General features: G+C 37.3%; 1 protein-coding gene across 1 annotated transcript; it reads left to right on the plus strand.

Annotated features, from left to right (window-relative positions):
• Nucleotides 1–18,175: 18,175 nt before the first annotated feature.
• Nucleotides 18,176–39,071, plus strand: LOC149215851 (uncharacterized). Its single transcript, XM_089389744.1, has 2 exons — nt 18,176–18,788; nt 38,854–39,071. Exons 1-2 carry the CDS (start codon nt 18,353–18,355, stop codon nt 39,069–39,071), a joined length of 654 nt encoding a protein of 217 aa, XP_089245870.1. The 5' UTR covers nt 18,176–18,352.
• The last annotated feature ends 33,018 nt before the right edge of the window (nt 39,072–72,089 follow it).

The following is a 72,089-nucleotide window of genomic DNA, read 5'->3' on the forward strand; positions in this document are numbered from 1 at the left end:
TCCACTAATCTTTATCCACCAACAGATCCTCCATATTGAATTTCCACAACTCAAAACTTTGACCATTAAATTTTTCAATCTCTATCTTTCCACTGCTCACCATCTTCTTTCACCACTAGAAAGATCTCGCAGATCTCCCACTGAACAGGGTCTACCACAGGCCCGAGCGAAACCCCTTAGCAACAAAGGCATCCCCTTGAAGCCAAAACAACTCCGATACCAAATGTAGGTTTTAATCCCATACAAAAATTACCTGCATACGAATTCTAAAACACATAAAATAAAACAATGCGAGAGCATAACACATAAAACACATATACACAGAGATTTTCCCTGGATCCCAAAATCAGGACTACTAGCTTGATTTTTCATTATGTTCCTTTCAATGTTACAATACATATTTATACATGCCTAAGCATCCAATACCATGGACTAAAAACCATCGCGTCCAAAACCATGGACCAAAAACCATCGCATCCAAAACCATGTGTGAAAATCATGCACAAAAACATAGGTAGGTCCACCCAACCTAACATAGGGTCCAAAACCAAAATTTTAAAGTGGGGTTGCCTGCACCCCTCAAACCCCCTATGACTCCCCTCGCTACTCAATCAGCGCAACGAAGGGGGGGGGGCTCTGCCCCCCTTCTAACCCCCCGGTTAACTACATGGGCTAGTCGTGGAAAGAATATAACACAACCCAACACTCCTGACTTAACACGATGCCAATCACTTCTCCACTAGCGTCACACTTCACTTGGAAAGGCTTGCAGAAATCTAGCAATATCAACACATGTTGTTTTGTGATCTTATTCTTCAATAATTGAAACCCTTTCTTTGTTTTAGCAGTCCATTGGAATGGTTGTTTGTCTTTATTTATTGTCTCCACAATTGGAGCACTCATCTTGCTAGAATTCTTGATGAACTTCTTGTAAAAGCTAGCCAAACCATGAAAAATTCTAACTTCAAAATGTTTTTATGAGAGGGCCAATCAACAATAGCTCTTATCTTCGTAGGATCCATTTTTAAACCATCCTTGGATATGAAAAATCCCAAGCACACAAGCTATGTCTTCAAGAATGAACATTTCTTCAAATTGATGAGCAATTTCTCTAACACATACATCAAATGCCTTAAGTGCTCTTCTTTGTATTGGTTGTAAACCAAAATATCATCTAAATACAACTCCTTTAACACCTCATTCATCAATCTCTTAAAGGTGTTGGGTGAATATGACATCCAAAATGGCATGACCAACTATTCATACAATCCATCATTGGTTTTAATGGTTGACTTCCACTCATATCCCTCTCTAATCTTGATCTGATGGTACCCACTCTTTAGATCAATCTTAGAGAAATAGTTAGCACCACTCAAATGGTCCAACAAATCATCTATGTGAGGTAAAACAAATTTGTACCTGATTGTGATCTTATTCAATGATCTAAATTTTGTACACATGCGCCAAAGGATCCATCTTTCTTAGGGATCAACAGTGTAGGTACTTCACATGGACTAAGGCTTTCTCTAATCAGTCATTTATCTAACAACTCCTATACTTTCTTTCTGATTTCTTCATTCTCTTGAGGGGTCATTCTATATGCAGCTTTATTTGGTAGACTTTCTCTTGGTATTAAGTCAATATGGTGACTTATACTTCTCACATGTGGCAACTCATTAGGTAATTCATCCACTATGATATCACTATACTCATTCAACATATCTTGAATCTCAAAAGGAAAATCATTTACAATAGTGGAAGTAAGAATTACCTTAGGTTTACACACCAAATCAAATCTTACCTCAGATGTCCCCAACAACAATTCCTTGGAATCATTACTTTCAGATGTCCCCTCTTCTTGTAAAGGCAACAAGGTATGATTGATGCCATCCTTCTATAATTTGTAGATGTTCTTCTTCCCATCATGCACAACACCTCTATCAAACTACCACGATCTACCCAATAGAATATGGCACACATCCATGGGAATGATATCACATAAGAATTTATCCTTGTAGCTGCCTATATGAAACTCCACTTCATATTGTTCATTCACCAACAATTGATGACCCTTTTGAATCCATGACACCTTATAAGGTGTTGGATGCTTCATCTCTTCCAATTTCAACTTCTCCACCACTTATGTAGACACCAAGTTGTCTGTTCTTCCATTATCAATCACCATGTTGTAGCATTTCCCTTGGAATTTGAAAACAAACCTAAATAATGACTTCCTATAAGTTGGTTCAAGAACTCCATTCTCTATTTTTAGCAACACTTTCTTAAGAAATAAAGACTCTCTTGTTTTTGGTACATTATCTGTTTCCTATACCTTTGGTTCTGCTTCTTCTGCTAGGGAAACAACAACACTTATTTGACATGCATCTCTATTTTCTAGACATTCATATATAACATGTAGCTAATCTGGCCACTCCTATAGCAAAAAATATCTCTTCATATGCCTCTTCCTCATCCTCTAGAAAAGAATTGTTAAGCTCTGAATTCTCCTTCTTGCTATCATTGTGGACTTGGGCTACTAGCTCCTTCCTTTTGTGTTGTATATCTTCCTCTAGTTGATTGTTGTCCTCTTCCTCTAGCAATACTTTTTCCTTTTCCAGAATGCTTCCTTGCAAGCTTCTCCCCAACCTTCAAAGCTAGATGGTATTCTTCCTCTACTATTTTTGGCGATATCTAACTAATTTCAACTTGTGTATCCAATCTAAGACCATTAATGTATATGGTTGTATTATCTGTAGACTCCTCTACATATCTAGTCCTAATGTTCACCTTATAAAACTCTTTTGTGTACTTCCTCATAGTCATTAATCTCTACCTGGGATTTTTCATATGTCTAAATAAAGTAAGTTGATAGTGTTTTGGCAAGAAATTTTCTCTGAGCTTCACAACCATTTTTTCCCAACTCTTAATCTTCTACTCATTCTTCCTTATTCTCTCAACCTATATGACATCCCACCATAGAGTTGCATGTCCTTTCAATTTGGTGACAACAAACTTAATTTTCTTCTCCTCATCCATCTCTTCATACACACAACTTATCCATCTTTGTAATCCAGTCTATGAGATCCTCTGGATTCATGTTGCCAGTATAAGAGGATAAATCAGGTTTTTTCTTTATGACAGATCCTAGAATTGCCTTCAATAATTTGGCTTCTATAAGCTCTTTAGTTGCTTCTTCCTTTGGATATTCTTCTTCTTCCTCGCTTACATATCCATCTTCAAGTTCTCTTTGTTTACTGGTTTCCATGGCTTCCATTCTTTCTTCCAACTGCTGCATAGCTCATATCACCTTAGCAATAACCACATTTCTTTGTCTTATTTAGCTTGCTCTGGCACATCGTCTAACCTTGTGCGTCATGATCAACTTATTTTTAATGGAACAGATGCATGATCTGCTCAAATACCAATTGGTGTAGGTCTTAACGTTACTAAAATTCTATATATGGAAGTCTAGGCCAAAAAGTTCCTTTTTTATGTTCCAAAGTTGAACTAGAATCATTGCAACTGACACTATATATATAAACTAAGGGAAATATAAGATAGAAAATCCACAAAAAACTACCACATTCGAAACTTTTATCAATAATAAAAAGAGGAGGGCTTACATTTAAAATCACCATGCTCAATCCTTTCTTAATAGCCACCAAGACCAAGTTTTATTTGTTAATCTACAAACACATCCCACTATTTATAGATCCCAATGATTTTACACTTTCCTCCCACTCTAAGCAATGCTAACACACCACAAGACCATAGGTCCTGCACAACCCTTTTATCCATCGGGACACATCCTCCTGTGCTTACGTCATCTCAACTTGTCCCAAAGTTCATGCAAAAGAGAATGCACCGGGAAAAAGACTCTGGGGAATGAGATTTATTTCCATCAACTGTTGTTCTTGGCAACCTTTATTTGTCGTCCCAAGCCATTTTTGAAAACACACAAGTTCTTTTCCTCTAGGAGGAGTCAGTGACACTCATGGCCCCACTTCACTTTGCTAATTGGCTTCCACATCACCTGACCTTCTCTATATTGGTCAACCTTCACATATCAGCTCAATTCCTATTCATCCCAACTATTCCCTTATGTGTTATCCCTTCGACCTTCTAGGGAAGACCCTCTAGGACATGTCACCCTGACACTGTCAATAAACTCATTTATCTTGACAAAAAATTAAGTTATGTTCCCCAACACTTTCAATTGACGTACTTCGCCAAAACTTAAAAAAAACTAAGTATTGTGTGGTCCACCTATGTACTTTATTCTAGGCTTTGTTAAGGATTTAATGCTCCTATGTAACTCCTACAAAACCTCCCACTCGTGCAGTCTAAAAATAATTCTTTAGTTTACTTTGTCTCTGGTTACAAAGACCAAAGCGAAGCATGAAAAAACACAAATCTCTGCAATATTATTAATATATGTGTGTGTGTGTGAGAGAGAGAGAGAGAGAGATCAATGAGATAAATGAAATGGTTGCAAAAGAACTGGTTAATATATTATGTCAAGAAAATTTCTCTCACCATTCCACTATGATTATTATTATTACATCAATATTTATACGAATACATAGTGACAGTCCAGATCCTCAAAGATAGGATCAAATGGGTCATTCTTTGCATAGTAATTTTTTTACAAAAAATAGCTAAATGTAATGAATTACATGGAAATTAGAAACAAACTCTATCCTAACAATCCACACATTAAGGAACCAACTTCTCTAGTAAAATATTTTGACCTCTTAGTCAATTGAATTTTACGAATGCTCCTGCATCACCTTTCTTGTGGCAGTTCTCTGAGGTTGTCCATCTTCAAAGTCTGCTACCCTTTGTTGTCTTTCATAAGAAAAGTTTTTCCTTTGTGGAACTTTTTCTTCTTCCACTATCTCTAATATTTGTTCATCTTTGTTACCTTTATTACCTACAAATAAACACTCACATATATAATAGGAATTAAAAACACGAGACCCTTTAATCTATGAAGATTTCTCTAGCATCCTTCTCTTGCATTAATATGAGCACATCATCAACCCATCATCATTGTCATACTCTTATCCAAGTATTGGTCCTTTCTTTGGTTCACAAATGGATTCTCTCATCTCATACTCAACTACCTTGAGTGTTTCCTTGGTCTCCATTATCTATAGTAACTTTTCAACAAATAATTCCTTGACATGCTACTTGAACCTTTTTCCTATATACAATCCTTGTCTCAATTCTTTTATGATTTCCTCCTCCAACATATTTTTACTATTGTTGAGTTCTTCCCTCATATTAGCTGTTTCCTTATCAAAATATTCACCACACATTCTCTTCTTTTTTCCAATTGTTCTAGCATCCTCTTTCTTCCTGTTTTGGCTTCCTTTTGGATCTTTTCTGTGACTATCTACAGTGATTTCCGCCTTTTCTGTGAGCTCCTCCATGCCCATGTGATTTATAACCAAGCCTTCACTGTAACAAGTCTCCTTACTCGCTAATTAACACCAACTCAAGCTTCTACCTAAGCTCGACCTCTTTTTATCCTTCTAGTCTTTTCTCTTAGAACCTACTTCTTGAGCACTCCTTTTCTATTCTCTGGATTTTGCACTATGTCCACACCCTTCTTTTTTGGAGGACTTCCACTATTACCTTCACTTTTAGTCTCCAACTAAAATTTTCTTACAACATTCTTTACTATAACTTCCTCTTCCACAATCCTTTACTTTGAGAGCTTTACTTATTCTTTCTTCCTTTGTCACGATTCTATTGTTGCAACTTTCTACCACAATATCCTTTCTTTTTTCTATTAATTTCTTCAACAATTTCCTTTAAACTAGTTGAAAACAAAAATACTTATTACTTGTCATCCAATCTCTTCAACTACTATTGCAATCTCCCATTCCTCTTTGCTGGTACAAATCTCCACTATTTCTCAACCGTAAAAACATCAACCGCTTCACTTATTATAATATACACCAAAACTTGTGCTTGACTCTCCCTTTGCGATTCGTGATCTACAATACAAACTAAAAACCACATTCCACAACCTTCACACTATTATATATATTACTTCGCATGCCTTGGCTTGAATTAACATTAGAGATCAAATTAATAGATCATTGTTGCAAACAATTTCTTTAACCTCTATAAAATTCAATCGAGCAGGTTATCCTACCCTGATACCACTAATGGTGCAGGTTTGGGGCTTTAATTTAAAATATATATACATACCTAGTCAAATTTGGGTTAGACCCCCAAATCTAATACAAAACCACTCTAGCCAAGACTTAAGACCAAGTCCCAAATTATAAGTGCATTATAAAATAACCAAGTGGGTGGGTTTCTTCTATTTGTAAAATCACCGGATTTAAGCCCACTTTATAAAACCACCATATTTAGAAATGTATATTAAAACCAAGCCCCCAACAAGGACATTTCCAAGTACAAACCTATGTGACAATCCGTATATATATATATATATATATATATATATATATATATATATATATATATATATATATATATAGATATAAGTAGGTAGAGATTATAATACAAGATCCAAGGGGTAGGGAGGAATACCATTATAATACAAACCACTAACAGAGATCCAAGACTATGTATGTATATGCAATGTGACTAATCCATCCTTAGCACCAACACTTATGAAAGTGGGCTATATCACTGGGGTAGCAACCAAGTTCTCAGCGCTTAACATTTTCCTTTGGTGCGCAAATTACATGCCTTCAAAATTCTTGGGATGGATTACTTCTGGGATGAAGGTTCCCTTCCATACTCAATTATTGAAATCAATTTTTAGTCAATGTCATTGCCAACTCCTTTTTAAATAAATCCTAGCTCTTAAGTAGAAATGGGAAAGGCGTGATATGACTAACAACATTTCCACAAGAATTAATCTTAGAACCCTTTTAAATTTACATCTTAGCACTCAGGTTGTGGAGGGAAGGTTCATATGACCTTGAGGCATGATCATCAAACTCAATCCTGGCACCCTGGACCTCAAAGATTTAATATGAAGTGCATCTTCCTACCTTTGAAACTTCTGTGGAGATAGACTTCAAGACAAAGATTCTTCTCCGCCAATTGCCGTTCTGATTCTCGTCAAGTGTTGACCCTGGCACTTTTGTACTCAGATTTTTATAAAAACCTTTGGAAAAATAACTCTCTCTCTCTCTCTCTCTCTCTCGCTTTATACATACATACATACATATATATATATATATATATATATATATATATATATATATATATATATATATATATATATATATATATATATATATATATATATATAAGTACGCAGAGATTATAATACAAGAACCAAGGGGTAGGAAGGAATACCATTAAAATAAAAACCATTAACACAGATCTAAGAATATGTATATATATGCAATGAGACTAATCCAACCTTAGCATCAACACTTATGAAAGTGGGATATATGAATGAGGTAGCAACCAAGTTCTTAGCCCTGACATATTCCTTTGGTGCGAAAATTACATGCCTTTAAAAATTTCAGGATGGATTAATTCTGGGATGAGATTCCCTTCCATACTCAATTGTTGAACTCCCTTCTCAGTCAATGTCACCATCAACTCCTTTTAAAAAAAAGCTTAGCTCTCAAGTAGCAATGGGAAAGGCGTGATATGAATAACACCATGTCCACAAGACTTAATCTCATAACCCTTTTAAATTTACATCTTAACACTCATGTTGTGGGGGGAAGGTTCATATGACCTTAGGGCATGACTACCAGACTTAATCCTGGCACCCCATACCTCGAAGATTTAATATGAAGCACAATCTTCTTATCTTTGAAACTTCTGTGGAGATCGAATCTGGGACAAATATTCTTCTCCGTCAATTTTTTCTTTGATTCTCGTCAAGTGTTGTCCCTGGCACTTTTGTACTTGTCTTTTTATAAAAACCTTCGAGAAAATAACTCTAGGTGCGAGAATATTTCCTGTTTCATGCAGCACACCAAAGTTCTATTCTGATGATAATAAGTCTGTCCCAAAAAATCTTAATGATCCTTGTCTCCACCCCTTCCACTCATACTCTGTGCTTGGCCTTATTTCTCATTATGCACTATTATGCCCTTCTATTGATAGGTCTAAACATGAAATATGCAAAGTTTTAATACACACTTCACACGACACCCCTATAGCACCATTAACCATATCCAACCAAAACAAACATTTGATTAATAGGTTAATTATGTATGCTTACACAATAATTACAAAGGAAATAGTAAACCACTCTGCAACGCTTCTTTTTACACCAAAGCCCTCTCGATGCACTCTCTGTTTATTATTAATTTCAATACATGAATAAATATATTAGTGGGCATCCTTCCAAATCCATGAATATTGGATTAGATAACCCAATTTTAGCTTCAAACAAACCTCTTGAGCCTCCAAGCTTAACAATTTTCTAAATATTAAAAGGGTTTACATGGAATTTAATAATATTAATCCTAATCTACTTAACAAACCCCACATTTTGAGGAACCAACTCCTGTGGTAAAAATATTTGACATTCATTTTCATTCAATTTTAACTAATGCTCCTACATTATACACCCACACAATTAAAAATCAACCCTTAAATCCATATATGTTTCCAACATTGGGAATTGACTTCACCTTTCCCCTCTTATTCAACATTTTATGTGAAAAGAGAGGTCTTAGTCCTCATATGGCTCTTGAGGTGGAGTAATTTAGTAAGATACCAAGTATCTCAAGGCCCTTGGAGAAATTTTTAGGCTTAATGCATTTTGGCCCTTAATGAAGTATTGGATCTCCTTAGAGTACCTAAAGGTCCTCTCCTTAACAGTCGAGCCTGCTTACGCATCCTTATCAGTCGAGCCCCATTTCCGGTCCTTATCAGTCGAGCCCCATTGCCGGTCCTTATCAGTCGAGTCACTAACGTACCTTGATGCTTATTGGGTGGTGGGCTTTTGGTCGAGCCTGCTGTCGCACCCTTCTTCTTCAGGTGAACCATCCTTGCATGCTTCTGATGCTAGTGATTGAGTTCACTTTCTGGCTGGCTCTCAAAATGAAAGGAGTGCCTAAGCTTTTCAACAATACGGGCCCTTCACTTCGCCCAATAGAGAAGGCGGGAGCATAAGCATAGGTAGCAAAGAAAAGCGCATAGGTGGGGACAAAGCCCAGTAGAACAGAGCCAGTGAAAGAAGAAGAGGCACCAAAGCAAGCAGAGGCACCACCAGTGGCTAAGGTAGCAGGAGCAACAGTTGCATATTCTATTATTTAGCGAGTTTAAGCAGCAGAAGCAAGAGCTAGTTGTTCATTCAGTTGACCTAGGAGCAAAGTCACCTAAAGTTAAGGCTAAGGTAGGTAGTTTAGGAAGCATCACCAACACAAATTGAAGTCGCACCACCATCAATACCATATGAACTAGTAGCTTCGGTAGCTGCTGACCTAGTTGCTCCAGCAGTTGCATTTGACTGAGCAAAAGCGGAAGAATAGGCAGTTCGAAAGCAAGATCGTACCTCAGATGAATGAGCCAAAGGTGGGAGCTAGAGCATAGGTGGTATTATAGAAATAGACAAAGATTTCAGTTTCACTCACCATTGAAAACCTAGAAGCTCAGATCGCTGCAGTAAAGGCAATAGGGGGCTAACGATATTGTCCACCAGTCTTTACGCTCGCAACTATCTAAGCGACTTGGTAAGGAGCTCCTATCTATATAAGCTAAGGGGTTTAGCCACTCTATGAAGGAAGTGGAGCAAGGACCGGAGGGCTTGCGCTTCCTAGTGCAAGGACCGGTCTTATACCATACTATTATGTCCTTCAATACAAAGACCCTGTTGGAGTCCCTGCATCCGTCCCTTCGAGGAGTAGTTGCAGAGCCCACTTCATTTCGAGAACCACCAACGGCAATGCTAGTTGCATCTGAGTCAATTCGAGCAGATTGATTGGGAGAACCTGTGAATGTGCCGGTTGATTATGCTAATGACCCTGTTTTCCCAGAAGCAATTGAAGTAGCACCCGTTGAAACGCCCATTGAAGTTTACCTAACAGTTGCATCCTTTGAACCAGTTGTTGACCCAGAATCCGTTGATCCAGTTGCTTAGTCACCAGTCCCAGTTCGAGTGAGAGAGCTAGTCCCAGTAGTTGGGAGATATAGATCTCGTGTCAATATACTGAATGAAAGTTGATTCCGCAAAGGCAGGTGCAGAGAAAAAGGGCATGGCCCGTTCCATATCCAGATGCAGCTCGAGCAGATGTTACAGCTTCACCAATTGACTTCATTGATCGAGTCAAAGTAACGGATCCAAATCCAGCGGACCCTCGAGAAGCAATCTACGTAAAGCATATCTAGTGACAGAGTCAATTTCAGATCCTCTTGATTCAAATCCAATCGAAGCAGATTCAGTTGAATGAGATCGATAGCCAGCAGCAATTGGGGTTGCACCGGTTCATCCATTAATTCACTTGATCCATGTCCAGTAACGGCTTTACCACTACCACCTCGCTCAGTTCCAGTTCTATAAGTTCCAAATCGAGTATAATAACCAGCTTTTCTCTTGTTGAAGCAGACTTAGCAGACTCAGTTGATCCCACAAAAGCAAGGGTTGAAGAACCAATCGCAGGGGCAGAGGCATCCTTTATCATGATTGAAAGCCTGCACCTCACCCAATAGCATTCCTTCTGGCTGGATCGAGAGCAAATCTCAGTGCTAGCTTCTCTTTCATCTAGGGTTTAAGGTTTTCATTTCGGTCAATCGTCTCTCGAATCTATGACTCTATGTAAACGGTTACTAGTGGTTCCGGATCAACGGGTGAAACAACTGCTGCTATTGGGTTTCGATCTGGAAGTGATGACGAGGATGCCAGTTCAACTTCAACCATATCAACCACTACTGATACTTGAGCTGCTGGGGGATCTTCTGCTGGTTCAAAAGAAACAAATGAAATTGATCCCTTTCCCATCAAACATGTGGTCATTCATCCTGTTACAAAAATTTGTTTCATCTTTAACTTCAAACTCAGTATGAAGACCAAGTTGAGGTGGTTATGTGGCCCAAGGTTTATAGGAAGTGCATGTTTATTCATCAAGTTATGGAGCTTGGACTTCAACTCAAAATCTAAAGCCATGAAAAATTGGGTTTTACTTTGGATTCGATTGATGAACTTGGAATTGGAATTTTGGAACCCCAAGTCCTTTGAAGCCATTGGTAGCATGCTAGGCAATTACATTTGTAGTAGCAATAACACTATGGATAAATATTTGATACATTTGCTTGTTTGTGTATCTATTCAAATCAAAGCAAAAGCACAATATAATACATAGTTTTAAAATATGGTAAAACTATTAAACCTAGGTTGTGTATTATGAACACATTACATTTTAATAAAGATATCATTTGAGCATAGTCACACAATGGTATCCTACCCAAAAGCTGAGAGTCTTAAATGGCTCAATGAAAACCATCATGCTCTATCTTGGTGAAATAAATTAGGCACCACTCCCAAATCATCATAAATTTAAATTATATATATATATATATATATATATATATATATATATATATATATATATATATATATATATCATGGTGAATGGATAATTTGTTGAAGTAATTTGGGTAAAATCCAGAATTAAACTTGCTTAACACTAGAGTATATCCAACAACCAACAAACCAAATATACTAATAAATTTGACTTAACAAGAGTCGAGATTTCTCATCCCACTAACATCTATCCTAGAGTCGCTTACTCTTATCACAAGAGACCAAAAATATTCCATGGAATTGAAATCAAATTGATGAGAAAATAAACCATTCTCCTAACCCAAACTTCTAACCCAAGATAAACTAATTTTAAATCTAAACTACACCCTTACAATTACTATTAATAATAATACTTTAATTTTAAATTAACTCCAAACCAAACACTAAAGATTTACATATATTCATTATTTTTCAAAATAAAAATCGTACTAAATTTGTTTTTACAATAAAAATTGCTTCACAAGAAAAATTAATCAATAAGATTTATAAAGATATAGAAAGGCTTAAACCCATAAATAAAAACAATTATTCTTAAAATATATATATATATATATATATATATATATATATATATATATATTAATTATTATGTCTATTCCTGTGCACTTACATCTATGATTGGTTGAGTTGTATTAGTTTGTCTGTATTGTAGAAAATTTTCAGTTTTATATAGTTAACATTATGCTTTTTTTTTGTAAATTTTCGGATGACATCATCCTGTCCTGGCATCAACTGTTATGGGTTTCGAGGGTGGACATTACCTTGACATGTATGATAAATGAGGTCGATTAGAAAGTACATACTAGGTACCGTAAACATGGATTTTGCGTACATATCCTGGTGGATCTAGTTTGGCTGGGAGTTAAATACCACTTGCTTTGAGCTCTGGTGCCATAAACTTGGATTTAAGAGTGTTGGTAGACAATTTATTAAGGGATTATCAATAAGTGCATTCCTAATCAGTCAAAGCCTCAATAGATTTTAGTGGACTATCTTTGTGCAATGTGGGCGTTGTGTGAATCGAACTAGTCTTCTACAGTTTCGAGCTCTCTTTTTTGTTCAAAGGCTCTGCGTTATTTTCTTAGCCTTATGACCCTCATTGAAGCTAGAATTATGCAGAGTTTTTAGAGGGTGTTAATATAGAGTTCGGGGGAAGCAGATTGCTAGATTCTACCAACGAAAATCTGGTGAGTTTTCGATGTCTCCAGGACCGTGAAAATTCACGTTAAATTTGAAAAATGCTAGGTTATGGTTTTGCAATATTTTGAGAGAATTGTTGATGATGACTCAGATTAATTTTTTGATGAGCATGCTCTCTATGTGTTGGGTTTGTTAATTCTGGAGTTGATGATGATTCAGATTAATTTTTTGATAAGCATGCTCTCTATGTGTTGGGTTTGTTAATTCTGGATATTGATATTGATACACCTTTTACTTTGGATCTAAAACTTGCGTTTAATGAGGTTTTTTGAGATCTCCCCATGAACAAACTCTGGATTAATTCGTAATTTTATTTCTTAACAAAAAATTATGGAGTTTTTGGGTAAATATAAAAATAACGCCAAAGTTTCAATGTTAAATCAAGATGGACATGTAATTAAGTCAAATGAGAGAAAACATAAATAATCTCAATGCAATGTTGCAGGGTCGAGTTTAGATTCTTTGAACGCAATCCTATAGAAGTAGAACAATAGAAATAGGGCACAACTAAGTCAAAAATCAGCCCATATTTCCATTTGGACAAGTCCTGTGAACAAGTCCCCAACCTCGACTCCATATCATCTACTTTTAAACAGATGGGGTCGGAGTTCTATTGGAATTCAAAATAAAATCTTATATGGAATTTTTTTTAATCGATATAAACGCTGCATGTTTTTTTTTTAACATTTATGACGAAAATGTTCAAAAATTTAACTCTCTAAATTTTGAAAAGTTGGAAGCATACCCATATTTTCATTTTTAGAAGACTCGCAAGCAAGGTGTTGCCCTCACTCCATATCGTGGTGTTTTATATAGTTGGGGTCAGAGTTCTATTGGCATAAACATCTGGTGAATAAAGTAACTGTGATATCAGTTGGGCGGGATGCATAGACACAAGGATGTGTTTCCCTTTCGTGGGAATATGTTATAGTATTCATACATTCTTCTCGTCACTCAACTGTTTACAGTTCTCTTCTCATCATTTTCAGTCTTCTTCGCGTTCTAATTTTGAATATAATGTCTAATACAATACCATGATTAACTAGATGTATTTGCCAATGGGCCAACCAAATTGTGATAATACGTGGTACTCACTCCAACTAGCGAAGTTGGTACTCCGTACTTCGTCCCAATTATTTGGCACACATCTTCTATTCAAAATGCACACAACTACAAACTTTCATGAACACAGAAATCAAACACTTAAAGCATGCATCCTAGCGAGGTTGGTACTTCGTTCCAATTATTTGGCACACATCTTCTATTCGAAATGCACACAACTACAAACTTTCATGAACGCAGAAATCAAACACTTTGTTAAAGCATGCGATGATGCGAGTAATCTGGAAGTGACTCAGTTGTACCTTTAATTGGGAAGCTGATGAATACAACTATTTCCAAAATGTGCAGAATCAGAACATTAAAAGCATGCATAGAGAAGCCTCCCCTTGACCCAAATAGTGAATTTTTCATTCTAATAATTTATCAAAGCTAGGAGATGAAGACTTCAGAATTTATGATTGTACACCACATCTCCAACAACTTGAGCCAGGTCATTGCTTCCCTTGTTGGTTCTTTTAGAAGTCGTGGATTTAACACTCTCCCTATTTGAACTGGCCAAAGATGGTGTCATTGCTTTGAATCACTCTCATCCTAATTTTCTATGCCTTTCCCATTTGATTCAAAGGATTCTTGGGTTGAACCTTGTAGACTAGACTTTGACATTTTAGTCTTGATTCCATTTGCATCTGCACCATTACATGGGATCTTCTCTATCTTCTGAGTCGTAGAACACAATGGAACTTTGCTTACATTTCTCTTGGATTTAGAGACATGTGAATCCTGTAATTTATCTACTGCTAACTCCATACATCTAGTTTCAGTGGCTTTAACAATGTGAACAAGAGGATCATAATCCCTCAGTTGATCACTGTTAATCTTGACCTCTGTAATATTTAAAGGTTTAGTACTTCTCTTTCCTTTAACTGCTACCAAACCCTGCTGATCGATTCTCTCTTCATCAGACTCCCTTTGTTGACTTATATTAGTAACCTCCACTTCTACTATCTCATTATGTCCATTTAGAGGTTCAATGCTATCTTTTTCATCAACTGTTTCATATTCTTGCACAATCGTCCTTCATCAGGCTAACCTGGTTGATTATCGATGATCACGATCTTGGCAATCTAATCATCAAATTATGAAGGTTCAACATTTAATTTTTCTTGAATGGGCTCGTGTTCTTTCGAGTTAAATTTATCTTCATTACAAACACTAGATGAAGTATTCTGAACCCTAGTTGCAGTGAGATTACCATTTTCAATGGAACCAACAGAAAAATTAACTTTTGGTAGATCTACAATCTTTTGTTTTAGGTTTATTTCATCAAAGTTCGATTTAGGAGTTTTTTATGTATAAGGTGTCTTGGATAACGATCTCCTAAAATCCATCTTTGAAGAAGAAATGTATTAACCAAATCCCTTGTCTGAATTCTCATCTTCAGTTAGCTCTTGCAGGACTCCAGTGGATTTATTCTAATCAAGGCTAAAACAAGCCTCTTTACCAGTATTTCGACGTCCAAAATTAGGAGAATTTCCATGGGTGGGAGGTATTTGCATTTCATAAAACATAATGAGAAATAACATGATGTGAGAGGCCCTACATAGCTAACCCCATAGATATTCATAAAACCCTCGGGCATGAAATAACATACAGAAATGAGAAATCAATTATTTCAGCATTCCTTATTTCTAGCATGACATCCAACTTAAGTTAAATGTGTTCTTTGAAAAAAAAAAAATCCAACTAAGCGAGCAGCAATTATGAAATCGTTAATACTACACAAATCGAACCATAAGCCAAGGCAATGAAGTGTATTAACTATATACCTTCTTAATTTCAACTTTTGGAGGTGTCGCTTCCTGGTAAAATTCAGGCATGGGTGTTGCTTTAAATGTCAAACTTTTCCTAAGCCCCCTGATCTCAACCTATTTCTCTTCCTGCAACAAGTTGTACGATGCATAAGCAAGACAAGCCTAAAAATGAAGCCAATGTATGGTTTTCTCAATGAGAAGCTTAAAAGTATCAAATGCATGAAAAAGGAGAGAAGAGTATGCTTATCACAAGCAACTGTCAATCGAATAAAAATTAAAATAACTCATCAGAATAAGTGTTGTATTTAGTAACAACCTTGGACTTGGCTTACAATTGGTTTTTCCCAATTCCTTTGCATGGATATTTTCCTCTAGCTTTGAGTAAAACTGGAAAATCAAATCAAACATACCAACATATTACTATTTATAGCAACTCTAAAGTCAATATGGAATGATAATTAATAATGTTTAAAAGCATTGACATTGATGAAACAATTAAATTCAAACCAAACACAATAAAATATACGCTTTCTATTTCTGTGCTCGCTCATCACATCTAAAAATGAAGCTAATGCCAAAGGCACCATTGCCTGGTCCTCCTTCCAAATCTTGGGTTGGAGTTGCAGTTCTAAAACTAATTAAGAACAACACACATGCAGAAGACAAAAGCAAGTTACAAAAAAATCAATTAAGTGAAAACATATCAAATGGCCATACTGCTCACTGATAATTCAGCATCATATTACTGTGTTTACAGTCATATAATTTTACAAATAAAAGGATATGAGGAGCCAACAGAATAGGTGTCTTCCTCCTCATCGTTCTTTGAATATGCCTGCATGGGAACCTTTATGCTCTGATCATGAACCCTAAGAAAAAAAAATGTCTTTACAATATGTTTCCACCACTAAATCAGATTAAAGAGTTATTTTAATATTAAATGCCAAACAATAATTTTTTCCAGCACCAAGTAGACACAAGTCTTGCAACACAAAACATAATACTACTTTCTGGGCCTTCTTCGTTCTAGCCAAAATATGCCATGAGGTATCAAACATACAAGGATCAAGTGGCGTACTTAAAACTCTCAGAATGCAAAGACTTGTCGGATGTTTGGGTCAAAGCAGTCCTCACAACCAACTAACAACCATGAAACAAATGGCAAGGATGTGTACTAATTGATATGCCAAGCACATATTAAAAAAATGCAACTATCTATACATTAACTGAAATGTTCCCACCACAGACACCATCAAATAATTCAATAATCTCTGGGTTTTAATCCGTAAGGTTTATAATACATATTATTTTATTTTATTAATCCTTTAGGTTTAATAATAATAACTACATTGAAATTAATATTAAAAATCCAAGGTATATAAACTTATTAATTGTTATAGTAATTAATTATTATTAAATTTAATAATAATAATAATTAATCGATTTTTAACTTGATTAATTAACATTAATCAAGTTAATATTATTGATTAAATTAATAGTAATTAAAGATTTATAATTTATTATTAATGAATTAATTATTAATTTATTAATTATTAGTAAATCAATAATTTATTAATTATTATTAATTAATAAAGTAAATGAATATTGATTAATTAATGTCAATTTAGTTAAAAATTAATTAATTAATAATATTATTTAATTACTAGTAATTCGATGTTTTAGCTTTATAATATTAATGTCTTGCCCTTATTATTGTTATTATTAATTGATTATTTATAATATAATAATTATTTTACAATGTTCTTTTATTATTATATATTTATCTATGTTGATATCAATATTATAAATATTAAATCTATACCATTAATGATATTTCAATCACATCTACTAATGTGGTTGTGCTAGTTATATTTCATATATATATATATATATGAATTGGTAAATGTTATTTATTTATAAAAATTATGGTTGATATTCAGAAGAACTACATTGTAGAGGCTTATAAACTGAAATAACTATGTTTGTCTAACTGATATCTTGAGACATGGAGACTTAGAGAGAATGAGTTATCAACTTTGAAAGAGACCAAATTACTAAATACTCACTTAGATAGAGTTGTTGAGACTCATGCATGAAGGATCATAATTTATCCCTATTTCCAAGTCAAACAAACTAAGACTGCATCCACAAAATCTATCTATACAAAAAAAATAAAAACAGTGACATGCCACAAAATTTATCTATACAAAAAAATAAAAAACAGTGATATGCCACCATGTAACTCTTGTTTACATTTACTTTTACAAATAACTCTTGCAAAAAAATAACATGCCACCACATAACTCTAGTTTACATTTATTTTTAACCTTAAATCAGGAAAACTCTCCGTTGGCAATTTATCAAATTACCTTTTTTTAAGTACGACCGTCTATAAAAAGATGAATTTAATATTTTCCTTCTCATAGTGAGTAAAATTGAGTCTTTCGGATAATTCGAATTCGACCGTGTATCTTTAATGGAGCCTTTGGTTAACATGAGCTCTTGAGTCAGGGTAACGGCAAAGTCTGACTGGAGTCCCGTGTTCGAATCCTGTTTAGTGCCTAAAGCACGAAACAAAACAGAAAATTATGGTTTTGATCAGGATACCGTGAGCTCTTCAGTGAGGGTAACAGCAAAGTCTGACGGGAGTCCCGGGTTCGAATCCTGTTTAGTGCCTGAAGCACGAAACAAAACAGAAAATTAGGGTTTGTTTTGATCAGGAAAAACGACGCCGTCAATGAAGCCGTCCACCGTTCCCGACTGGCAGGAAGAGCCAGGAAATGACCGAGAGGAGGACGACTGGGTGGTGCTGCGGGAGGGAGGTCAGGTGTTCGAAACCTCGCGGAGGACACTGTGCGCGGACAAGGACTCCATGCTCGCTGCCCTGGTGCTCCGCCATTGGCCCAAAGATGAAAAGAATAACCAGAATTCCGTCATCAGAATCGACAGAGACGGTCAGAGATTCGCGCACGTCTTGAATTATCTCCGCGGCGGCCCTGCCTGTGTGCAGGACGTCGGTCTCCTGCGCGGATTGCAGGAAGAGGCCGATTTCTTCTGCCTCGCTGGCTTCAGCGCCCTCTGCGACGAGCAAATCCAGCGGATCGAGGAGGCAGAGGAAGCGAAGCGGAAAATGGATATCAAAAAATTAAGGAAGATGTCAAAAAATACCTCCCGTATTAAAAATTTAGGGGAGATGCCAAGAAATGTGTTATGCATGGGTGCTGACTTTATACCCATGCATTTTCTCCTCATGACAATCTTGTTTGTTATCGTGGTGTTCTCGATGTACTTGATTATCAGAAAATTGTGTTGCCAAAGCAATGAAAAACTACCTGCAAAGTTGGTGTGTTTTTTTATGATTAGATGTGCTGGATTATTAGAAAAACTGAATTCAGGTCAGTGTGTTGCTAAAGCAATGAAAAACTACCTTGGAAAGTTGGTGTGTTTTTTTATGATAAGATGTGCTAGTGCCTGAAACAAATTGCAACATACTCATACAAATAATTTGTTGTAGTGCATTTTATTAGATAGATAGGTTTAGTGCACTTTATCACATAGGACATTAGGTTGATCAGTAATGCACCTGGACCAATATTATATTATGGCAATACAATTCTTTATTGTTTTGGATCACTGTTGCATTATGAGAGATGGGATTTTCTTTGAGTTGTTTTGATTAATTATTTGAGAGTTTTAAAGTAAATTAATCATAAGTTGACTACCTCTTTCTTAGATTAATGAATGAAGTGCATAGATGTATGTGGGGCTAGATGTTTGCTCAATATGGGTTAATTATTATGGTTATGTAGATTTTTGGTTTTATGGTCATGTAGGTTTTTTGCTTTTTTATGATGATTGATGTATTTGGTAATGAGAAAACTCTTATTCTTGAGGGGTAATATTTTCATGATTATGATGATATATATATTTTTGTCTTAAGTCAATATTCTTATGATTGGTAATTACATATCTTCATTATGGCCAAATGAGTTGGTCGGGGATCATAGATCAATAATGAATATAAATACAATTAGATATAAAAAAATTGTTTTAATGCTGTTGATCATATATGTGATTTGACAACTAGCTTTAGAGTGATTCCATTTTCACATACAAACATCTTATAGGATATAAAACATGAGACTTTATATATGGGCCTTCTCCAAGAGTACATGATCATATAATTTTGTCATATTTTTTAGAATCCCTATGCATCATAGAGGGAAATTTGCATCGGTTAACAAGTTGATAGATGTGATTGTGAACCTAGTGAATATGTGTGAGCTAGGACATGCCTCACTTGTGCCACTCACTCCCCAAATTCACCTATAGATCGTGAGGTCTACCACTATGTAAAACAATTTTCTTCTATAGTTCAAGATTTATAAGAGGTATTATTGTTGTTAGCTTTGGCATTCAACCTTGATTGACACAAATATTGATTTCCCTTGTCATTCTTGTATATTTGAGATGTATCATTATGAAAAAGAAAATTTGATGGTCAATATCATTTACTCGGTGTCACACATATTTTTATATGATGTATATGGCTCGTTCATATTGTTTGATATTATTATTTTTCATTTGATATTATGCATTTAATTTGAAGGTTGCTTCATGTTGGTTGGTCATAGATGTAATATGAGTTTGTTCTCAAATTTAACACTAAATGATAAATGAAAATGTCTTATAATAAATAATAGTTAATCCATGTAAATCTAACTATTTTTTTTAAATAATAATTTATAAATTATTATATTAATATATATGTAGATGTATGTTGTAGGATAAATACATAATGTGTTAGGATGTGACATTTCCCAAATTAATCATAATGGAATAATATATGTTATTCTATCAATCATTTAAAGAATAAAAAGAATTAATAGTATGGTTTATTTCAAATTGTCAACGCGCCTTTCTAAATTTTCCAATAAACAACTTGGATATCATGTTAACAACATATATTTATTTAATGAGGTTGAAAATAGAATTGAAAATTAATTTTAGGATATAGGTTGAAGTTTTTACTTAAAAATATATTAAAATCATGAATTTATAGAAAATCAACATCCTAATATTTTGATATTGAACTTAGTTCATCATATTGAGATCAACTTCAGAAAATAAGATCATAATTGTAGCTTTTATTCTAATCTTGAGTTTAAGCCCAGGTTATAAGCTTAGATCTCAAGCTAACATCAAAACTTGATGCAGAAGGGAAACAATAGTAAACATTTCAGTGAACTCATATAAGTGAAACATAAAGTATCATGCAAAAATCCTTAAAAGTGATATATATATATATATATATATATATATATATGGGGTCATTTCTCCATAATAGATTCTTATTATATATTTATTTTATTTATCAGTGACTTTGAGATGATATTAAAACATTTTCATACTAGTATATTTTTGAATATATATATATATATATATATATATATATATATATATATATATATATATATATATATATATATATATATATATATATATGTTTTAATAAAGTCACCAATAAATAAACAATATGTAGTATATGATAATATAAATGGGCTTATGACCATGCTCGTGATCATAATAAAATAAATGAATAATAAGAGTCTATTGTGGAGGAATGACACATATGTAGATTCTTGTGATGTGATGCATGTACCTCTTAAAAATCAAGATAGTTAGGCACTATGTGAAAGTGAGTTTTAATGTGTAAAACCAATACTGACACGCTGTATTTTGATCAACCTAATAATTTTTGCTAGGTGATAAATTTTTGTGTGATAACACCAATATCATGCTATTATAACTAGGTAACATGACTTTCCCACTAATTTCTTGCATGTGTGTACTTAGCTTCATACATTAATAACTAGCTAAGATGACTCTTCTAGCAACCCCACACATGCATTCAATGATCATGTCTTATCGAGTTAAAGGGGATGAATAGCTTGATAAAAAAATATTTATGAAGATGGCTTAAGACTCTAGGAATGTGGAACTTTCCCTTGGATAACCCCCCTTTACCCCTCTCTCTTATGAAATCATTACCCACTGTGATTGTGTTTCTTTACATATGTAGTTGGTGATTTATTTGATTTTATTAATTTTAATGTACAATCTTTACATGTTACGTCACTTGGCCCTTACCCATACATCATATTTATAAATATTCATTGTTAAAGTAGTGTTATGAACCTTGAACCTTAAATTTTTAGAAGCCAATAAATATAGCCTTGTTTGAGGGGAAACCTCCTTTTACAATGAATATAAGGTAGAAAATGATATTTTATAATTCTAAGACTAGGTCTCCTTAGTGTGTGTGTGTGTGTGAGAGAGAGAGAGAGAGAGAGAGAGAGAGAGAGAGAGAGGATACATTATAATAAATGGGACCATGAAAATTGCTGACATAAAAATATAATAATAGAAATGTGATTACTCAATATCTAGTGCTTAATAAGGGTTTTTACGGCTAACATGGGGCTTATATAAGGCTTAACATGCTCCTCCCCTTCAAAGAAATGTTATGTGGGTGTTTCTACATGAAAAGATCATCTTCCTATGTCACTTCTTCCACTCACAAGTTATTCCATTTGATGAGGTACGTAGAAATAACTCAATTTCTTAGCTTCTTAATCCTTATTTTCAAGATTGCTTCCTATTTTAGTACCATTTTCCCTTCTTCATCAATCTTTAGTAGAATAGTTTGGACTAAGATATTGACATCAATTATCTTGTACAAACATGGAATACTAGATGTACACGTGAATATGGATGTAACTCCCATTTGTAAGCCATAGTTCCAATACTATGCAACACCTTATAGGGGCCATAGTACTTTAGTGTTGATTTATTGTCCTTCTTTTGTTGCTTGAGGTATATCTGTTTATATGGTTGAAGTCTCATAAATACCCAACCCCCCACTTCAAATTCCCTTTCATTGCAATGTTGATCTACTTGTTGTTTCATCCTATTTTGTGCCATAACTAAGTTTTCCTTCAATAGTTTGAGAACCTCTTATTAGTGTCATGTGCAGTCCTCTACTGCTTGAGCCTTTATAGTCCCTATTAAGGGTGATGTGATGGATGGAGGATGATATCCATAAAATTTCATAAACGGTGACATTTTTGACAAGAAATGGCAGGATGTTTGGTATTCCATGTATCTTTTGGATTGTCTCCATGAATACCTCTACCACTATACTTGCTTTAAAAGGATAAGAAAGAGAGAAAAAATGGACATAGTTTTTCATTTTATCTACCACTACCATATGACACCCTTTCCTTTAGATTTAGGTAAAATTGTAATGAAATCCATTGAAACCTCTTCTTAATGTTGGCTTGGTATGGATAATGAATGAAAGGAGCCTTAGGGTATTGATTGTATCTGCATTATTTTGTTTTCATACCACACATTCTACCTCAAACCTTTGCACATTTACTTTAATTACCACCCCCCGCTTCGCAAAGCAAAATCTTTCTTGATCCTATAGTATGTCTTCAAGAACCATGAATGTCCTCCTAAAGGAGAAGTGTGTAAATCTGAAATGACCTTTAATTTGAGTTGAGAATTCTTACATAAGTATAAGTGATCATGATACCATAAGAAATCACTTTTCCACATAGTTTTTCTCACAAAATCAGGGTCCTCCGGTACTTGTTGAAGGATATTGCATATTTTCTCATCTTGCTCCCATTTTATCCTTGCTTCCACCTAGTTAGGTTGTGGAATGGAAATAACACATAATAAACCATTTGCATCTTGTTTTTTCCTTTATAGCGTGTCTACCACAATATTTTGTTTTCCATTTTTGTAGATAATTTCAAAGTCATAACCCAACATCTTTGTCACATATTTTTCTTTCTCTTCTAAAGATATTATTTTCTCCAAGGAGTGCTTTAGAATATCATGATTTGTTTTTACTTTGAAGTGTCTTCATACTAGGTATAGATGTCATTTATTAATTACATGTGATATGGGCAACATTTTTTTTCATAGATTGGTCTTAATAAGTTCTTTCCTTTAAGTTTGATACTTTCAGAGGCAAGGGCCTTCCTTCTTGGATCGAAACTACACCAATGCCATGGACCAAGGCATCAAACTCCACAATGGAGGTCTTTGTGAAGTTAGGTGTTTCCAAGATAATATTTTCACACATAGCCTCTTTAAGTTCTTAAAAATATTTGGTTCCTTCTTTAGTCCAATAAAAAAATTCCTTCTTAAATAATTTTGTTAGTCGTGCTACCATTTGACCATAATTTTGACATACTTGTGATAATATCATGTCAATCCTAAGAATCCTCTAATTTCTTCAAGGTATTGAAAATTTGGCCATTCCCTCATAGCTTTGATTTTGTTTTGATCCACCTTAAAACTCTCATGTAATACAATATGACCCAAATATCCACGTTTTGACCTCCAAAGGCACACATGGAAGGCTTTGCATATAGTTGTTTCTCTTCTAATAGTATTAAGGCCTTGTCAACATGGTGTACACGATGTTCCCAATATTTGTTGTAGATTAATATGTCATAAAAAATTACTAACAAAAAATTTCTAGGAAAGGTGCATTTGTAAGTCAAAATAGCATAACCAAAAAATTATAATGACCTTCAAGTGTTCTAAAGGATATTTTGGGAATGTCTTCTTGCCTCATTCTAATTTGATGATATCCAAAATGAATATCCAACTTAGTAAATAAAATTGCTCCATGCAATTCATCTAATAATCCATCAATTCCAGGAATAGGAAACTTATCTTTGATTTTTGTTTTGTTGAACTATTTGTAATCTAAACACACACCATGAACCATAATTTTTGGCAGCCATCACTACTGGTGAAGATAAGGCACTCTGGCTAGGTTAAATGGTGCATGATTCTAACATCTCTTGAACCATACCCTCAATCTCACTCTTCTATTCATGTGGATACTTATAAGACCTAATTCTAGATGGTACACTTACAGGTTTAGCATGGTCATGATATTGGACAGGTGGAAGATCCTTATGAACCTATCCAATACCTTAGCATGATTGTTGATAACTTTTTGGAGATCCATTGGAGTAGAGGATATATATTTTTGAACATCTAGTGAGTACAATTGTGCAATTACACCTTGATGTCCCCTTTTTATCAATTTTATCATGCTATTAGAGTTTATCAATTTATTGGGTTTCCCTTGGATACCTATAACCTCAATTTCCTTTCATTCTGAGAAAAATATTAAGAAAATAAATTGAAAATTAATTATTCCTAATGATTGTAACCATTATAACCCTAATACAACATCAACGCCACACATTTGGATTGCTATCATGGGAGTAACAGAAAATACTCCCACATATTCAACTTAATATTATGGAACTTCCTTAAACAATGTATGGTACCTCCATCTGCTTTCATTGTTTGAAATTATGGATTTGTATATACAAAGTAATAAACAAGTTTTGCCAATTTACAATTGATGAAGTTATGGGCACTACCCGAATCAATAAATACTCTTACCTTTTGCTTTTAGAATATATCCTTCTATATTTCATATGTAATTTTCTAATATGAATGTTTTTCAATTCCATAGGTGTGAACAAAATTTGGTGAGCCAAGTGAAAATTATGGTAACTTTTCCAAACATGCTAATTCTTGGCTTCTTACCTTGAGCAAACTTATATAGCATTCCACGTGTCCAATTCTTCAAATATAATTCTAAAATTTGTAACTGAGGTACTTTTGTATCTCTCATGAAATCCTTAAATATTTCATAGTCTTAAAAGTCATAGAAAATAAGATACTACAAAAATACCAAGATGACATGTTTAACATTTATTTAAGGATTGTTCACAAATCCTAACTTCCATAAGGTATAAATTCAAAACTATAGCACAATAAATTCTGAAATTTTAATGAGATGTTCCCCTACATTTATCCTTAATATGTTCCAAGTTTCACTATCTAAAACCTCCCCTTTTTTTTGATGAAAATGGAAAATTCACATGTTTGAAACTTATTTAAGGAGCATTCAGGAACTTGGAATTCCTTAGTTCATATATTCAAAATTACATTGAACCAAAATATGAAATTTGAACTAGATGTTCATCGATATTTCACCTCAATTTTTCCAAGTTTCACAGTTTGAAACCTCCTAGAAAAAAAAGGTTATAACAAAAATTTTAAACTAACCTACATTTGAGACTAATTTTAGGAGAATTTAGGCACCCTAACTTCCTTGTAGCATATATCCAAAAATATAGTGAACCAAGATTTGAAATTTGAATAAGATATTACCCAAAATTTCTCTTCAACGTTATATGAGTTCCACCATCTAAAAGCTCCCAGAAAAAACTTATAGCAAAAAATTCACAATGACTTGTTTGAAGGAACAAAACCCTACGATCATGAGCTCTCATACCAAATATTATGAATAATTACAGTCCTCTTCAAGGGTGAAACTTACTTTTAAAATGAATACAATATACAATACAATATTTTATGTTTCTAACACTAGGTTTCCTTAGTGTATATATAGGAGACAAATGGTACAATTATAAAAAAAAATAGGACCATGAGAGGTTCTAGATTGCATAACAATATAACAATAGAAAAATAATCATTCAATACATAGGGCGTAATAATGGGTTTTAGGGTTAACATGGAGGTTATATAGGGCTTAAAATATAGCACTTTACATTCCCATCCCCTTACATTTTTCCATGTCATCAATCATATGACCATGTAGGTGTACATGTATAGATACAAAATTTTACATGACTATACTTGTAATTTTTTAGTTTGATGACTATTTTAGAAATTTCAACTATCAATCTCTCATTTCATTTCTCCTACAAAAAAGAAGGAAGTGGACCCCGTGTGTACCCCCTTCTTTTCACCATAGTCTCACAATCCATCCCACTTCCCTTTAATGGATTCAACACAAGCTGTATTGGAAGTCTCCAAGTTGTAGCTCTATGAAGTCCAACTAAATCAAAATGGAGTTTTCAATTATTTGTGTATAATTGTAGATCACATTTCCTCAAGTTCTATACAATTTTATAGGTACTCTTCCCACATGGCCTCCTTGTGCTCCCAAATGGCATCTTTAGGATTATAGCAAGTCTACTAGACCTTAAGTAGGCTAATGGCTTGGTTCCTGAGCACTTTTGAATTTATGGTCCATGATGCGCACATGCTCCACCCAAAAGTACCCTTCTTAATTTACCTAGATCTTATACAATCAATTGTGTGGTTAGGATTAGCGACATACTTAATAGATAAATACACATTAAATGCATTATGATTTCACATAGGTGTAGGAAATGAAAACATATATCCAACAAGGTTTATTCTTTCTAGAACATCAAATGACCCATAGTATATTGCTTCCAACATTGGGAAACTTCCCTATTTTAGTGATGTCTTTCTAGCATTTACTTTTATAACACATGCTTTCCCCATAAATTTTATGCATGTCCTCTGCCATATATTTTCATTTTTATTTTATTTTATTTTATTTATTATCTATATATATATATATATATATATAATATTTTATCTTCCATTTATATTAAAAATTCCATCCCAATAATGTTTATATCTAGTAGGTTATCCCAAATCACTAATGTGCTTCATTTCCTATCAGACAACGCTTCAAATAGGTTATTCTTGTTTGATGCTTGATACCCATTGCTATAAGTAAACACAACTAATTGGATATAGTCTCCCACTTTGAAGGCTTGTTTATTAAATACATAACATACCTTCAATTTTCTAGTTGATCCTCTTTCTTCACCCATTTGACTTTGGGTGACATGTTATGCTAATTTTTAGATTTGTCCCAAATCATTTAAATAATTCCATAATAAATTTAGAAGTGAACTTGGGATCTCTATTTAACAATATTACCTTAGGTACACCATGTAGCCCTACAATTTCATTCATATAAATTTATGCAATATTAGTTTCCTTATCAATTATCTTACCTGAAATAAAATATGAAATCTTTATAAACTTATCAACCATTATCATGTTGGAATCATGCTACCTTTCTATCTGTTGGAATCTCAAAGACTTTATTTTTTGTCATAATGCCTCTATATGAGTGAATCCTTGGTCACATGTGAACAACACATGGGATATCTGATTTAATTTGGAGTACTATTAGAGTTAAATATGTTTTCTCTCTATACCCCACATTATTTTGCATCTACATTGACATGCTAAAGTCCTTGAATTAACACATCCATGATGGTAATGGTTTCCTTCTACACCATGCCTTGATTTTTATCCTTTTGTTTGTAGATGTTGTGGTCCTTCTAGTCTAATCCTTGGATGTGTTATAATAATAGCTAGATTCCCAAGCCCTTCTATGTGATATTTGTTAGTTGATAATCAACCTGGGTAAACCAAGGCCATGAACTTCAATGCATCGAAGAAAATTCTCTTTGATCACCACTTCTTTTTCACAGGCGAGAGATGGATATCACCATGACATATACTTATATGGGGATATTATTCACAGGTCCTCACTTTAGTTTCAACATGTACTTCAACTCCAAATCAAGGGATATGGGGTATTGCCTTCTTTAGAGAGAGAATGTTTTCAACGCCACTTTCAGGACATATCATTTAATATGTTACTCATGGACACTCTTGTTAGAACCACATTTCTATATGGGTTCAAGGTTCAGGGATATAGTTTACTAGAGTCTAATTTCTCCTTAGTAGAGAGTGTATAGAGCATCTTCCTTTGTCACTTAATCCGATACAAAAAAATAGTTCCTCAAACAATTATCCCCATATCTTTTCACACTCGCACCTTTCAACTTGAGGAAATTTTCAGTCTCATCTCACTTCTACACCGTATTTATAATTTTGCTGATACACTACATGGCTGTGAAAAATATCCATACTTGGCTTACAATTCATTAGAGTTTATTATAGTATTTATTTCTTCGACTTAGACTTGATGTTGATACATCGAAGTCTCATACCTTATTTCTTATGTGCACCCGACCACCTCTTACCAACCAAAAATGAGATGAATACAACCATTCACAAGGATAACTAGACAAAATATGCATAGGTCACCTGGATAAAATCTCAAGGTTAGTTAAACTAAAGATGGCCTTCTATGCAAAGCACTTCATGATGTTTAGGGTTGGACCCATTATTTTCCTAGTTACACACATCTCATTAGATGAATTCCCTTAAGATTCCCTTAGGATAATTTAGAGTTGGCTCTCATCAATTGTAGATCAAGACGGACCACCAGATAGGCCATTTAGACAGGATCTACCCATTATGGCATCTTTAGGAGAATGATTTAAAGGAGCACTTCATCTTATATTGTCCCATTTATTATGAGATTCATAGGAGATTTCATTACCTTTTCATGGAGATCTAAACACTTTTAGTTTTCTTCCAATACTAGACTAAATATTTATATCCCTTTACATGTAGGAGGCTCTAAGATTTGGTACCCACATTCTCTATCCTCTTCCTAGGTTGGATTCAAATCAATGGATTACCTCATTATTTATGTTTCTCTCATCAACTGTGGGTACTAAGAGATAAAGTGATGACAATACTACGTCTAGATCTAGATGAGTGTAAATCAAGGGGACCATTCCCTCTCCATAGTCACCTTAGAGATGTCGCTAGACCAAATCCCTTATCATTAGGCAAATCAAGTCACCTAGACATCAATAATGAATTATAATAGTGCAGTAGTGTAGTAGAGGGTTGATATCATTCCCTAGCTCTTCTTTGAGGCATCATTATATCCTGAATTTTCATCATTTAGCCTTGGATGTTAGGAGATATAAATCTAGTGGACCATGACCTAGTCCTTATATATTTTCCCTTTGCACATATCCCTTCAATTATGGCTACCCACACTTGCATCTGAGGGTTTTCCCATGTTTACGCATATAAACTTTGTGTTTCTACTTTATTTCTTGTTATTTATATAGGATAAGTTTTAATACTCCTACTTTGTATTGACATCATTGTACTCACTAGTCCCATTGATCTACTTTTTTGGTCAGTTGTTGGACATTAATATAGTTATCTTATCTTCACTTATCTTATATAAGAGGATCACATCCTCTTCCAGCCTGTGATCTTTGAATTTATGTTGTAAATTATATTTCTATGCAACTTAGTGAACGTGTCAAGAATGATGATACGATTTTATAGCTTCTAAATTTTTATCTTTAAATTTGAGATGTACATGTTAATGGTTGTAACATGTATCTCATGCACACTCTAGTTGAATGAATTAGACACTTTATTCTCTTTTCCATAATTTTATTAGTCAAATTCATATTTGCTAAGGAACTCTAGCCATCTAGTCTTTTGGGCATCTACATTGGCTGCTCAAAAATATTTTTATATCACTATGGCCTATCCTCAGCTGAATTTTTCTATCTGTGAGATAATATCTTCATATTTTTAGCACATGCACAATATATACAAGTTCCAAGCCATTTGTAGCATAATTCCTTTCATGCTCTTTCAACTTCCTTGACTCGTAGCATATGACATGTCCAATTTGGTTAAGAAATTTTCCAAGTCCTTCTTTACATGTATTTGTACACATAATAAAATCTTGATCTATATTTGCAATCTTTAATATTGTTGCATTAGTTGATAAATATTTCAAATGCTAGAAATTTTCTTCATACTTTTCAATCCATTCAAACATCATTCCTTTCTTTTTTGGATGTTCAGTCTTGGAGAAACCCACAATGAATATTTTTGTGGTAACTAGCTCTATCCATAAATTGTGTTATTTGTGAAATATTCTCTAATGTTGGCCAACCTTTGATCACTTCAATCTTTTCAAGATCCATTGTTATGAATTCATCGAGACAAGTTGTCCCAAATAAGGGATTTTCCAATAATAGAAAGTGCATATTCTCAATTTGGTATACAATTGGTGCCATCACAATACCTTTAGTGCCATCCTTTGATGTTGCCCATCTTTCTATTATATATTGGAATAGATAACTTTATTTTCTTCTTGTAACAAGGGTTAGCAAAAATATCTAAACTATGGGTTACAAATAGTCCAACAATGAAATTTGAGGATTTATTGTTTAAACCTTAGGAAGATCACATATTCACATGTTTTACTCATATATAAACAAATCAATAGCGAGAAAAAAAAAAGAAATATAATAAAATATAACATGTGATAAAATCCAAATGAAACCCAAGATTAGATTTTATTATATCACATGTGAGGAGTTCATGTTGAATGATGGTTCTGGGGACCTCCTCCTTGGGATGGTTTATTTACAGTGATGGTATCCCTCTATCCAAAGGGAAAATGAAATAAAGAAGAAAACAGGAAAAATGTTTGAGCATCTTAGTGGAGAAGACTCAAATGGATTATTCTCATAAGTTTGATGATGAAAATGGTTCATGGAGAAATGAGGAGAAAAGATCTCCTATTTATGGTAAAATGATAGTTATATTTGATGAGGCTAAATATTATGAAATAGTTGTTGAAACAAAGCAATATCTAACTAATTTGGTATATTATTATTATTTGTGATAGGAAAAGATAAAAAACAATGGTTAATGACCTTAATTTGGGTAAAAGACAATGTTCCACCAAGTTTCTGGGACTTGGGGATGGGGAAGCTGGGATATGTAGGAACGACCTATGTTAAATATACCCACCAATTTTTAGGAAACGTGGGGGGACATCAGGGTCTTTAAAACAAGGGACCCCAAAAAAATAGTAAACTAAAAATACTAAAAAATTATAAATATGTCATTGAAATTTTATAATTTAAATGTCTTTATCATTATATAGCACTTACATCATGAAGGATAAATCAATGAATCATATAACTAAAACAAATTTAAAACTAAAAGCATGATATTATTATACATGTAACTGTAACATTGTACAATGAAAATAAAACTTTAAACCATATTGAAGTTCCAACTGTGAGTGCTGAATATTGAAATAAAAGTAAGGTCTAATACATCAAGATTCAAATTTTCATAGAGTCAAGTCTAATATATCATATATCAAGATTCAAAACAAACTGAAATATACACTTGAAATCTGAAATAGAAAATCATATAACATAAGAACATATCAAATGACAAATGAACATAATTTCTCAATGTAATGCCTCGCTAGTCTATGCATTCAACTGTGGCATGAATACATCAAGATCAATCATGTCACCATCTAAGTTAGAATCACTTGCATTCTCAAACAGGCTAAGTGACACACCAAACAAGCCCATTTTTACCTCATCAAGTCCCTCCTCCGTATCTTCCTTTGCATCATCCTCTGAATCAACATCCCATCGTGTTGTTGGTCCCTTCAAATACTCAGGTGTCTTCCTATGCCCAAGAGTCAAGTTGTAAGAAATTGTGCACATCAACTAACTTCTCCGCTCTTCTAGAGGTAAGCTTATTCCTCTTGATAGAGTCGATGACACTATATGTGGACCAATTCCTCTTTGCTATAGAGGAATTAGCAATTTGAGACAACAAAGGCATAGCTAGATGTTTGAGCTCTGGAGCACCATCCCCATGCATCCTCCACCAACCAAACAAGTCATCTTGGGCTAGATTTGTGATCTACCCAAGTGCCACATGTGTTGAAGGGTTCACTAAAAGATGCAAACTTAACAAATTGTATTTGAAGTTTTCCCCCTCCTCCTCATTGTACATATTTGCAATTTCATCTAGGAAGTCATCTCAAGATCATCAATATGAGGCACACTCCCACGCATTTGACTTTATTAAAATTATTTGACCTCGATTTTTTGGGAAATGAAGGAAAAGTTTACTTTTTTGGAGGAAACAACCCCCTTTGGAGTTTCCTTTTTTAGGGAGTATTGGGAAATGACCCCCAGACGTCCCCACGTCCCCAGATTGCAAGGGACTGAGGAATCACGATTCCTAGGTGGGGGGACACATCCCTGTGGAACACTGGTAACTAATGTAAGAATGACAATTTATTTAGTTAATTAGTCCATTGGTTTAGGTCCAACAGTGGATGTCCATACTAGAAGGTATTTTCCAACTAATATAAGGGCTTCACCCATGTTTGAACTTGGATTACAAGTATAATGAGGTTTGTGAGCAGTTGCATTAGGGATAAGAGTATAGTGACAGTCGCACTAACTCAATCCAAGGTATCTTCGATGATAGATGACAGGTCTACCAATTCTTCTGATAAAAAAATAATTTATTGAGTTAATTAATGAAAACAATTCATAAATAAATTATTCATTAGATTATTTCCATATGACTAAGGAAAATTGTTAGAAACAACAGATAAATAAATGATTTACTAAATTATTTCTAGTTGAGAGAGTAAATTGGTTGGAAATAATTCATAAATAATGATTTAATAAATAATTTCCATGAAACGTTTATAAGATTAAAAAATAATAAAGAAATAAATGATTTATTAAATTATTTATATGGAAATGAATAAAATGAATCAAAATAATTAAATTATTTTCACATAAATGGATAAAATTATGAGAATAACATAAAAAGGTGAATTATGGGTTATCATCATGTGAATGGGTAATTTAATGGAAATAATTTAGGAAAAATGGTTCCTCAAGTGAAAGTGGGTTTTAATGTGTAAAACTTATACTAACATGATGAATTTCTATCCACCTAATGAAATTGAATAGGTGATTAAGTTTTTAAATCCACCTATATTTTAAATTGTCCCCCAATGTATCGGAGTTAGGAACACATCATATGAATGAAATACATTGTAGTTTTCTTTCACTAGACACATAATGTGTTCATAGAGAGACAAAGAGGGAAATTGCTATAGGGATCCAAACCACATGAAGAGGAGGTGGCTATCGCTTATCAAACGATAGCCTCAAAGTGGGGATACATGATCTTAATGAGGTAGGGGAGGCATATTCATGCCTACAAGATAAATTAGTAAAAAAAATAATAATGTGCCGAATAAAGCGACTTTGAGCTAAATAATACATAGCACATCAATGTGTTGGCATCTATGAACCATAAATTGGTACAATGAAACACATTATCCCATATATATTTTCTTGGAACAAAATAGCCATGATTGGTACAATAACTATTGTTGGTTTGAGTACATAGTGCTAAATTCCCCCATGTTTATGGAAAGGGGTGATCACAACCTAAAAATCCTTATTGAACAGAAAGGTGCTTTGATTATCTAAATATGTGAACTAAAGGGAGGTTCAAGTCACGGGCTCTAAAAATGGAGAAAACCAAGCATGTCAAATGTATGAAATTACGTTTGAGGTTGGATCAAGAACTGTTGAAGGTCGGGAATGTGAGGGACTTCTTGAAGGCAAAACCCCTCCTAAATTTTGAAAAGATATCACACATGCTCAATGAATTTTGGTACAATTTTTTGAAGCATGGGGCTGTTAGGTGCACAAATATCCAACATTTGATAATGATCTTGTTAAAATTGGAAACTAGGGCCAAACTCCATGTGGGTCATATTATTTATGGCAGCTGATATTTTTATTTGATCCCTCTCATTGAGAGGTGTGGGATTGATCTACAGATCATCCGATTTTGATAAGTATTTATGAAGTTATGAATTTATTTATGTTATGGACAAATTGTTAAGTCGGCCAGCGACTTATGTAGGGTTAGAATCCCAACAGTCATGTCTATTTAACCTCTATGTTTTAGTATAAATAGAAGAGGACTTCAAGTCATTTCTACACACACTTGGATCTCTTCCTCTCTCTACTTGTCTTTTGGTTTTAGTAGGAGGAGAGATCCTAAGGAAAAACCAGAAAAGCCAGAAAAGCTGGAAAAGCCAGAACTTCCAGAAAAGACAGAATAGCTGGAAAAGCTGGAACTGTCGAAAAATCTAGAAATGCTGGAAAAGCTGGAAAATCCAGAAAAGCCAGAACTATCGGAAAATCCAGAATCCAGAATTGCTAGAAAAGCCGGAAACGCCAGAAAAGCTGGAAATGCCGAAAAAGCTAGAAAAGTTGGAACTGCCAGAAAAGCTGGAATTGCCGAAAAAGCTGGAACTACCGGAAAAGTCGGAAACGCCAGAAAAGCCAGAAATACCGGAAAAGCTGGAAAATCCAGAACTGTCGGAGCTACAGGAAAAGCCAAAACTACCAGAAAAGTTGGAACTACCGGGAACTACCGAAACAACTGGAGCATCTGTCTCCGAAGGAAGGTAGGATGATGTATGAGATCATGGGCAGCATAATAAGCTGCATGATATGAGCATGGGCAACATAATGATGAATGAGATCATGAGCATGGGCAGCTGGATGATGAATAAGACCATGGAATATGCAGCATGATGAGTAGCATGAAGATGAGAGCAGCTCAGTCATCAAGGTTCAACACATATAACATTACAGCAAGGTGTCATATGGTAATGTGCAACAAATAGACGAGATGCAACACTATGATAGGTGAATGAGTCAACTTAGAGAATTAGTTGAAGAAATATATCTTCAACTGATCTCATGCCTATATCAAAAGTCAAAGTGATTGACTTTTATTATAAATGTACTATCTCTCTCACTTTCTCTGCTGAACTTTGAAGAACATAAAAGAAGAACTGATCAAGGGTTTCCCCACATTGGGGTTTATCTGTGGCTAGTGCCACATCTTGTATCCTCTTGTCTTGGCTTGTCTTCTGCGATTTATATTTATGTTCTATCTGCAGTTTATTTTATGCTGATGTGATTGCTAATGTGGAAAAGAAATTGAAATAAATTTCTCTAGCATAGAACATACCTAAAATTAACATGGTATCAACGCTGAGGTGAAGACAATGCCCAAGCAAGAGTGAAAGAGCAATCACCAAAGACAATAGGGACAAGACAAAAGGATCAATGGGTTCCACATCTCTCTTCTAAGTTCACAAAGGGTGAAGTCGAAGCAGAACATATTATCAGAATGGCGTAGCGGAAGTTTCTAATGGCCCATCTAAAGATCACTTCATTGGGAAGTTCAGATCTAAGGGTGGAAGAAAAGGCAGATGCCTTGGTTGCAATAAGTTTGGCCATTATGCGAAGGAGTGTTCGAAGGTAATGCAAGTCATCAAGGAAATGGTCGACTCTTCAAAGAAAACAAGGAACCTTGAATCACTTTTATGTACTTGATCGCAAGAAGAACCTGGTGTCCATCTCATAAATGGAATTCAAAGGTTTTAGGGTGGCACTCATCGATCGAAAGGTACGTGTTTGGAAATAGAATTTTCAAAGATGTTTTCGAGTTCAAGGTTGTATGAAATTGTAGGAAGTGCACTAGGGACCATGTCCATTGTCACGTAGCACCGAAGGTCTATGAGTCAGATCGTGACAGGGATGCCTGAATTCAAAAGGAGCATGAAAGTACATGTCTGAGATGTACCGAAGGAAAATCTTACAAGGGGACCATTCCCCTCATGTAGCAGGTCCACAAGTCTGGAACAACCCAAGGGGTTTGAGATTAATAATTAGGAATCTTGCATATGCAGGTGGAAGAAAGCCCTATATGGATTGAAGCAAAACACCCCAAGCATAGTATGAGAGGATTCATAGCTGTATGATAGAGCTGAGATTCACTAGGAGTGAAACGGATCCAAACCATTCCAAGGTTGTGGATGATAGACCTCTCATACCAGCACCTTATGAGGACGACCTACTTATAACAGGTGCAGACCCTCTCATTTGCAGAAGTAAGAGAGAGTTGGATTCCAGATGTGGAATGGTGAATTGCAAGCCTGTGACTACCTCGAGGATCTTAACTTTCAGAATTTATATGGTAGAGAAGTCAGACCAGATTTGGGAAATGCCTCTGAATCTCATAAACTCATTCGTGTTGATGTTCTTGGTGAACTTCTGTCCGAACATATGTTTTGTAGTTAGCATGGTGAGCTCATATTTGGTTGAACCTCATTGGATTGGTGCCAAGAATCTTCTGAGATGTCTTCGAGGCACAATCTCTCATGGATTGAGATACATTGCCGGAAATATGAAATTGCATGATTATTCAAATTCTGATTGGGCAGGCAGTGTGGAGGATAACTAGAGCACTTCTTAGTGCTGTTTCTCTTTTGATTCTACTTCGATATCATGGATGAGCAGGAACCAGAAGTCGGTTGTTATAAGCACTGCTGAGACCAGATACATATCTACGAGTATGATCTCATATGAAGCTGCCTAGTTGGGGAAGCTCTTCATGTGAATTGTTTATACCACTGTGATTCTCTATGACAACCAGAGGTGGGATTCGATTATTGAGGAATCCCGTATTCGATGATTTCTCCAGCAGATAGACATCAGATACTACCTTATTTGGGATATAGTAAGTCTATGAGCAAGGAAGCTCCATCGCTATGAGATGATGTACAGGTCGCTACACTTTGTCTAAGCCTCGGGGGAAACATCAGATCTGTGATTTTCACGAACAACTTGGAGTCGTCAAGAGACCCTTGTACAAGGGTTCTGCATGTTGTATACATTGAGCTCTGGAGCTCTGGGGGCTTGTGGTTCTTACTGGAGCAACATACGACCACAGGGTGACTCACCCTCCCCTGGTGGTGCACACTGGGACAAGATGATTTGCTCTCCAATGGATAGGATGATTCACTCTCCTGTGGATAAGATGATTCACTCTCTTGTGGGACAAGATGATTCGCTCTCTTGTGGGATAGGATGATTCGCTCTCCTGTGAACAAGATGATTCGCTCTGTTGTGGGACAAGATGATTCACTCTCTTGTGGGACATGATGATTCACTCTCATGTGTAGCAGGATGATTAATTCTCGTGTGAGGTCTGGATGATGTGTTCTCCATGATGATTGTGTAGCAGGATGATTAATTCTCTTATGAGGTTTGGATGATGTGTTCTCCATAACGATTGTGTAGCAGGATGATTAGTTATCCTATGAGGTCTGGATGATGTGTTCTCCATGACGATTATGTAGCATGATGATTAGTTCTCCTGTGAGGCCTGGATGATGTGTTCTCCATGGCGATTGTGTAGCAGGATGATTAGTTCTCCTGTGAGGATAAGATTGATTAAGTTCTCCTGTCGAGGCATCCTACCCATGTAGTCTGGGACTCATGGGAAGTACCTCTCATCTGATCAATGAGTAGGGAAATGAGGATAGATACCATAGTAGTACCGATGCATGCATCATTGTATCTACTATACTCCCTATGCTAGGATGACCTTCATTGATCTGGGATCAATGATAATGGTATGGGACTAGTGGTAGGAGTTGTGCCCACTATGACACTGACTTTGGGTCGATTGAGGACTGGTCTGGAACTAGTGGTACATACTCTGAGACTGACTTCGAGTCAATAGAGTACTAGTCTGGGACCAGTGGTAGAAGTTGTACCTACTATGACACTGACTTCAGGTCGGTTGAGGACTAGTCTCGGACCAATGGTACACACTCTGAGACTGACTCCGGGTCAGTGGAGAATGGTATGACACATTCTCGATCAATTATTCTTCTTCATGGTTCAACATAGTAAGTTGAGTAGAGCAGAGCCAACAGAGCTGAGCAGAGCAAAGCAAAGCCAATAGAGCTAGCAAAGCTGAGCAGAGCAGAGTAGAGCCAGTAGATCCAGCAGACCAGAGCAGAGCCAACAGAGCTTAGCAGAGCAGAGTAGAGCCAGCATATTTGAGCAAAGCAGTACAGGACACTAATAGCAGAGATAGTATAGTTGGACATATGGATCAGTGGATGGAGTTCTCACTAGTTGAGAGGGAGTGTTAAAATTGGAAACTAGGGCCAAACTCCATGTGGGTTATATTATCTATGGTAGCTGATATTTTTATTTGATCCCTCTCATTGAGAGGTGTAGGATTGATCTAAAGATCATTCGATTCTGATAAGTATTTATGAAGTTATGAATTTATTTATGTTATGGAAAAATTGTTAAGTCGGCTAGCAACTTATGTAGGCTTAGAAGCCCAACAGTCATGTCTATTCAACCTCTACATTTTAGTATAATAGAAGAGGACTTCAAATCATTTCTACACACACTTGGATCTCTTCCTCTATCTACTTGTCTTTGGGTTTTAGTAGGAGGAGAGTTCTTAAGGAAAATTTAGAACTGTCGGAACTGTTGGAAAAGCTGGAAAAGCCAGAACTGTTGGAAAAGCTGGAAAAGCCGGAACTGCCGAAAAAGCCAGAAAAGCCGGAAAAGCTAGAAAAGCTGGAAAAGCCGAAACTGTCGGAACTGCCGAAAAAGCTGGAACTTCCAGAAAAACCGGAACTGCTGGAAAATCCAGAACTGTTGAAAAAGCCAGAAATGCCAGAAAAGCTGAAAAATGCTGGAAAATCCAGAAAAGTCAGAAAAGGCAGAACTACCAGAACTGTCATAAAAGCTAGAAACGCTAGAAAATCCAGAAATACCAGAAAATCTAGAAAAGCCGGAAAATCTGGAAAAGTCAGAAAAGCTGGAAAATCCGAAAATGCCTGAACTGTTGGAATTGCCGGAAAAGCCGGAACTGCCAAAAAAGCTGGGACTACCGGGAATTGTCGAAACAGCCGGAGCATCTGTCTCCAAAGGAAGGCAGCATGATGTATGAGATCATGGGCAACATAATAAGTTGCATGATGATATGAGAATGGGTAGCATAATGATGAATGAGATCATGAACATGGGCAGCTTGATGATGAATAAGACCATGGAAGATGCAGCATGATGAGCAGTATGAAGATGAGGGTAGCTCAGTCATCAAGGTTCAACACATGTAACAGTGCAACAAGGTGTCACACGGTAATGTGCAACAAATAGACGAGATGTAGCACTATGATAGGTGAATGAGTCACCTTAGAGAATAAATTGAAGCAATATGTCTTCAACTGATCTCATGTTGATATCAAAAGTCAAAGTGATTGACTTCTATTGTAAATGTACTATCTCTCTCACTTTCTCTGCTGAACTTTGAAGAACATAAAAGAAGAATTGATCAAGGGTTTCCCCACATGGGGGTTTGTCCCTGGCTAGCACCACATCTTGTGTCCTCTTATCTTGGCTTGTCTTCTGTTATTTATATTTATGTTCTATCTGCAGTTTATTTTATGTTGATGTGATTGTTAATGTGGAAAAGAAATTGAAATAAATTGCTCTAGCATAGAACATACCTAAAATTAACAGATCTAAAGTTGAGCATGGTATAAACAACCAATTCAAAGGTTGTTGATGTCTCCCTTTGCTTGATTTGAGGCACACATCAATGCAAAAAATGGGTCCTAGGTACATTTCCCTCTTGGCCAATCCCCTAGAATACATGTGTTGAAGTTGATAGAGGTATTCCCACCAAAGTTGAGGCAATGATGAGTCCTCAACAATGGAACGAGGTACATATTATAATGCGACTAAAAAAATACTAACACTAATGTGGAGAAGAATGGTCTTATGGTTGGACAAATGAATTCCATTGTTCAGAGAATAACATGTAATGTTGACCTAGCAGAGGCTAAAAATATTCCACAAGGAATGGGTAATTACTAGGACAAAGTATTTTGAAAGTCATATTAGTAAACCAATGGTAGATCTGGAGGTTAGAAATCAGCAACACAAGATGGGTGTGACTCATGGAAGGGCTAACATAACAATACTAAAGGTGGTTTTGAACAAACTCCATGTGACATAATGGTGACTCATCTAGATGATCTTAACAAGGGTGACTCAATGATACTACCACTGACTAAACTTAGTACAAGTGGTTTAAGGCCCTCATGGAGTAAATCAATAGGTGATAAATAGGGGAGTCTAAGGGGACATGGGTTTAATCATGATGGTGAGAAATGTAGGTGATGTTAGCTTTGGTACGAATAAAAGCCAGAATCTCGATCTAAGGGTGATTAAATGGCATGGGCATAGAAATTCAAAATAGGAAATGGTGCGTGTTATTGGGAAATCTAGTGTCCACTCGGAGCTGCTAGTCCCACTAAGACTGGTAGCTATCTTAGAAACAAACAAACTAAAGCTACTTTCACTTTCCTTTATGAGAAGTAGACAAGAGGGGAACAAAGGACACCAACCTCAGTCTTGCGCTTAGTTCCTTGCTTAGTTCCTCTCCCTTCTGACAGATCCTTGTCGCTTTGCCTTCGTCTACCCAGCTTCAAAGAGTACCTGTGGAATCAAAGCGGCATAATACTATCGAAGAACAGAGATCTACAATCATAAACAATATAAGACCAGATATATATTGACCACACAAATGCATATATCATCAAACATACAGGAACGTGGAGGAAAACTTGAACAACTTTATTAATATCAAGAATAGCAAAGAGGATTACAACCAATTGTTCTGACCCAGTGTCATCCTCCTAGAATGAAAGCCCTTCTTCACCTCATGAAAAGCTTATATCACCCAACACTATGATGTTCCACCAAGAAACCAACAACACTTCCTTACAAGATACAAAATTCCAGCCTCTGGATCTTTGGGATGAGGGATCCATATATAGATGATTGCAGGGGGGTGAGTCAGCTTCTGGGATTTTGATTAGTGTCCTCTCTCTGATAGTTCTTGATTCCACTTGGAGGTTGATGATCTCCTACTCATCCCTGGGTGAATTCAGAGAGGCAAGTGTCATAGAAGTTTCTAGAATATTCTATGATCATCCACCTCGCAAACTGTCTCTGCCATTTGTCCACTCTCACCCATTGCACCCTACAGAAGGGCTTTTCAGTATGCATCGCACCCTTTTCACTGGGCAGGTGAGATGCATCACACCTTCTGCACTAGGCAGTCTGTATGGTCCAGTTTTGACCAGTTCTTCGCAGATTCCTGTGGAGAACTTCTCGGAGATGATGTAATCAGTTGACCTTGTTCTTTTAGGGTATGGAACAACACTTTTAGGGACTTAGGAGCCCTTGGTCTATGGACATGTTTGATTGGGGTTGCAGTGCCCAAAAATGTCTATAACAGTTGCCCTCTAAAGCATGAGGTCGTTAATCTTTTGATGTCGGGTGAAATGCTTTATCATGAGGATCCGAAGTTTTTTCGAGCTGGAAGACAACCTGTAATAAGATACAATACAATACATTATCTTCATAATATTTTTCATGATCTAGCTGAGGCGGGCATTCCCATGCTCATCTTTATAAATTCATTTTCATGTACATAAGACAGACAATCGTCTGTGAGGTAGACTGATGATTCTGATAGAGTCATCATCCTTTGGTTCGGATGATCATCTGTGCAGCAACAATGTACATTTTATGTTTTTCTTTTCCTAAATATATCGTAGCCCGAATGGATGAAACTAGATCCGGGGTCTTCAAACTTGTTCAATCTTCACTCGGAGTACAAGTCGATCCATGTGAAAGATGTTATGGGGTCGAACATGGAAAGACATCGCCTGATTACCAGCCAATGATGTAAGCTGTTAATAGGTGCGAGAGGAATCACCGATAATGATGATGACCCTCAAGGTACTACAGTACAATTCACGTGGTGTGAAAAGGGACTTGGCGTCGAACGCCACGCAAAATATTTCGGTCGAAGGCCATTGATGTAAACCTGTCGCCAGAAGTGAGAAACTTGTCATTAAGGCATGCAAGCTTCAAAGTACTGAAAGGGTTGTTCCTAAGTCTAATTCTTGGATAATGAGCTGATGTCGACAAGAAGAAACCCGTCGTAGGAGGGCCTTAATGAATCCCACATCTATGACACGGAACGGAGTAAATGATTTTGGAGGTGAAAATGATCTGATGATACATGGTTCAGGGTAGCGGTCATGAAAGAATGGAGCGTGAATGTATTGCAGTGGATGAGACACAGGTGAATTCTCTGAGTGACTTCTCTTGAACATACCGACGACACTAACATGGATTGGTAGCATTAACCCCAAATATGGATGGTGTGATGGACCAATGGTGATATGACCAGTGAACGGAACAACCCAACCCGACTCGGATGCGGAGTGAAAGTGTCATGTTCAAGAGCGACTTGCTACCAATAGTCTCTTCAAGTTTTCTACCCAATTTCCCCCCAGTCATTGCTGACCAATTGATGAGCCCCAAAAATGGATAATTATTTGGGCTCATTCAACCTCCTAATTCGACTTAATCCACCATTCTCATTAGTTTATTGCATGTTTTTTATTATATTTATGCTGATAGAGTGAATTGGGTTAGTCATTATGCCAACAAGTCTAATGTGTGCTTTGTGTAGCCTTTTTGGTGAATTTGGAGACAAAGTCAATGGTTGAAATGAGCACTTGGCAGCCAAATTCGTGGAGAGTATTTTTAGGAAGGTGTTCCCTTCATTTATGGGCCCTTACCTCAAATTCTCCACCATCAGCTCAGAGTTCAAGGGCCACCAAATCAATTAGCACAAGGGCAGCCAAGCAAGTCAAGTAGGACTGCTGTTAACTACAAGTTTTGGGCAGCCGAGCCCCTAAAGTTTAGGAGGACTGTTGGGGTCCTCAATTTGTATAAATAAGAAGGCTTAGGGCCTCATTTGGGTTAGCTAGTAGTTGGCCAATGGTTAGTCATTTTGTAGGCAAAAGTTAGCTAGTTTGTATTTCGATTTTTAGGCAATAGATTAACTTTGCTTTTAGCTCATTTTCAAGTTCTCCTTGTGGACAGTTTTGATGTAACTCTTCTTTTCTTGCTCAATAAAGATGAATCCAGCTTTGCACCAGCTCTAAATCTCTCTTAGGAGGCTATAGCTCTTGGGGTTGGGCCCATCTCAAGCGCCCAATACCTCCTTTGTTTACTTTCATGTGTCTTTGCTGCATTCTTAGAATAAAATCTGCTATTTAGATTTAAATGTTGTGTTGTTATTTAAGTTGCTCTTGATGATTAAAAAGGTTCTTCATGTTCAGATTTACTTGATTGGTTAATCACAGGGAATATATTCAGAAAAAGGCTACCAAGTACTTTGGATCTCGCCTCCCCCTCAGTGGAATCATGAGCTGGGACCAATGTGACTTTGCTGCCAACAAAAACACTGTCTTTTTGCTTCACCATGCAATTAGTAGTGTTGGATTTTTAGTTGTCGGACTTGATATCAGTTTTGATTGCATGATTCAGTTTATGATTTCTTAGTTGCATATTAATTTCACGTATTTCATTTTGAATAAACTTCTGTTCATTTCCTTTTGCTGTTAGGTCAGATTAGAGCGAAGTAACTAGGTCATAGGTTTTATAAGTGTTTGTTTGTTCAGTTTGAAAAACCGCTTGCAGAGTACCTGTTATCCTTCCTTACCTGCCCATACTCCATCCAACCTACCTGCTTCACCCTTCACTTAGAACTCTTACCTTACATTTGCCTCATTCGCTTACTTTGCCATGATTCTCATCTTCTTGTGCAACATCGTTTCATCCCTCCTTGAACAAATCTCACCATCTACACCTTCTCCTCAACTCCATCCTCCAAGTCTTGAACTCCCCTACACCCCTATTTCACCTCCATACTTGTTCCTCCACCTTTTTCCCTCCATCCATTCTCCAAAATCATCTTTTAAGAACATCATGTAGAAAATTACAGAACATCCTGTAGAAATCTCTGAACATCCTGTAGAACCCCTGTAGACTTCCTGTAGAAGCTCATAAACGTAGTTTCTTGGCAACCAAACATTGTGAAACTCTCTGGAAGGGTGTTAGGGACTCCTTAGACCATCTCTGAACCTTCCCGACCTCTTCCAAGCATTTCTCCTCCTTGATCCACCTCTGCACAGTAAAAATCCAGTTAAAAGCACATGCATGATAATTCTAATAACTTATTCAAAAATAAAAAAAGATGTTTTCTTTAGGTAGAGGTAGTCTAGACACATGTATCTTACCTTCATAGAATTAATGGCATCTCTTTCAGTAGTTTTCATTCTCATCTTTGCATCAATAGGACTAGTTGGTAGAATTAGGGTTTGCTAGGGTTTGCGTTTCTTTTTGGCTTTCAGTTTCTTTCCTCAAGTAGATTAGCTTCCTTTGAGTTAGCTTTCATCTATCAGTTAAAAGGCTTCTTCTAAGAGCTCATAGAAGTTGGCTTAAGCCCCTAGCGGACTTTTGCCAGCTGACCAAGTGACAGCTGCGGCAAGAGCTAGTACTTGTGCATACAGCACCGTCGATTCAAAGTTTGTTACGAACTACCGGGTTGATAAAATTAAAGAAGGGAGTTCCAGGACTTGTAGCATTATTGCTACAATCCTGGAGCCCACCACCAATACCTCTTTATTTTTGTCAATCTTGAGGAGGATAACATATGCTTGTTCTATAATTTGCCCTTCGGGCAAACCCGTAGCTATGTTTTAACGAGCCTAGCGACGGTGAAACTCGTTCTTGTCTATATGGACAAGTTTGTCGCTATTCGGTTTTAACAAGTTTGATGACAAAGATAACTCGGTCCTTTTCAATTTTAGAGAGTCTGAAAGGGACGTAAAGGAAACTCCAATAATCCTTTTTCGTCATATAATCCCTTAAGTTTGAAAAAGTATAAAATAATACGAAAGGGATGAATTTTCAGTAATTTTAACAAGCTGAACAAAACAAGCACTCAATCTTTTTGTGTAATAATACCTCAGGTCAAAAAAGATTAAAATCTAGAGGAGGGATAGCACTTCCAGTAGCTTTAACGAGCTGGAGAGGCTAATTGCTCGGAAATCTTTTCATATTTTACGAGTCAGATGAAAAGAGCTTAAAGGAGACTCGTTTTTTGAGGAACGAGTGATAATTTCAGGTAGCAGCTAATTCCAGGTAAGGTTTGGAATTTCCCAATCACGGCAATGTCACAAGGATGGCTAACAGGATCACTCTTCACAGCTTTTCCTCAAAAGGGGTAAACAATCAAATGGAGGTGAATGATCAACTAAAACGGAGTGGAGGTGATGGTAAGAACACGACCATGGTTGAAAAGCTGATGATAATGCATTCACAATGGTTATTTACCGGAAATTGGTTCATTTTTTAATGAGCTTAAACTCTGGGGGAATGTTTGCTCATTGCTAAGGTTTAACTTTTAACGAGCTTGAACTTTGCATAAAAATTGCTCATGCTAATGGTCATCGATTTAATTTCACCGCTAACCACTTTGTTCCTTCAAAGGTTGTACTGCTTGTTCAATTGCTTCATCAAACCGATTAGAAATGAACAATATATGTTTTAAAAATTGAGCTAAAACACTAATATTTTACTCGAATTACGTGAAAAGTAATTTAAAAGTGGTTTTTACCCCTCATTTTACCATTTCATTTGAACTTTGGTTTGTTGGAGCTCTGGAGGTGCTTTTCCCCCTTGATTTTCACCAGCTGATTCCGAGAGATTCTGTGGACGATTCTTGGCACCGTCTGGACTAGGTAGGAGCTAAACCTGAGCTCTTCAGTTGCATTCCTTCCTTTTTGAATTATGTGCATGTTTCCCTGTTTTTTTGAGCCTCTGAGGTTTGAAAAATTCTCCTTGGATCCATCGCACCCTTCCTATATCGAAAGGTGCGATGCATACTGGCTTGGCTATGGGCCAATCAGTATGCATCTCACCTAGTACACTGCTGGGGGTGTGATGGGCGCGAGAAGGGAAATTTTTGCACTGTTTTCTCATGGAATTTTTCCCTGTTTTTTGCCAAATCAGGACCCTGACTCTTCTCTTGCTTGTTTTGCAGAGATTTATCGAAGAAAAATGGTTGTTACATGGCAAGAACGTGAGCATGAAGAAGAGGACATGCTTGCTTTACATGATCCAGTTACGGTAACTGCACTGCGGAACTGTGGCCTGTTCAATTTTTTCTGCATCTCTAGCATGAGGCAAAAAATCAACTTGTTGCAATATCTTCTCGATGCATGGGATCCTAGCAACCAGGTGTTTCAGATCAAAGACAAATATATCCCCTTGACTGTCGTGGACATCTATTTTTTGATCAGTTTATCGAGGCGTGGTGCCCCTCTTTCATTATCAAGTTCCGCCCATGGGGGCGAATCCGTGAGAGATTATATTCGCTGGTATTGCAGAGAGGGATCTCAGCCCAGTAGGGACAACAAGATCAACATTCGAGATGTCAATGATCGGTCCTTGAGGAACATTCTATTCACTTTTGCTAGATTGGCTGGTAGTGCGGTTCTTCACGTGGCTAACTGGTCTTATATGCAGTATGCCTTGGAATGCCTTGAACCAAAGGTGTTTAACTGGTGTGACGCAATACTCCCTGTGATGAAAGAACAACTGACCAAGGTAAAAAGCAGAAAATCCAAGAACTTCGACTATGGTTCTATTTTGACTGCTTTCGCCTTGGAAAAGATCCCACTGATGCAGCCGCAATACATTTCACTTGGCTTACCTCCACCGATTGAGCCACGGATGTAGAGATGGGTCGACCTTATGGCCCGACATGCTGGTCAGTCCCAGGTTTCCTTTTCTAATACCTTCTTCGAGTGGTTCAACCGCCAGGAGATGGTTTTTTCTGAGTATCCATATGCTGGTATGGATTTCCGGGGTGACCCGGATTTGGTGTTGCCGGCTGGTGAGCAGTGGGGTGCTATCGGTAAATTCTCTGACCATATCTCCGTTTATCGTTTCTTTTTATAATGTTCTTGTGCTTTCTTCTATAAGGAATAATCAAAACTCATGTGCTCATGCAGATATTGGACCAGTTTGGCCAGCAGTACGTCTGAGAGTACCAGCTACCGCTCCAATAGGAGAGGATGTGGGGAGGGCTATCCTTCGTGACCTTGATGTGGCCGAGACTCTTTCAGCATTGCAGGATTAGATCAAAGGCCTCACTCTCGGTATTCCGGATGTGAGGACCGACGAGCTGCCTTTGAGGTTGCAACGACATACTACTGGCGTGCCGAGTCGATGGACTAGGCTTTTACGCATGATTGCACAGGCGGTGACTTGTTATCACCAGCATCATTAGACTAGGGTGCCCCCCAGCATTTTGAGTTTTGGGTCATTTGACCAATTTTGTCCTGGTTACAGAACATTATGTATGAACCATAAACAGTTATATATATATTTTTGATTTTTGGAGCTTTATTTTGGTTGAGTTACGTGATCTTGATGCAAATATTTGATGAAATGCTTCTTTTATAAATGTTGCAAATGTCTATCTAACACATAATTTTCCAATGAGTCTGTTAATGTGTTTAAGTTTCTGGAAATATGTTGATATTGAATAGAATCAAACTTCCTTTCCAAAATCTTGACCCTTAGGAACATGCGATAGATAGCTGGATTCCATACGGAGTAGATACCAATGAGTTGTAGGATGACGAGTTGTGAGTCTAGCCTGACGACGAGTCGGCGTATGCCACGCGTAATGGCATTAGAGAGGAGCTCTATCAACGCGCTGTATTCAACAATATTGTTCATTGACCGACCAATACATACCCCTCTGAAACTCACTAACCCGCCGCTTGGATCGAAGATGGCCTAGGCTGCAGAAGATAGGTTCCGCGAACTACGACTCACTCCGTCGGCATATCCAACAAATGATTCCAATAGGTCCGACATCTGCAACAAACGTAAAAGTGGATCACTTAACCAAAACAATTACCCTTAGTGAAAACAAAAATGTAACAAAAGCATAGGGGTCACTATCTTGAGTCAAGCATAGTAATGCTTAAGGTACAACCCGTTACGAGGTTGTGCTAGTGGAATCCCATCATAATCTACTAACTCGTAGGCTCCTTTTGCTAATACACGTTTAACAATGTAGGGGCCCATCCATAAGGACATGAACTTACCTGCTCCTAATTTATTGGATTCCTGGTCGTAAAGTAAGACCAGGTCACCTTCTAAGAAGACACGAGGTTTGACATTCTTGTCGAACTGTGCCTTGACTCATTCCTTATGGGCTTCATTAGCCAAAGCGGCATCACGACGGGTTTCATCCAATTGGATTAGTTCCAAGAAACGAGCCTCCTCTTCTGAAGTTCCGGGGAGAAGGTTGACCGTGAGTTTGAGGGACGAGATTTCACACTGAACCGGTAAGATTGCTTCTAGGCCATACACCAGTTGAAAGGGTGTAAACCCGGTCGCATTCCTTACTGATGTTTGGTATGCCCACAAGGCTGAGTATAGGATTAGGTGCCAACTCCTTTTATGGACTCCAATCATCCTTTGTAGCATCTGCTTCAGGACCTTGTTGATTGCCTCAACTTGTCCGTTGGCCTGTGGATAATATGGAGTAGAGCTGTCGTGGGACAACCCTAATTTGGCAGCCAATTCAACCATCATGTGATTGTGAAAATGCGATCCATGATCTGTGACTATGGCCTATGGAACGCCGAATCTGGAGACTACATGATTGAAAAAGAAGAGGGCAGTCGTTTCATCGCTATTGTTTAATGTAGGCATCACCTCGGCCCATTTGGTAAAATAGTCTACTGCGACTATGATATACCCATGCCCCCCAACTGAGGTGGGGTTACATGTCATGGAATCTATGCCCCATTTGGAAAATGGCCCAACAACAACTACTGGTTGCAGAGGTGCGGGTGGTATTCTGGTTTTTCGATCAAAGATTTGACATGCATGGCAAATTATGACTGCGGTTATGCAATCTTTGTACATTGTTGGCCAGAAGTATCCTGTTCATAAAATATTTTGCACTGTAGCGTAACCAGATTTATGCCCCCCACACGCGCCTCAGTGGCAATCATTCAGGACTTTTTCGGCCTCCTCATGGGTGAGGCACCTCCTCAAAACTGTATCAACACCATGACGGTAAAGTGTATCACCGATGATCATATAGTCTTTTGCTTGGTATCGAATGCGTCGTTTTTTCGAGCGGGAGGTATTAGACCTATATGTTTGGGTTTGGAGATAGATTATTATGTCTCCATACCACAGATTGCTTGAACATATCAGAAACAAAGATTCGTCCACGATTGATTCTTCTGATGTTGCATCGTTGAACGACGATGGGAGATCGCATAGTAACTCCTAGAAAACCAGGGATTTCTTCGATTTGGATTTCATAAATTCCAGATCAAACTCTTCTAGAATTGCTATCCATTTTGAATATTTCCCCCCCAGCAACTGTCGCGACAATATATAAGTCATGGGGTTGCAATCTGATAGAATGGTCGTTTTTCGAAAGAGGACATAGTGTCAAAATCTCTATATCACTTGAACAGCTACGAGAGCTAGCTTTTCAACGTAGGAATACTTGCTTTCTGTATCATTTAAGTTTCTACTCAAATAATATATAGGATGTTCAATTCCATTGTCTTCTTGAACTAAAACCATTGTGATGGTCGTATCCACTGCAGCCAGATACAGGTTAAAGTATTTTTGATAATCAGGAGCATACATTAATGATGATTTTATTAGGGATTCCTTTAGAGCATCAAAGGAAGCTTGCGCGGCCTGATCCCAGATGAAGGGTACTTCTTTTTTCAATAGACGAGTATAACCTTTAGCAATTTCGGCGTAATTTGGAATGAACCTCGTCAGAAAGTTTGCTTTCCCTTGGAGTTTCTGAATCTAAAGCAAATTTGAAGGTGGAGGCAAATTAATGATTGCCTGAACCTTACATGGGTTGAGACGAATCCCATCCTTTGAGACCACAAAGCCAAGTAAACGACCGGAACTGACATAGAACACACATTTGTGTGGATTGAGTCGTATCTTGTAGTGTCGGCAATGTAGAAATATCTCTCTCAAATGCTGCGGGTGATCGATCCGCTTTCGCGAATGAGCTGGAAGATCGTCGAGATATGGTTGAACGATGTTTTTGATGTCATGGAAGGAATAATTCATTGCCCTTTGAAAAGTTTCCCCTGCGTTCTTTAAACCAAAGGGTAGCTTGCGATATGCAAATGTGCCCCACGAACAAATAAATGCAGTCTTTGACTGGTCCTGTGGGTGGATATTTATTTGATTATACCCGGAAAATCCATCCATAAATGAAAATATTTCACATCCGGCGCATTCATCAATTATCTGATCAATGAAGGGTGTAGGGTAGTTGTCTTTCAGACAAGCTTGATTTACATCCCTATAATCGACGCAAACTCTAATCGTTCCTTGTTTTTTCATTACAGGAACAATATTTGATACCCAATCGGTTAGACGAACCGGGTAAATAAAACCAGCATGGAGAAGTTTTTCAACTTCTGCCTTGATGGCAGCGGCTTTCTTGGGGTGCACCTGCCGTAGCCCTTGTCGTGTCGGTTTGACATCTGGATACATCTTAATTTTGTGTGCAACTATGCTTGAGTCAATGCCTGGCATTTCATCATACGACCAAGAAAAGACATCTCTGAATTCGTGAAAAAGAGCGTGATATATTTCCAGTTCTGAAGGAGAACAAGATTTGCCGACATGAATATTCTCTACAACATCTTTTTTGGTCGAGACATTTATGGCGATAGTCTCTTCAATATTGGACAATTTTTGCTTGGAATCCACCGTGTTTACAGTATTTGATAGAAAATCAAAAACTGAGGGATGATGAAGGTTACTAGGAGTATCTTCTTTGTAATCCAGAAGATGGGAATGATGGTGGTAATATTCCCATGGTGCCCCGTCAATCATCATTGACTGAACAATTCCTTCGTCTGTATAATGTTCTTGCAACCAAGGATCTGAAGGGGTATTATATTATTTAGACCTATCTATCCAAACGCTTGATGAGCGTTGATTTGGGTTTGCCTCCCATGCTGAAAACATTGATTGCTACAAGATTTCCATTGGGCCTGGAGGCAATACCTGCAGATGATCTAGATGTTAATATCGTTTTCAGAGATCTTTTGAATAGAAGATATCATATTGCAGGTTCCCATCGTTGCCACTTCCGCCAGATTGATTGGAGGCGGTAGGGAAAAAGTCCCCATTAATATAGGGTCTTTTAGTAGGCCTACTCCGATATTTTGAAGCGAATGAGGGCTTCCGTGGATCATCGGAATGCTTCCCGTAACTTGTGAACTGTTGGGGAGAAATGTCTATTGGTCGATGATTGTAATTCCTCCTTGAAAGGGAAATGCAATCTTCCTAAAGTAGGTCACCACAACGGCTGCCATAGCATATATCCAGGGCCTTCCCAGCAGGATGTTGTAATCGAGGTTTTCGTCAATTACTTCAACATCTATTTCTACTATTTTGCCCCCCAGTTCGACTTGTAAGTTTCTTAAAATCCCATATGGGGTGTATGTTCATCCATCAAATGATTTTAATGTTGTCGAAGATTGAACAAGGGTGGAGATCGTAATGTCTTCCAGCAACTCATCGACATAATACATGTAGATGCCCCCTCATCAATAATTGTTCGATGAACAGTTTTGTTGAGGGCTTTCACTTGAATAAGGAAAGCTAGTTGAGCTGGTAACTGAGGGTCATAACCTTTGTGATTAAAGGACACAATATTGGAATCCGGGTCAATCCCACCTGTCGCTGATAATAAAGCCTGCTTTTGAGAGGGGAAATTTTGCAGTACCTCAAGTGTCGACATAGCGGATGGTGACTGGGCTAGATCCTCCACTATATTATAATGTTGTGCTGCTCTGGCACGAGGATTAAATGTCGATTTGTGTACTACTCCATTTGGCGGCTTTATCATTAGTTTAGGAATGATGGGTGGCACAACTTCGGTCGAAGTTGTTGTCGAACTACTGGGTTGATCATTGGCCTTGTTGTCCAACAGCTGTGGATTCCCGTAATCTTTATTCCTTGTCAATATCAAAGCATCATTTTGCTGCTTCGAAACCGAAAACATTAGCACTTGGGACGGGGAAGCATTGTCACTAGCAACCAGATTTGTTCCTGGATTTGGAAATGGATTAGTCAATACTGCCGAGGTTTTTGAATTCTTGAAGAATTTTCTAAGCTCAACTTTATACAGACACTCTCTTGTCTAATGATCCTCATCACATATAAGGCATGAACGATTTGGTTTCCTATCTCTAGAAGGGTTTGCAGAAGGTTTTTCAGGGGATGACTCTTCCTGTTTCTTCTTCTTCCCTTTCTTTTTCTTCTTGCCTCATGGTTGCTTGGTTTCTTTGCCTTTGTCAGTCGATACGGAATTTACTTCCAAGGTGAGAATTTCTTCATTTACATTTTGACCTGAAACCGTACGTGCCTTCTTCGACTTAGCCTTTATGGTTTTCGAGCTGGTTGTTCCTATCACGCCGTCCCCGGCATGAGAGTCTGTGTTCGATTTAGGAGAGGGAGGAACGAAAAATTCCAGTCTAGGAGCATCAGGGATTTTATCATAGAGCGTGCCAGACTGAGTATAGATCAAGTCTAAATATTGCGCATGAGCAATTACTTTCTCTTCAGTGACGATTCCTCCCTTTGCCACATCTTCCGTAATAGAAGGTAACAATGACTTAATAAACCATTCGGCCAACAGCTGATTAGGAGCATATGTTTTTACCATTCTATGACGACGTCACCACTCATGAATATGATCAGATATGTGAGTGACCGTTTTTTGCTTGAATTGGTAAGAAGCTCTGTTCCCGTTTCATACCTTATGGGTAACTGAAAATGGGTTAAAAAGCTTGTGGCTAGGGTACTGAAGTTATCAAACGAAGCTCTAGGCAATTCGATATACCATTTTGCTGCCAGACTAGTTAACGTTCGCTGAAAAAGGCGAATCCTGATCGAATCATCATTTAGAGTGTTATATGAACACCACAGGTGAAAGGTCATCACATGATTCGATGGGTCTTCACCTAGATTTCCATTAAATTTAGGAATATCTAACGGAAGTTTATGAGGAATCGCTGGCCACCAAGGGGCGTAAGTGATTGGATAATTTGTTAGCCGATTTAGATCTGGTAACTCTAAAGTTGCCATGAAGGGAAACTGTTGATTCAGGTTCGGCAAAGCATACCCAGGATAAGATGGGATTTCCTGAGTAGTGGATCTTTGCATACCAGCATAGTGCATTTGATGCTGATAACTTTGGTGAGGTTGATGGGCATAACCATTATGAAATGGTTGATGTTGATTGTTTTGAATATACGGTTGCCCATTACTTGCAAAGATTTGGTGCTCAGATCCTTGGTAAACTTGTTGGAATTGTGGTTGTTGATATTGCACCAGCCATGGTTGTGAGACCATGTGCTGTTGTCCAATACTGGCTGTTTGACCGAGATGAGGGGTAATGGTACCCGTTTGAGCCTGGGTCACTCCAGTTAAGGAGCCACTAACCGATGATTGTGGTGGTGTGGTAGGGACAAGGGGCTGTTGGATTGCGACCTAAGAGACTTGAGGTTGGCATACAACAGGTAACGCTTGCACTTGTGACACCGTCACAATCGCCGGTGTAGTGGGGATATTTGACATAGGTATACTTTGTTGCATTGAGTATACAACTCTTGGTTGTTGGGGCAATATCGGTTTCCAACCACTGGATGTAATTCCTGCATAACCTGATTTTTTTTGCAAACCCTCGTATGTTTGACCTCCCGGAGGAGACAATGAAAGGGCATATTGCCCCCCATACGGCGGTAGTCCGGTGCTTAATGGAATGATTTTCCTTTGAAGACCGAACTGCCCAAATTGACACTGCGAAGGATCAATTTGTTGAGACTCAACATAAAAGATTCCAGATATTATTCCGGACGAACAAACGAGAACAGACCATACTATCGAAACAGCCTCTGGACGGATTCCATCCAGCAATTGAGAGATAGTTGCGATAGATGGTACACCGAAGAACATTTTTAGAGTGGCAGCAGGCAGTTCTGCCGCTTCTGTGTCAGATGACACAGTCCTAGATGTCAACGGTTGTTCAGACATATCTAGTCTATCCAAAAGGTTTCCTAGCGATTCTACAGGAACTTCTGATAACGGTAGACTAATTTCTGATGAAGAAGGATATAGAGTGATCCCAACTCCAAAATGCGATGGAGTACTAGATGGTGGATCCTCCACAATCTCTTCTATAGCAATCAAACCAGGTGGAAGAGGTAGACCGTCAGGTCCGTAAAATATTTTCGGTGCCGAAGAAGGTATAGATTCTACAGCGACTGATGTTTGGGGAACAACACCTTCCGAATCAGCTATAGATGGAGCCGGTTTAGGTATACTAGGATTAGTTCTACTGTCCTCTAGTGGCTGCGGAACTTCTTCTGTAAAGGCAGGGGTACCAGAAATGTTTGGAGTAACCGGAGTCTCCGAGGGTGTCAGAACACTTGTCCCAACCAGACCAGGGGATTTTGAGCCGGTTAAACGAGTTCACTTTGTCTGGAATAGTTTTGATTCTAGGGACAAAGATGGTTGACTCGTAAGTCTCCGCGAACGATGGGGTTTCAATTGACTTTCTTCCATGATTGTGGATTACTCGATCAACTAAAAATAAAGGGGAAAATGTTTCCAAATTAAATGAATTTTAGACACTTTGACACAACTTGTTTTTTCAATTTTTAAGAGTCGAGAAAAAACAAAATATGACTCTAGTCGCCTTCGATTTTTAATGAGCCTGAAGTGACAAGTGCTCAGATGGACCTTTTCCTTTAAGGAGTCTGAAAAGGAACGAAAGAGACTACTCTGGAAATCTAGACAGAGGGATTACCAAACCAATCGCAAAACTGCAGAATACTTTTTACGGTACGACAGTCAATCTTCCCGAATGTTGTGTTCAGTGCATTGCGATCGATAGGGCGACAGACACGGCTTCCTATGGATAAAGGATATAGCCTATTGTGGTCTCCCAATATATACTCGACGGTATGTGGGAGCACAAGTCCGTACTGACACTTGTCGTCTCAAAGAGGAGGAATCACCCAACCAATAGTGAAAGCGACAATTACCAGGCTTTACGACGCCGGAATATGTCTCTAGCCTAGACTTCTAGATGTTGTGCGTTAGGTTCCAAAGCATTTTTATGTTCATTGAATTTATTTTACAGTTGATCTTTCTTAAGAAATTTGCCTTTCAGATTCACCGCGTAATGTAGATATACAATTCCTAAAATGCAATTTAAGATGATAAACAATTGTTTAATCTTCTTTTTGCAATGAAAATCCTAGCTACTAAAGAAAGAGAGATGATATTCTTTCAACATAGAGAAGAGAGCACACACTAGATGCACTGTCCTAAATCAAACCAACAAGCAGTCTAAATGCAAATGCACATGCATGTTTTTGTTTTCAGCTTTCTTAATGTGTGAATGACAAGAAGAATGCTAAGTACAAATCTAAATTACCTTTTCAAAGCGACAGTACTAACAAATTTCTTTTCAAAAACGAAAGGAAGATAATGACGACCCTTTGCTATTTTCAATTGAAAACTACTTTTGACACTTGAAAAACTACTAATTCAAATCAAATACAAGAGTAACTATATAATCGACCATAAAAAACAATAGAATTATTTTCTTTGATTGAAAACGACACTTGTGACACTTTCAAATCAAAAGACGACAGTTTGATTATTCTACTTCTTTGTAAAAGAGAACTGAAAATGGCACACAATACATAAAAACATTCACATTTATTTGCACAATGGAGGCGGAATGATGGAAAGGAAGGGAGTTTCCACAGTGGTATACTGATCGCCGACAACAAAACTCTTGAATAAAGCTTAAGAGAATGAACACAGAAACCAAAATCTGAGATAAGAAGAGGTCTTGTCTGATCAACGCACCTGTAACATAGGTAAAGTATGATGTAGCGCACCTACTGCACACGAGAGGTGCGATGCATCCAGATTCCCAAGAGGAGAAGGTGCGATCGTCCAGAGATGAGACTTCAACTGGGTTCCGGGTCATAGTTTGCAGCTCAGTTCAGGGATTTAGGATGAGCAAGTGATGTACAGTAAATAGAAATCACAAGGGCTGATCTAATGAGGTTACTAAAGCCACCACTAGGGCAATTAGAAGGTTTGCAAATCGATTGTTCAGTTTATAAACAAAACCCAGAGATAGACTGAAGCAGCATTGATCTACTTTGCACTTGCATAGCAAATTCAGTTCAAATGCTAGCTGGCTTGACTTCAGGCTCCTTCTGTAAGTTTATAAAGCAAAAAAACATAGACAAACAAACAATCTATTCTCTCCCCAATGGAGTCGCCATTTTGTTATTGGGAAATCTAGTGTCCACTCGGAGCTGCTAGTCCCACTAAGACTGGTAGCTATCTTAGAAACAAACAAACTAAAGCTACTTTCGCTTTCCTTTATGAGAAATAGATAAGAGGGGAACAAAGGACACCAACCTCAGTCTTGCACTTAGTTCCTTGCTTAGTTCCTCTCCCTTCTGAAAAATCCTTGCCGCTTTGCCTTCGTCTACCCAACTTCAAAGAGCACATGTGGAATCAAAGCAGCATAATGCTATCGAAGAATAGAGATCTACAATCATAAACAATATAGGACCAGATATATATTGACCACACAAATGCATATATCATCAAACATATAGGAATGTGGAGGAAAACTTGAATATATTTACTAATATCAAGAATAGAAAAGAGGATTACAACCAATTGTTCTGACCCAACGCCATCCTCCTAGCATGAAAGCCCTTCTTCACCTCATGAAAAGCTTAGATCACCCAACACTATGATGTTCCACCAAGAAACCAACAACACTTCCTTACAAGATACAAAATTCCAGCCTCTGGATCTTTGGGATGAGGGATCCATATATAGATGATTGCAGGGGGGTGAGTCAGCTTTTGGGATTTTGATTAGTGTCCTCTCTCTGATAGTTCTTGATTCCACTTGTGTTAAGGGAAATGTTCCCCTAGGGATTTTGGGTTGAAACCCTAGTAGACTGAAAGTTGTCTATACAGAGAAGCACACATTCACACAGCCATTATGCTATTATAAGAAAATTCTATGATAAGAGGGCGTACCTTAGGTCCTACGTTTGAGAAGGTCCTTTAGGGTCCAAACCCTTCTTCAAGTTCCTCTTGCTCCTTTGTCCTACAAAACAACCAATTCCGGAGAGCACAACAGTATATGGACAAAACCTTATAAAGAAACCATCTTCATGTTATAAAGAAAGGTAGTTAGTTATGAAATTTAAACAACCATTCACATATGAATTCCAACATGAATATCATAAACATAAAGAAGATTTATATCAGGAACCAAGACATGTGTTTCTTTTATTATAGACAAATAAAGTACAGAAAAGGAATAATTTCACCTGAGTCACCTTTCGCAGGCTCCAAGCAAAGCTTCCTTCCGGATTCGTCCAGCCTCAAGCCTTTAACAAAATCCTTCCATGACTTACTCCATGATGTCACAAGTAGTGGATGAACATCAACACACAAGGAAACAAGGGTTTCCTGTACAAATTGGGGAAGTGCAGAAGGCACAAGGGTCTTCAGACCTGGTCAGGGGAAAAATCTCAGTATAATAACCTTTCTCTCTCTTCTCTCCTCCTTTAGGCCTTCCCATTGAGGTCTTTTTATACCTCTCCCAAAGTAGTTTTTTAGTTGGGAGTTGGTTGGGAACAGTTGGGCCACGAGCACTAACAGGTGATCAATAGGTAAAACCCGTGATCTCTGCCCGAAATTAAGGAGTTTTAGATTTTTTAAAGTGTTTTAATACATATACGCAGGTTGGGTATATGCCTACCCGCGTATACACACGTTTAATTCAGGGCAATGTCGCGTATAAGGGATAAAACACTGTTTTTAAAATTTTGGGACCAAGTCTGGAAGGAGGGGTTGCCCTAGGCCATGAGTGCAACATCACAAACCATAAGAGTGAGATTTGGAGCTATAATAGATGCCCCCTAATATATGAGGTCAGAAGGGGTACATGATGGCTTAAATGTATTAAGCAAGTACATGGAAAGGAAATTTGTCAAAAACCGAGGAGGACTTCACCAGAATTCAGCCTGCCAAGCCACAAAAGGAGATCAGAAAGAAACACTGTTTGAGGCAGGCATACCCATGCTCAGAAAAAGTAAAGCATGTCTGCATATCAAGTACAAGCGGATCCACTAAGTATACAAGTATAAATGACTGGAAAATACATAATGGATCATCTAATCATGATCGAATAAGTACATGTCGGAATATCACATATAAGATTGTCAATGATGCTGAAAGATGCAACGGATGACTGATATCAAAGACTGATCCCAAAAGGTACCAACTGAACATGATGGAATAATATGGTACTGCACTGCAAACTCAGGTGCCAACATATAGAATGTCGCCATGACTGACTACAACATATAAGGTGGAGTGGTATCAACTAGCAGCAACAGGAGCAACTGTCAAGTGAACCAATGAATGCTGATACAACCTGAGGTCTTCACCGACCACCGTGGTACATTTCTACACCATGGGAATAAATGATCTGAAGTCGACCATGTGAGAAATCGTTTGATTACCGGTCATTGATGTATACCGTTAACAAACGCGAGACTACTCACCGATAATGATAATGAGCGCCAAGGTACCCAGTACAATCTAACAAGTTTGAATATATGAGCTAGAGTCGAACACCTATAAGAATCTATCGATCAGGAGACAATGATGGTTTCCCACTGTCGATAGCGAAGGATCTGGCACTAATGACTGCAAACCCCAAGGTACTGCCAAATGGACTCTAGATCTTTGCCCCAAAGCAATGAGTTGGAGTCGATAGGGAAAGATCCAATAGAAGGAAGGCATTAAGGCATCCTTCATCAATCTAGTGCGAGTGTAACCCGTAGGCCAATAATGTGGAAGGAATCGAACGAAAGAGATGTAGTAACCCAACCGAACTACGTTTCTGGCGTACACAAGATGTGGCTAGCGCATGACAGAAACCCTCTAAACCAACCAATAATGGAAGCTGACACAGAGGCGAGGTATCCACCAATAGGGTCAAATGGAAACCAAGGTACTACATGAATCCCAATGTGTGATAATGTAAGTTGATGTCGAACACAAGAGAAACCACTCAGTCAAAGACCCGTGATACTGATCGATGCTGAGCACAAGGTGACCTATCAATAATGAAAATAGGGCCAGGGTGCAGCTCTAGGCTTGTCCTCAGAGCAAGATGTCGTCGTCGATAAGGACAAGACCTGCCAGCAAGAAGTCAATGGAGACCTTCTCAAACCGACACGAGTAAAGGACCAATATAGATGATGTGATGATAGACATGATACTGACAACCAGGGATGGCCGACTGAAAAATGAGTCAAGAGACACCGCAAAGAGGCCGACTCAGGCTAACTTCCCTTGAACAAAAGCACGACTCAATGTGACTATGTGGCAGCATATGATGACTCTGTATAAGCTCGTCATGCAGGAGGCACGAACGAACCCTCCATATGATTGGAAGAGATAACCAATCAGGGGAGAACTGACTCAATAACAAGGTTACGACATACCTAAGTCAAACTAAATCCCACCCAAATGGAGGAGACTTTGCTTTGAGTGCTTTGTTCAAGGGCGACACGACTGAATCTAGCTACCGATAATAAATGGAAATACTATCCCGTTCCCGCTCTTTTTGGAATATTTAATTTTTTTGTCTTTTTTTGTTAAGCTTGAAAAAGAATAAAAGAATGCTATGGTATAGTGGAAAGAACGAGTGTCGGTGAAACAGATGATCTAGTTCCTGGGAACGGAACGTTCCTATGCTCAATGCAGGGAGGTGAAAACTGGTCAGTGACACTCAAAGGTGCGTTCCTTCCACGGGTCAAGGTGTGTCAAGTTGCAAAATTCAAAGGTATGCAAGGTTGATTTTGCAGTCGTCATGGTCAAAAGTTGGCTTAAACACGAGTCCAAGTGAAGCCTGCTCTAGGCCAAAAGGTGCAAGTGGTCAACATGCAATGCAATATTACAACTCAACACAAAGGAGCCTCTAGGGTATAAGGCCAGAACAAAGCGAAGAAGCTAAGAGGAATGAGTCTTCAATGCATAAGTCATGGCGGGATTACAGAGGACTCCCGAGCCTACTCAAATCGGAGCAGCATGGGCAACAAATGTCAGTGAGGTGCTAACTGCGATGCCCATGTAAAGGATGGCTCTACCATCATGTCATGATTTTAAAGAATCGGCGAGTGAAGATGGCTTACGAACCATAACGCGATGGGGTCGACCCTATGGCAGATGTGTCGGCAAATGGAGGCTAGTATGCATAATGCAAAGGAAAAATGGTGTCCCTAACCTATATGCCAGTGAGAAAACGATACCTGCCATGACGGGTCAACAGTCATGAAACTGTCTCGAAACTGTCGAAAAAACGTCCAAAATGTCCTGAAAAACAAACCATTCCCAACATTCCAAGCTCCCAAGTTAAAAGTCACATGAGGCCAAACAAAATAAAATTTTGAAAAAAAATTTGCATTTTCAAAACCTATAAAAGGGATTTTGGACTCACCATTTTCACCATTTGAGTTTGAGAGCAAAGAGTTGGAGCAAAACGAGCAAACTTTCCATACGCCAAATTCAACCGTTCAAATTCTTCAAAAACCTCCAGGTAACCCTTATACTTAGCTTGCAATTGATTGTGACTAGTTTTAAGATTTTTAATTGATGTTTCACCGTAAAATTTTTTGCCAAAAATTTCACCGCGGCGTATATAAGGGTTGGTAATATGAAACCCGCGTACACGTGGGCCCTATACGCGACTATGTGCACAGGGACCCGCGTATACACTGTGAACATTTTTAACCAAAAAACTAACGGTTGAAAATCATTTTTTTCTCAGAATGCCAGTCACCTGGCGAGAAAGAGAGCATGCAGTGGTGGATAATGAAGTCATGAACGATCCTGATGCTTTGGAAGCCCTACGGGGATGTGGTTTGCTTAAATTCTTCAAACTGTCGAATATGAAAGCAAACACACATCTGCTTGAGATGCTCATTGATTATTGGGATGTCGAGGATGATGCCTTTATGATTGACTAGATGCCACTCAGGATAGAAGTGGAGGATATCTATTTCATCACGGGCCTTTCCCGAAGGGGAGAGGTAGTACATTCCCGGGGCAGGACACGGAGCAGTCTCACGATAGAGGACTACGTACAGATATATTGCCCGAGACATCCCAAGAAGGTTGGGAGCCAGATTTCCATCACACATGTGGCGAGTTTATCACTGAGGATAATCCTGTTCACCATAGCTCGAGTGAACGGATCAACCTCTCTGCATCAGGCATCACGGCTAACCATGAGTGTTGCAGTTGACTGTCTCACCACTGTATTTGACTGGTGTACTCCTCTTCTGGCCAACATGAAGAGCCAACTCACTTCTATCAAGAGGGGACAGACCAAAAACTTTGGATATGGGACTATCTTGTGTTCTTTCTTTTTCGAGAAAGTCCTCGCACTCCGCCCTAGAGTAGCAGTTTCCATCAACATCCCACGAGATCCACGCATGGCCGGTGGGCTGACTTGATGAAACTTCTAGGGGGTGGGGAGGTCCCAAGGACTACCTTTGACGATGACTTCTTCACCTGGTGGGATCAGCAGATCATTGCCGTAGACGACTACCCCTATGCTGGGTTGGATTTCCGAGGAGATCCTGATCTAGCATTACCACTGAATGCAGCATGGGGCGACATTGGTAAGAATTTTTGATTTTATGATTTTTTTGGATTTTTCAAATATAATGATGAATTTTGAAAAATATTTTTGATGGGATTCAAATGACTAATATGATGATCATGTTCCAGATACTGGGCCGGTACGACCAGATGGGTTCCCGCGGCATGGACGGCGCGGTCGAGGAGCCGAAGAGGCGGCTGCTGATATAGAACGAACTCTACATAACGTCCAACAACACTTGGCGAGACTGAGCTGCCGAGTACCAATGGCTGCCATAGAGGACCTTCCTGAGGATATGTAGTGTCATGTGGTTGGCATGCCACATGACTGGGTTCACACTTTTCGGCGTGTGGCCACTGCGATGGTTACCTACTTAGCTGCTCATCCTGAGCTGGGGCATTCGATATGCCGGACATGATTATGGGCATTTGAGTCCCAATTTTGTATATTTTTTGGACAAACATATGTACACTCGAGACGCTTTATGATATATATATATACAGTTCAACTTTTTGATGCTTGATTTTATCGTGATGAATGATTGATGTGCTAGTCTAATGCTTGATTAGCGATAGAGTCAGCTAACCAATTATGAGATCTTGGAATGTGAAAATAATTAATATAAGTAAATGATCTTTGCAGCAACCTCACCCTTAAATATTGGCGATATAAACATGGATCCCTTACCCGATAAATGTTGTTTAACTGTGACACTATCAATTGAGAATCAAGATAAACTACCAATGAGTCGATCTCGTGAGAAATTGCCTCGGATAGTAAATTAATAATGGCAGTATACTCAGCCATATTATTTGAAGCGAGACCGATGCATACACCTCTTGATACCATCAATTGACCAGTTGGATAATAGAGTACCCAAGCTGCGAAAGCGAGATTCCGAGTGTGCCGACTAGCACCATCGACGAATCCAAAATAGACCAAGTCATCCATCAACACCTGGCACAACAGACCAAAAAGTGTTGATATCAAAAAACTCTCGACGATACATGTAAAAATATACATAAATTACAAAGAAGCCATTGCCTAACTTCTACTTGAGCAAAGTACTTCTTTAGGTAGAGCCCGTTTCGGGGCTCCGCCAGCTTGTTTCCCTCAAAATCGATTAACTCATACGACCCTTTTTCTAGAACTCGTTTAATAATGAAAGGATCGTACCACATAGGCTTAAACTTGCCTTCCCCCAAGGTGTCTTTATCTTGGTCATAAACCAAGACAAGGTCACCTTCAGAAAAGACTCGAGGACAGACAGATTTATCATACTGCGTTTTAACCCTTTTCTTATGAGCCTCATTCATCGTGGCAGCATCTCGACACTGCTCATCGAGGTGTTCCAAGTGAAGGAGGCGCTCTTCGAGACTCGAACTCTCTGGAAGGAGCTCAATAATAACAATAATAACAATAGTGGGCTTCTATGGGGCACAATAGTAACAATATGGGCACTACATGGGTACATCAATATAATAAGTGCATTGTACTAATGACAATAAGGGGTTACACTAGTAGTATAGGGGCCTAACATGCCCCTCTCATTCAAAAAGTGTTGTCCTCAACGCTTGAGTAGTTCTTGATGCTTCTGTATAAAATTCTTGTCCTCCATGTGGAATCTTCAGCGGGTAAGTTCTTCCACTTGATGAGATACTCTGAAATTGATTCATTTCGTAGCTGTCGGGTTATTGTTTCTGTGACTGCTCCAGGTTCCAATATGATTTTTCCTTCCTCTTCAATTTCTGGTAATATTGTTTGAATCGGGATCTTTTGGAACTTTTGAATAAGTGGCCATACTTCTTCGTCCTTCTTCCATTCATCCCTTGCTTCGTTTGTCTAATCTGGTTGGATAATAGAAATAGCACAAAACAATGCTTCCACATCCTCATCCTTGAAGAGTCTTCCCATTCGGTAAGGTCACCATTTTTTAAGTGCATGTAGTATTGCCAACATTTCCTTCTCATAAATAGCTTGCTTGAGATGTAGCAGTAAAAATACCCAATCACCTACATCAAAACATTTTTCACTACAATGTTGATCTACCTGTTGTTTCGTTAGATTTTGCACTGAAGTGGCATTATCCTTTAAAAGTTGGAGAACTTGTTGTTGATGCTCGATGTGATCTTTCACTGCTTGAACCTTTTTCTTCTTGATATGTCCTTCTATCTCTAGAGTTTGAGGAGTGGTAATTTCTTCCAATCCTTTACAAGATATGGTCGGATTCATTTCTTGATGCTCGATGTGATCTTTCTCTTCTTGAACATTTTTCTTTTTGATATGTCCTTCTATCTTGATAGTTTGAGGAGTGGTAATTTTGACCAATGAATTACAAGATATGGTTGGATTCATTTCTTCTTTCTCGATGTGATCTTTTACTTCTTGCACCTTTTTCTTCTTGATATTTCCTTCTATATTGAGAGTTTGAGGAGTGGTAATTCTTGCCAATGCTTTACAAGATATCGTCTGATTCATTTCTTCTTTCTCTGGGGTGGGGTCCTGGCGTATATCTTCTTCTTTTGATGTTTCTTTATCATTTTCTTCCTCCTCTTCATATTCTATGTAAAATAATTTCTCCTTATCAAACTTATGACCTTTAGTGCATTTTCTATCACAATTGTAACAAAGCCCTTCTTCTCTTTTTTCTTCCAATTGTTGTGGTGTAACCCTTGTATGTTGTGGAAGGCTAGGAGAAACAACACTTCCATCTTTATAGTTGTGAGGGGTATGCTTTGTGGTTTCCATAATTTTGCTTTCCACTATGTCACAAAGCCTTTTTACTCTTTCCAATTGTTGTGGTGTTGCTCTAAAGAAGGTGTTGCTCTTTGTATCCTCATAATGTGCTATCATTTCCTCCGTGAAAATTGACCACGTAACAAGTTGTTTACGAGAACAAAGCCCTTCATACCATAAAAATTGATTTGGTTCTAAATATGAAGATGCAATACATACCTTTTGTAACAGTGGTACACCATGTAGATCAAAATATTGCTCCATCTGAAGTATCCAATTTACCGGATCCTTGCCATCAAACTTCCTCATCTTGCTTTTTCTTGATTTTAGGAGCTCAATCTTGAAATGAAAATAAATCTGTAATTTCGGATCTTTAAGTTCTGAAATTGAGACTTGTAGTAGTCCTCTGTGTCCTCTTTCCAATGCCACAAATCTGACCCAAATTGGATTCTCCAAGGAAGAGTTATACGAAATCTCCCACAGTGACTTAATTATAGACTAGTTCAGTAGAGCGAACTTGTACGACGTGCCAAGAGTCACTGTTTCAACCTTTGGATCTGAAAAATGCATAAAAGAAACTGCAGTCCGTCCTCTTTCTGCACCTTCTTATGAAATTTCAATCTGATTCCCAAAGTGAAAGTTATGACGATTTTCGCCAGGTCACCTGTTTGGAATGTAGTTCAGGAGTCTGCAAAAAGACCAACTTCGTTAGATCATATCTTCGAAAATATAGCGCGAAAAGCTCTGAAATTTGGACCTGAGGTTCAGCGCAATTTATTCTCAAATGGGTTTTTTTTGAAACTTCTGAAACATCGTAGAAAAAAATTTATAGTGAAAATGCCACCGATGACCTGTTTGGAGCAGCGAAACCATAGAATCCAAAGCTCTAATACCAAATGTTATGAAACCAGCTCAAGAAAAGATAGAAAAGATAGATCAACGCCTTATAGTTCAACCTATTCGAGGGGGAAACCTCCTTTACATTACATAAATGAACAATTCTTGGATGATACAAATGAAAAGACCTCCTTTCTATATATAGGAGTCTAAGGGGTCATAACATAATCAGAGCTGACATAACAATAATAATGTAAGGGCACAATAATAACAATAGTGGGTTTCTATGGGGCACAATAGTAACAATATGGGCACTAAATGGGTACATCAATATAATAAGTGGGTTGTACTAATAACAATAACGGGTTACACTAGTAGTATAGGGGCCTAACAGCTATAATTCCTTCTGCATGGACGAGTTTCCTATATAGGAAAATTCCTCCAACTGAAAGTACACTGCCCCTTCCTCTAATCTCAATTGGGTCTCTGACTGAACTGATATGCATGAGTTATTTATGAGAGAATATTCAGTTATCTGGAGAGCAGCAGTTACATGCATGCAAGCAATAACTAACTGAACTCACAATTAATTGCAGAAACTGTTGGAACTAATCTAACTAGACTTAACTTAGTTAACTAAGCTAACTAATTACAACTCAAATTACAACTCATCCTTATCTCTTTAACTAAGGGATAAATTCCTCAATTAATGGAGAAAATGTTGCATGTCCCCACATAGCTTTCATGTTTGATTTTCTACAACTAATTAACTCAAGATGGATTAATTAATTATTTTACAAACTGTTGCTAAGATCAAATTCGAATTTTACTTCTCAATTTTAGTTCAAGGACTAACTAAATTTGGAATCCATCCCAAAATGCTATTTATAGCAATTCTATTTTTATCACTTCCATTCTTCATTCCTTGTTGCTATGTCCAACATTGGTACCCGAACTGCTATTTATAGCAATGCTATTTTTAGCATTTCTTGTTGCCATTTTCAACACTCCCTCTCAACAAGAAAGACATTCAACTCAAATCTGATCCTGAACCTTTGGAATGTTCTACATGCAACACTTCTTCCAAGTGTTGTTACTCCAACAACTTTAGAAACAAAAAAACTCCCAACTGACCTTCCTGTTGGGCTAGAAAATCCTCTGATGCTGAAGCTCCATCTACCACTAACAAGTGCTCCCTCTCTGACCTCTGAGTTGTTGCAACACTCCATGCATCTTGCACCATTACACACCTCTCTGTGCCATCCTGCACTAGTGCAACACTCCTGAGCCTCTCGCATTGGTGCAACTTGCTAGCTCTACACTATCTTGGGATTCTTGCACTGTAGCTCTCTCTGCCGCTCCATCCGCATCTGTCTCTACCCACTTAGCCAGTCTTGCTACTCCTCGTCGGGGCTCTCGTAGCAAGGTCTAATCAAAGAGGTTGGGTACCTCAATGATCTTGCCCCTATTCCAACCTTCTTGGGACTGTCACTCCACATCGCCCCACCTCCGACCTGGAGGTATGGATGCATGTGATCCCTCTGCCCACTTGGCTCGAAATTTCCCCCTACTGGAGGTCTCTGCATGAGTGGATTCCTCCACTCGGTCTCCTCTCGGCTTCTCTAGTTGTGGTTGCTCCACAACCTCCTGAAGTTGCTTCACCAATTGTGGCTCCTCCACAATTGTCTGAGACTTCTTCTGGTGCTGCATGTTGAGAGGTAATTTACTCTCCCTCTCAACCACCAAGTATCTAACCTTTGCCTTGCTCCTCAAGGCTTTGCATGCATCTTGTACCTCAAGTGCATACAGGTTCTTGGCTAGCACACCAATTTGTTTCCACTTTCCCGCCATCATGAAATTTTCTAGAAAAAAGAGCTGATTTTAAATCAACAATATCTCCCTCATCTGAACTCTAATTCAACCATTTTTTTTTTTTGAATTTGGGTCTTTTTCTGCAAGGAATCCAGATATGCTATTTTTTTTGAAAATTTTGCGCAAAAAATTTCATATCTGCTCTGAAAACTTGCGGCCCAATATATATATATATATATATATATATATATATATATATATATTACTTCGAATTTTCTTTTTCGTATACTGTTCAGTGCTTCGATCACCTTTGCTCTGATACCATGTATAAATTTCTCTATGGATCAGCTAGCTCTGATACCATGTAGAAATTCCCCACTGTAGATCAACAGATTATGCAATATACTAAAACACAATACAAGATCGACTTGTACAACACTTTGCGGAAGCTTAATCGAATTGAGCAAGATCGAGAGAACACATATAACTGAGAATGAGAAACCAATCGGACATAACACATAAGAAATAACCCGGGGAAAGCCTCAGCCTAAAACCCCAATCTCTGTATTATCATACAAGTGGAAATCTTGTTCAAGTTACAAAAAGAATCAGCTCTCAAGATATCCTGCTCTCTCTGCAATCAAACAATGTTACTCATAGACAGTCAAAGGCTCTCACAACCTTCTCCTCTACCCTCCAAGCCTCCTATTTCCTTGTGCAGTTTTTCCTGGGGTCCAATTCTTCCACTTGTGTGAATTCCCACCTCACGCAGCTCACTTGGCTTAGAAATAATTGCACAAACCCGAAGGAGATAATTCCTTTTGCATGGATGAGTTTCCTATATAGGAAAATTCCTCCAATTGATAGTACACTGTCCCTTCCTCTGATCTCAACTGGGTCTTTGACTGAACTGACATGCATGAGTTATTTATGAGAGAATATTTAGTTATTTGGAGAGCAATAGTTACATGCATGCAAGCATTAACTAACTGAACTCACAATTAATTCCACAAATTGTTGGAACTAATCTAACTGGACTTAACTCAGTTAACTGAGCTAATTAATTACAACTCAAATTACAACTCACCCTTATAGGGATAAATTCCTCAATTAATGGAGAAACTGTTGCATGTCCCCACATAGACTTCATGTTTTTTTTTCTACAACTAATTAACTCAAGATGAATTAATTAATTATTTTACAAACCGCTACTAAGATCAAATTCGGATTTTACTTCTCAATTTTAGTTCAAGAACTAACTAAAATTAGAATCCATCCCGAAATGCTATTTATAACAATGTTATTTTTAGCAATTCCATTTTTCATTCCTTGTTGCTATGTCCAACACTGGTACCCGAACTGCTATTTATCGCAATGCTATTTTTAAAGTTTCTATTTTTAGCATTTCTTGTTGCCATTTTCAACACATATGACCTTAAGGCATGACCATCAGACTCAATCCTGGCACCCCGGACCTCAAAGATTTAATATGAAGTGCATCTTCCTACCTTTGAAACTTCTGTGGAGATAGACTTCAAGACAAAGATTCTTCTCCGCCAATTGCCGCTCTGATTCTTGTCAAGTGTTGACCCTGGCACTTTTGTACTTGGATTTTTATAAAAACCTCTAGGAAAATAACTCTCTCTCTCTCTCTCTCTCGATATATATATTAGGAAGGAATGCCATTAAAATAAAAAGCATTAACACAGATCCAAGAATATGTATATATATGCAATGAGACTAATCCAACCTTTGCACCAACACTTATGAAAGTGGGATATATGAATGAGGTAGCGACCAAGTTCTTAGCCTTGACATTTTCCTTTGGTGCGAAAATTACATGCCTCTAAAAATTTCAGGATGGATTAATTCTGGGATGAAGATTCCCTTCCATACTCAATTGTTGAACTCACTTCTCAGTCAATGTCACCGTCAACTCCTTTTAAAAAAAATCTTAGCTCTCAAGTAGAATGGGAAAGGCGTGATATGAATAACACCATGTCTACAAGACTTAATCTCATAACCCTTTTAAATCTATATCTTAGCACTCGGGTTGTGGAGGGAAGGTTCATACGACCTTAGAGCATGACTACTAGACTTAATCCTAGCACCCCATACACCGACGATTTAATATGAAGCACAATCTTCCTACCTTTGAAACTTCTGTGGAGATCGAATTTGGGACAAAGATTCTTCTCCATCAATTTTCACTTTGATTTTCGTCAAGTGTTGTCCCTGACACTTTTGTACTTGTCTTTTTATAAAAACTTTCAGGAAAATAACTAAAGGCGCGAGAATATTCACTGTTTCATGCAGCACTCCAAAGTTCTATCCTGATGATAATAAGTCTGTGCTAAAAAATCTTAATGATCCTTGTCTCCACCCCTTCCACTTATACTCTGTGCTCGGCCTTATTGCTCATTATGCTCTATTATGCCTTTCTATTGATAGGTCTAAACATGAAATATTAAAAGTTTTAATACAAACTTCACACGACACCCCTATAGCATCATTAACCATATCCAACCAAAACAAACCTTTGATTAATAGGTTAATTACATATGCTTACACAATAATTACAAAGGAAATAGTAAACCACTCTACAATGATTCTTTTTACACCAAATCCCTCTTGATGCACTCTTTGTTTATTAGTAATTTCAATACATGAACAAATACTTTAGCGGGCATCCTTCCAAATCCATGAATATTGGATTAGATAGCCCAATTTTAGCTTCAAACAAACCTCTTGAGCCTCCTAGCTTAACAATTTTCTAAATATTAAAAGGGTTTACATGGAATTTAATAATATTAATCCTAATCTACTTAACAAATCCCACGTTTTGAGGAACCAACTCCTCTAGTAAAAATATTTGACATTCATTTTCATTCAATTTTAACTGATGCTCTTACATTATACACCCACACAATTCAAAATCAACCCTTAAATCCATATATGTTTCCAACGTTGGGAATTACTTCACCCTTCCCCTCTTATTCAACATTTTATGTGAAAAGAGAGGTCTTAGTCCTCATATGGCTCTTGAGGTGGAGTAATTTAGTAAGAGACCAAGTATCTCAAGGCCCTTGGAGAAATTTTTAGGATTAATGCATTTTGGCCCTTAATGAAGTATTGGAACTCCTTCGATTGAAATATCACAAGGCCCCTTTCCCATCAAACATGTGGTCATTCATCCTGTTACAAAAATTTGTTTCATCTTTAACTTCAAACTCAGTATGAAGACCAAGTTGAGGTGGTTGTGTGGCCCATGGTTTATAGGAAGTGCATGTTTATTCATCAAGTTATGGAGCTTGGATTTCAACTCAAATTCTAAAGCCATGAAAAATTTGGTTTTACTTTGGATTCGATTGATGAACTTGGAATTGGAATTTTGGAACCCCAAGTCCTTGGAAGCCATTGGTATCATGCTAGGCAATTACATTTGTAGTAGAAATAACACTAGGGATAAATATTTGATACATTTGCTTGTTTGTGTATCTATTCAATCAAAGCAAAGGCGCAATAGAATACATAGTTTTAAAATACAGTAAAACTATTAAACCTAGGTTGTGTACTATGAACACATTACATTTTAATAAAGATGTCATTTGAGCATAGTCACATAGTGGTATCCTACCCAAAAGCTAGGAGTCCTAAATCGCTCAATGAAAGCCATCATGCTCTATCTTGGTGAAATAACTTAGGCACCACTCCCAATAGGGTAGAATCTTCCAAAGCTTTTGCTTGCATTATGAAAGATGGGAAATTAAATCAAGACTCTCCAGTATAAACATTGAATACTAGTGGATTATAAATTCCCACTTTTATTTAAATTTATTTTTTTCTCTTTGGTTTATAATTTTTTTTTGCTTAATAGTAATTTTATAAAAAATCTCATCATAAATTATATATATATATATATATATATATATATATATATATATATATATAGATCATGGTGAATGGATAATTTGTTGAAGTAATTTGGGTAAAATTCAGAATTAAACTTGCTTAACACTAGGAGTATATCCAACAACCAATGAACCAAATTTACTAATAAATTTGACTCAACAAGAGTCGGGACTTCTCAATCCGACTAAGATCTATCCTAGGGTCATTTACTCTTATCACAAGAGACCAAAAATATTCCATGGAATTGAAATCGAATAGATGAGAAAATAAACCATTCTCCTAACCCGAACTACTAACCCAAGATAAACTAATTTTAAATCTAAATTACACCCTTAGAATTACTATTAATAATAATAATTTAATTTTAAATTCACTCCAAACCAAACACTAAAGTTTTACATATATTCATTATTTTTCAAAATAAAAATCATACTAAATTTATTTTTACAATAAAAATTGCTTCACAAGAAAAATTGATCAATAAGATTTATAAAGATATAGAAAGGCTTAAATCCATAAATAAAAACATGTATTCTTAAAAATTATATATATATATATATATATATATATATATATATATATATATATATATATATATATATATATATATATATCTATATAGATATATATATATATATATTATGTCTATTCTTGTGCACTCACATCTATGATTGGTTTAGTTGTATTAATTTGTTTGTATTGTGGAAATTTTTCAGTTTTATATGGTTAAGATTATGCTTTTTCTGTAAATTTTCGGGTGACATCATCCTTTCGTCGCATCAACAGTTATGGGTT

Source organism: Pinus tabuliformis, chromosome 1_1, assembly GCF_031772625.1.
Source record: "Pinus tabuliformis cultivar Carrire ecotype Pingquan chromosome 1_1, CPIR1, whole genome shotgun sequence".
Taxonomy (NCBI): Eukaryota; Viridiplantae; Streptophyta; class Pinopsida; order Pinales; family Pinaceae; genus Pinus; species Pinus tabuliformis.

Bases quoted from the DNA above. Each gene is read 5' to 3' on its own strand.
- LOC149215851 (XM_089389744.1), top strand. From the start codon at position 18,353: ATGAAGCCGTCCACCGTTCCCGACTGGCAGGAAGAGCCAGGAAATGAC. The intron at 18,789-38,853 runs GTATTAAAAATT...TGGAACTTCCAG, and splicing joins GATGTCAAAAAATACCTCCC to AAAAACCGGAACTGCTGGAA.